Source organism: Xenopus laevis, chromosome 2L (assembly GCF_017654675.1).
Source record: "Xenopus laevis strain J_2021 chromosome 2L, Xenopus_laevis_v10.1, whole genome shotgun sequence".
Taxonomy (NCBI): domain Eukaryota; kingdom Metazoa; phylum Chordata; class Amphibia; order Anura; family Pipidae; genus Xenopus; species Xenopus laevis.
In genome coordinates this window covers 113,551,712-113,611,511 of record NC_054373.1, presented here as the reverse complement: position 1 = coordinate 113,611,511, position 59,800 = coordinate 113,551,712, and the positions used below count along the sequence as shown (strand labels likewise).

At 38.4% G+C, this 59,800-nt stretch overlaps 1 protein-coding gene across 4 annotated transcripts; it reads left to right on the top strand.

Annotated features, from left to right (window-relative positions):
- The first annotated feature begins 307 nt into the window (after positions 1 to 307).
- ranbp2.L (RAN binding protein 2 L homeolog) lies at positions 308 to 52,792 on the top strand. 4 transcript variants are annotated; one of them, XM_041582356.1, is made up of 29 exons: positions 312 to 581; positions 5,766 to 5,833; positions 6,537 to 6,648; positions 7,378 to 7,530; positions 7,863 to 8,090; positions 9,173 to 9,312; positions 9,983 to 10,181; positions 10,693 to 10,783; positions 16,009 to 16,218; positions 17,113 to 17,294; positions 17,738 to 17,910; positions 18,754 to 18,877; positions 19,602 to 19,763; positions 21,237 to 21,374; positions 21,524 to 21,670; positions 22,728 to 22,910; positions 24,508 to 24,591; positions 24,900 to 25,038; positions 30,780 to 30,874; positions 31,147 to 35,884; positions 36,266 to 36,343; positions 38,483 to 38,653; positions 39,231 to 39,317; positions 41,226 to 41,428; positions 47,988 to 48,156; positions 49,326 to 49,430; positions 49,866 to 50,011; positions 51,412 to 51,685; positions 52,113 to 52,792. In XM_041582356.1, exons 1-29 carry the CDS (start codon positions 510 to 512, stop codon positions 52,235 to 52,237), a joined length of 8,796 nt encoding a protein of 2,931 aa, XP_041438290.1. In that variant the 5' UTR covers positions 312 to 509; the 3' UTR covers positions 52,238 to 52,792. The 4 variants fall into 4 exon arrangements, 3 of the variants coding, with proteins under 3 accessions (XP_041438291.1, XP_041438290.1, XP_018102541.1); XM_041582357.1 differs by lacking the exon at positions 5,766 to 5,833 and having other exon boundaries at positions 311 to 581; XM_018247052.2 differs by lacking the exon at positions 36,266 to 36,343 and having other exon boundaries at positions 314 to 581.
- The last annotated feature ends 7,008 nt before the right edge of the window (positions 52,793 to 59,800 follow it).

Genomic DNA, 59,800 nt, shown 5'->3' with positions numbered 1-59,800 from the left:
GCTTCTCAACAGCTGCCACTGAGCATGTCAGTGTCACAGACATTTTACAACATGGTGACCCCCCTGTGACAAGTTTGAAGTCCTGGATCATTGCTGCTGTTGACAAGCTGATATTTAAGGCTGGTGCAATAAGTGCAGTATATAAAATATGCCATTTGTAGAAATATTCATTTTAGGGTTTAGATCTCCTTTAACTCTATTTTCCACGAATTGCTCGGGTTCATATACAACTTGGCTTGGGAACCTTACTGTCCGCCTATTTGGAACACACGGTTTTGGAGGCGGTGACGTCACGTGTGCGACAGTGAAACGCCGGCCTTGTCCGTCTTCAGTAGAGGAAATTGACGCTTGAAGGCGTCACTTCCGCTATCTAATCAGGTTGTACGCGCGTTCCTGGAATTTGTTTTCCTGCTGAAGTGAAAAGCCGGGGCCTCGTGGTAAAAACCGGGGAGGAGAGAAGAGGGAACGGACGTTAGACGGCAACGCTAAAGAACGGACACTTGCACAGGATGAGGCGCAGTAAAGCGGAAATCCAGAGATACGTAGAAAATGCGCAGAACAGCGCGTCATCACCCAGAGAGGTGAGCAGTACCGTGAATTCGTACCCCAGCCGCCTTGTGCTGTAGTACAGCGTGTACTGTAGTGGACGGCAGTGTCTCTTACCTGTGCAACGGATTGGTAGTCTGTATAGCTGGGTTAAAGCCATATTAGACTGTGGAGAAATAGTGCCGGCAGCCTCCACCAGGGCATTTTCTTCCTGTGTAGTAGGAGTGTCTCCTGCTCTTTCCTGTAAACAATGGGAAGTGGCAATACAGTGGCAAGTAAGAGATGCTGTCATCCTCACAGCTCACCTTTTTTGTTTTAGCAAGACATGCAGGTTCCTATTTTATGCAGATGTGTGAGCCAGCTCCCATGCCATTATTGTGATAACCATCCTCTTTCATTCCTCTATTTTCTAAAGTGAAATAAGATGCTCTCAAAATGCCAAGCTTATTTTAAATGTTTACGGACCTTTTATCTATGGATTAAATTTGACCCTGGCACAAAGGCCCAGGAGCCTATTAAACACTGTATGGCATTTTGGTAACACAAATCAATAATGAGCATCGTATATCAAGGTACACGACTACTGTACAGAAAAACAGTGGAATGCTGAGACCATAAGGAAATATTTTTTGTCATGAGGGTTATCCCCTACGTGTCAAGGTATTTAGGGCTTCAATCAGTGCCCCCCCCACCTGGTCCTACATTACCATTTCCCACCTTACCATTCATTTTGCCCCCTGTGCCAGCAGCCATTATGTTGCCCCAGGTACCTATGTCAGCACGTATCATGTTAACCCAATCTGTACCTATGCCAACGGCAATAAATCCCTCAGATTACCTGTGCCATCATAAGACAACACATCCATCATAGTGTTATCCCCAGTCTGTAATTATGCCAGCGGCAGCCAAAAAAATCCATCATATTGACCCCAAATATGTACCTGTGCCAGCAGCTGCCAAGAGGGAGTGCCCACAGTACAATTCACGGGCAAGAGCGGGTTGGAATAGGCAGTTTATAAAATTTGAAAACTTTTAAAGGCCAAGCAAACCAGGGTTAAAAAAAGAAAACTAAACCCCCTTAAAAGTACACCCCCATCATGATTGCACCCTATGCAGATGCCTAGTCTGCCTACCCCTAGTTCTGGCCCTGCCTTCATCACCCTGAAACGTTGTGAACCTTTGTATGACACAATAAACCCGTAGGGGATAACCCCCATTGCAACTGCTATTGTGTGCCAGTACTTCGTTTGTATAGTCCATTGAATCGTTTGGAGAGCTGTATCCCCCAAGGACTGAGCATCTAGCAACAGTAACAGAGGAAGGCCAGGGTCTGCAGATGAGCTTTGCTTTATTCAATATTTTTGTCATGCCACAAAGAATTTGTTGTCCCCCTTGTAGCACCTGCGATGGCAGGGATGCTGTTCAGGCTATACCTGTTAAACCAAAGCACCCACTAAATAGCAGGAGGAAAAACTTTCACTTTTGTTATATCTAGTATAGGTAAATCTAAAAACAACTGGACTTGCTGAGTAATTATTGGAGACGTTCACTACTCATCTGGGCAGCTTCTTTAGTTCAACTGACTGGTGTGGGAAGTTCTCAGCATATAAACTCTTCCACTAATCCAATCACAATGGCACATTGTAACTCTTCAGAGAAGTGACATCTGAAATTCACAGAGGAGTTGATTCTGTGTAGTTACATAGTTAGTTACATAGTTACATAGTTAAATTGGGTTGAAAAAAGACAAAGTCCATCAAGTTCAACCCCTCCAAATGAAAACCCAGCATCCATACACACACCCCTCCCTACTTTTAATTAAATTCTATATACCCATATCTATACTAACTATAGAGCTTAGTATCACAATAGCCTTTGATATTATCAAAGCCATTATCCAAGTCATTCTTAAAGGCATTAACTGAATCAGCCATCACAACATCACCCGGCAGTGCATTCCACAACCTCACTGTCCTGACTGTGAAGAATCCCCTACGTTGCTTCAAATGAAAGTTCTTTTCTTCTAGTCTAAAGGGGTGGCCTCTGGTACGGTGATCCACTTTATGGGTAAAAAGGTCCCCTGCTATTTGTCTATAATGTCCTCTAATGTACTTGTAAAGTGTAATCGTGTCCCCTCGCAAGCGCCTTTTTTCCAGAGAAAACAACCCCAACCTTGACAGTCTACCCTCATAATTTAAGTCTTTCACACCTCTAACCAGTTTAGTTGCACGTCTCTGCACTCTCTCCAGCTCATTTATATCCCTCTTAAGGACTGGAGTCCAAAACTGCACTGCATACTCCAGATGAGGCCTTACCAGGGATCTATAAAGAGGCATAGTTATGTTTTCATCCCTTCAGTTAATGCCCTTTTTTTATGCAAGACAGAACATTATTTGCTTTAGTAGCCACAGAATGACACTGCCCAGAATTAGACTACGTGTTATCTACAAAGACCCTAGATCCTTCTCATTTAAGGAAACTCCTAACACATTGCCATTTAGTGTATAACTTGCATTTATATTATTTTTGCCAAAGTGCATAACCTTGCATTTATCAACATTGAACCTCATTTTCCAGTTTGCTGCCCAGTTTCCCAACTTTCCCAACAAATCACTCTGCAAAGTAGCAGCATCCTGCATGGGACCTATAGTTCTGCACAATTTAGTATAATCTGCAAAAATAGAAACAGTACTTTCAATGCCCACCTCCAGGTCATTAATAAACAAGTTGAAAAGCAAGGGACCTAGTACAGAGCCCTCTGTACTAACAACACTGGTCACTCCACTAACAACACTGGTCCAATTAGAAAATGTTCCATTTACCACCACTCTTTGTAGTCTATCTTTCAGCCAGTTCTCTATCCAGGTACAAATACTATGTTCCAGTCCAACATTCCTTAATTTAACCAGTAACCTTTTGTGTGGCACTGTATCAAGTGCTTTAGCAAGGTCTAAGTAAATCACATCCACTGCCATCCCAGAATCGAGGTCTCTACTTACCTTCTCATAAAAAGAAATTAAGTTAGTCTGGCAAGATCTACTGTATTACGTGTAGATACTGTGATAGGATTATCCAATGTGTCATGCAACTCCTAGTAACAGCTCCTTGTGAGAGTTGCATGAATGGATGTGTGAAGTGTTCTGAATTTGCTGGGGTAAATCTGTGATAACAGCATTGTATGTAGCAGATGGTGTCGAAGGCCCCCGCCTCTGTTCAGGGATGTTTCTCCACCTTGACATGAATTGCCTCTTTCAAACTGGAGGTCTTCTTTATCCAGGATTTGGACATCATCTTTAAAGGAGTGTCCATTATCTTTTAGGAGTAGAAAGACAGCTGAGCCTTGCCCTGTAGAGTTTGCCCTCCTATGCTGAGCCATAAACTTGGTGAGCAGTTATTTTGTCTCCCCAATCTATAGATCTGTGCACTCCTCGCTACACTGGACTCCGTATACCACATTGCTATACCATCTAAAAAACAAATCCTCTGTAAGGCTACACATGTATTGTTATTGCTACTTTTTATTACTCATCTTTCTATTCATTCCTCTCCTATTCATATTCCAGTCTATTATTCACATCAATGCATGGTCACTAGGGGAATTTGGACCCTAGCAACAAGACGTCTGAAATTGCAAACTGGAGAGCTGCTGACTAAAAAGCTAAACTAAAAAAAAAATGAAAACCAATTGCAAATTGTCTCGGAATATAACTCTCTACATCATATTAAAAGTTAATTCATAGGTGAACAACTCCTTTAAATAAATTACAAAAAACAAAAAAGTGACACAGACACCCCAGTGGGAGGCCAGCAGCATACACCTGCCCCCCGACAACTGGGAAGACTATGTATACAAAACATTTATCAGTCTGAGAGACATTCTGTGAGCTGTTTTAGCAGAGACAATTCTCAGTATTGTTAATGTCAGGGAATTTTCTGGTGTTTTGTAGCTGTGACAAATCGCACCATGTGTCATTGCCATAAGTTGGAAAACCTGGGGACAGTTGTGATAAGAATCCATAACATAAGTAAATGTTCACACAGGGTAAAATACCAACATATCAAGTAAACTAGCCATTAATAAAAGATAATAATTAACTTATGTCATCGCAATAAATCACATTCATTGTTTGTAGAACTCTTGGTGACCTCTAGTATCCTTTTGCTATCATACGGTGCTCCCTGTATACTTTGTATCTGACAGGTTGTTCTTATCTGTTATTTAGTAGCCATATGTATACAATTTCTGTAGGTTAGATTCTGCTCTAAAGAAGTCTTTGGACTGGTGGCAAGACTACTTCATGTGAGAAATGTTCTTTATGAGCAAAATATAATCGTTTTTTTTTTCCCTAAATAAAACCGTTTAAAACTTGTTTAAAGTTTTCTTTTTGCTGATTGTTCAGGAAAGTTACCAATGTGAATACTAAACACAACAATATGTTTTTTCTGTTTGGTGTCTTCTCTAGTGGATACAAAACCACAGAGTGAAATCAATCAACACGTACATTGTTGTGCAATGCATAAATATATACCGCGTGTCAAAGGCAGATTAAAATGTTTGTGGTACAGTGACCTCTTGGTATTGGTGACTGTTTTGATTCTGACTTTAGGTGGCAGATTTAGTAAGGGTCGAATTGAAAATTCAAATTGAAAATTTCAATTTTTTTATGGTCAAAACCCTCAAATTCAAATTGTGAATTATCTAAACTCGATTCGAGTTTTAATTTGATTTAGAATTTTGAGATTTTTCATACTCTGGCTATTTAAAAACTCGAATTTGACTATTCGCCACCTAAAACCTGCTGAGTCAATGGAGAGGTCCAGGCAGCAATTTGGACATGTTACTAGCCTTCCTGACAGTCAACGTTTTTTTTGGAGAATAAACTCAAATTCAGTTTAGTCGAATTCTATTAAAGTTTTCGACTAATCAAATCAAATTAGTGTGAGTTTTAGATGTGTGATTTTTTTTTTAAATTAAATAACCCCCAATTGAATTTCTAGTAAATTTGAATTTAAAGGAGTTTAAAAAAAAACTCGCATAAATTCGACCTTTGATAAATGTGCCTCAAGATGGCCATTGTATAATCTTCCCTGTAATACAGGCAGTGCAGTGCATACATAATCTGAATTAGTAAAAATGGCAGAGATGCCATAATTGTAGCTACTATCTAGATTAAAATGTATTTTATTGAATGAAATGGGTTTGTTGATTTTTCTTCCAGAAATCCATGAAAGGATTCCTTTTTGCTAGACTCTACTATGAGGCTAAAGAATATGAACTTGCTAAAAGGTATCTATTGCACATTCCTACTTCTTAGTTGTTGCTTACAGGGGAAGCCTGTAACTAACTTTTAATGTTTTTAGGCGAACCTGTTCTTAAAGGAACATTTACATCAAAAGTGTTTTAAAGTAATGAAAATATCATGGACTGTTGCCCTGTGATGGTAAAACTGATGTGTTTGCTTCAGAAACACTGCTATAGTTCATATAAAGAAGCTGCTGTGTAGTAATGGCGGAAATTGAAAAATAGCTATATGGCACAAGATAAATAGTGGATAACGGATAACACCATTATCTTCTACAGAGGCTATCTGCTATGTAACCCAAGCATTCTGGTTACTGTTTCAATTTCAAGCCTGATGGCTGCAGAATAAAAAAAAAAAGTACATTCTTTTTTTTTTTGTTTTTTTAAACAAATAAGACCATCATAATTTGCTGTGTACTCCAATCTTAATTTTCATATGAACTAGCACTTTGAAGGAGTGCCACATACTTTAAATGTGTGATTTCTTTTTGAATTATTTGTATAGAAACATTTTTTTGCTTGTTGTGTAAAGCTTGTTTAGTTTGAATCTTTTTTGTGGAAAATGTTATTGATATTTGCATTTCTGTTCACTGGGTTAGTATTTTGATAATAAGGTTAAATTATGCTCAGAAAATCACGTGAAAAATGTTTTTATTTTAAAAAAAAATTGTGGTGTTCTAATTTCCAGATCTGTATCTTCGTACATAAGTGTACAGGAAAGGGACCCAAAAGCACACAGGTTCCTTGGACAACTGTTTGAGATCGAAGGGAATGTGGAAAAAGCTGTTGGCTGCTACAAGGTGCTTTTATTTATATTCAAATTGGAATCTTAGAATCTTGTATATTTACTTTAGTGGACAGCTGAATATATATAGTGCTCGTACCTTACAAAGGTATCACTTGATGTACTTCCATTTGAAAAGCACATTTTTGTGCAGTATGATTTCTTAACAACTGGCATGTTTCATAAAATGTTGATGTAACTAAGTGATTTGAAGTCATGGTGAACCTGTGCAAATAAACTATTGAGTCACTGTTGAGAGAAGCGGCAGACTTTGATCATTTGTTTGCTCTATGCTTTGTGCTACATTTTCTTAAAGCCACTAAATAGTTGTATTCAGCCAATTAAACTATGGGATGCTTAGCCTAATAATGTTTGTTTTAAAATAATAAAATAAAAATCTTCACATGAGAAGTTCTTTCTGCAAATCAATATATATAATCAAATAAACACATTCAGGTTATAAAAACTAGTTCAAAATATATGAAAATGAATATTACTGGCCATTATTTGGACTTACAAAATAAGTAAATACATAATTTAAGATACTAGAAATTACAAGTCGCATCAAGTGAACGGATCTTTAAATTAGCAAAGGATTTTAATTTTTAGACTTATTGGCTACTAAAAATATGAATGTACAAAGCAGTTTAATGGTTCTTAATAAACGCTTGGACTGAACACTACATAACCTGTGTCATTCATTTTCAATCTGTTCTAAAACATAATATGATTAATATGTCTTTAGCGTTCATTGGAGTTAAACCCCACTCAAAAGGATCTTACTCTTCGAATTGCTGAGTTGATATGTACTCTAAATATCAAAGATGGCAGAGCAGAGTACTGGGTGGAGAGAGCATCCAAACTCTTCCCAGGAAGTCCTGAAATTTACAGACTCAAAGTAAGTTGAACGTAAATCAAGTGTAAGGTATTTGTAAATGTTTTAACTGCAAGATAAACTACATACTTTTTGCATTCAAAGCATTGATGCTGAATTAAATGCAATTTGAAGTGGGTTAACTGATCTCGTCATATACAGTTTATACGGTTTCTGCGCTGCTTAGTCTTATGTAGCTTATTAAAATATGACTGTTGTTGACATGCTTTTCTGTAAAGTAAAAATGCCTGTTGCTTTTAATCTTAATTTCTATAATTCATAAATAAATTACTTAGTGTGTTTACAGTACCAAGTTAAATCTTACTCTTTTTATTGTGTATTTGTTTCTTGCTTAGGAACAACTGCTTTCCTCACAAGGTGAAGCTGGGTGGAATCAGCTCTTTGATTTAATACAGGCTGAACTTTTTGCAAGACCCAATGACGTGTATGTAAATCTCAAGCTTGTAGATTTGTTTCTGTCCAACCAACGACTGGAGGAAGCAGTTTTGCATTGCCTTAAGCCTGAGAGAAGAGCTTTGAGGACTGATATAGAATGGTGCTCCTGTGTTGTCCGAGTATTTAAGGTAAACATCCAACACAACACTCAAACTACTATCTACTGAAGGTGGCAAGCCTTGTGAATTTCACAGTCAGCCTAATTTTGCATTACATGTCAGCAGGTTCCTTAATTTTTAGTTTCCTGGACCGATTCTAGGAAGATTGTTTAATGTCTGCCTCAGCACAACTTAAGTTCTCTAAATCTTCTGAATATTTGTCTAGAAAGATGACAATGCATTTTAAGGGCAAAAACACTTGCTACATACAGTATGGTTTTGTGTACACTGTCTGATTTGTGCATCATTCTCTAAAAAAATGCAAAAGCAAATAACTATCCCACCAAGATCTGCTGCATAGTCTTACCGTATTTCTAGCCTTAGCAAGAAATAACCAAAGCCCTAATTTTAAGTTAAAGCTTCACTAGCTAACTTTAGCATTAATAAGTGGAACCCCTTACCTGTGTGTCTATATTGCATGCAGAGCTGTGCAGCAGTGTCTGCAGCTGCCATCTTTGGCTATATCACTTTTGTTCCCAGCATGGATTTCAGTGATATAGGATAATGTACATGCACACCAGCCTCAGATTGCTATGGTCTAAGCTGGAAATGAAAGATAAGCTGCCAATGATTGTGACCACCAATACTGATTTGCAACCTCATAGTTGTAGAAAAACAACAGTGTTCAGTTTTTGGGCAGTTGTTATTGATGCAGTTGGGGAATGGTGCATGTGCCTATTTTTGCAGGATGAGAGAAGCAGATCCACTCTGTGCCTTATCTCAATTGATTTGAATTGGATGCACTGGAGGTCAGCCCAAATACATGAAAGGAAACCTCTTTGGGCCGACCTTTTCAGAAGCAGCTCATAAGCATGGAGCCTATCTGCATTTATCAGCCTGCAAATATATTCAGGCTGAGAGCAGCATAGCTTACAGCGCCTATGTGCCCCTAGCCTTAGGGAGATCAGGAGGTTTGTGGGCAATGACACTGGAGGCAAGACTAAAACTGAAAACTGTCCTGTTAATGAAACTGATATGGTTAATTTATGTTAATGACAGGAAAAAGAAAACTTCATACATTGTAATAACATACATTTTCTTTAACTTCTTAGGAATATCTGGCTTCAAAGCAAGGACAAAAAAATACCAATATGAGGATGATAACAAAGGAACTGTTGCTTGCACAATGTGATGTTGTCTTTTTGACACTTTCTAAAAAAGATGTTCAGAAGAGCAAGGAAGCCCTTGAAAGGTATAGGTTCTGCTGCAGATCATCTATTTAATGTTCCCCTTTTTTGTGTGCTGTAGATTTCGAGTTTAAAGGAGACCTAAAGAATACAGCTAGTAATTCAGTATTTTAGATAACAAACCCACTGTACAAGCCCAGAGGTTCAGCAGACTTAATAGAGTAGTAATCAATGTATTTAATATTGTCCATTGGAGCTCTTTCTTTTGGAGCTTGTTAGACCATTTTTTGAAAGCAAGTCGCAATGCACATGCTCAATTTTCTCTTGGCTGCTATTGGAAACATATCTAAAGGGCTGTCAATAAACATTAATGAAAATTAGGTTTCATCTCTTGTAGGAGCTGATGCTACAGGCCTGAATATTAATAAGCATCTTTATCTGTTTTATACAGTAATATCATCCTTGAAACAGCCCCCCCTCATGACTTCATAATAGATACCACATGATATGAAAATAGACATATTCATCAAAGGGGGACTGCTAATCAATTCAATTAAATTTGATATAGTTTGACCATGCACCCTCCATTCAAGTAGTTAGAGTACAGGCACTGTGACTGTACTATGACTGGTAAGTCAAGGCTGGGATAGTCCAGTTTGGATAGGCAGCCTGTGGGGTTGGCTATACAGTATCAAAGTAACTTTTCTTTCCTTTTATTGTATTTGAAATGTGTAGATTTGACCAGGCCCTCTTGTCGGTAAAACAGTCTGTGAGTGGTACAGATGCTTCTGATCTGTCTGTAACGTTTTATGAAATGAGAGGTCACTACTACATGCATGCTGGGACTCTGCTACTGAAAATGGCTCAGAGCTGTGAAGTTCAATGGAAGGCTTTAATTGAACCTGCTGCACTCTGTTATCTTCTGGCTTATCAGGTAGGTGTTTTGGCTTCAGTGAACAAATTCTGTAACAAACTACTTAGTAATTAACTAGTTGCTGCTGTGGCAATGCCCCCTGGACCCCTAACCCTTCAATATTTGGAACCTCGACATCGTATATATCGGAAAATGAAACTTCTTTAACTTGCAGAGCCACTGTGTTGGCCCAGGCACACAGTGGCTTTTCGCACCAAAATCCATTCTGTGCCTATACCCTGGCCAACACAAATGTATGAGGTGGAGAACTGTAGCTGGACTGCTTAACAGAGCATTAACTTAGGTGTCTGCTACATCCCCAACCAGAGGAAATAACACCTCAAACAAGGGGAAACTCAAAATAATAATAAAAAAAAAACACTATACATAAATCAGAAAGTTGCTAGAAAGTTAACTTGTGTGACAACGTGACAGTTAAAATAATAAATTTTTTATTTTTTAATTACTTTCACTGAAAATGTGTGTGTTTTTTTATTTACGAATAACCTGTTGTTTTTTTCCCCCAAAAAAGGTTCCAAAGCCAAAAAGTAAGCCAGTAAAGGGGGATGACAACGGACAAGGTTTTCTAGAAGAATTAGCGTTTGACCGGCAAAGTAAATCTGGTAATGTATCATAATACAGCTAACACACACTAATGTGCCTTCACATTATGCTGCTTTGCTTGAGTAAAACTTAATAACTGTATACGTCTGGAGCCTATGGAGATCTGAAACTGACCACTGATTAAGCAGATTTACTAAACTCATATCCACTGAACCTGATTGCTTTAGTAATGAATATTACAAAAATTCTAGGTATACAAATTAAGCCTATTTTCACAGATCAGACTCTCCCAAATCCCCAAATGAAGTGCAACATATCTTGGAGTACTAATTTCCCACAATTATAAAAAGCTTAATGGCCTTAAAGGTGAACTATTGCGAAAATGAAAATTTAATATAACCCTCATCATACTGAAATAAGAAACTTTCTAAATACAATCAATTAAAAATTCTGTACCATTTCTGAAAGTTTATTTTCATTATTCCTCTCTCAGCATCTTTCTCCTCATTCTGTATTCATGCAGCAGTTGGGTGTCCAATGAATGATCCAATATATCTTTTATAGAGGGGCTATTTTTATTTTGTCAGATTTTGTTTGTACTGGAATTGGTTATTTGAGTGAGCTCTACTACATCTGCTAGGAAAGGAACCCTCCCATAAGAAATATTGGATCATTCATCTGATGCCCAACTGATGCATGAAGATTGAATGAAGAGAAACATGCTGAGAGAGGAATAGTGGATATAAACTTGATTACTTCAGAAACGATGCAGAATTTTTAATTGATTGTATTTAGAAAGTTTCTTATTTCAGTATGCTGAAGCCTATATTAAATTTTCATGATAGTTCCCCTCATACATCATACCCTCTCCTATATTGGTAAAATAACACTTCCAAAATTATTGCACCCCGTTCCATTTGAAACAAAAAAAAATTTTTTTAATGAAATCACAGTATGATAAAATTACAGCAGGCAATACTGCATAGAGGGCTAAATATTCAGAATATCAAACAATGTAATATTGCAGCACTCATGAGTTTTTCTTTTGGACTGGCTTCCACTATGAATTATGATTACTGAACATAGACACATTCTTTAATACTTAAATTTCACAAACACACTTCATATGTATAAACAGGAACTCCCATAAGGTTTATAATCTTTGAATACCGTCAAAATGTAACTTACTCTCTTGATTCCTGTACTTATAAATATCCAGAATGGCCATGCCTCTTTCCCTTTTGTAAGATGGAAGGCTGGAGGTCTTTCAGCTATAAAACACACCGTAAAAAAATGTTTAAATGACCTATTTTCAGAAATTTACAGTTGTGAATTGGCATAATTTGGCATTTATGCAAATGCAATGCTGCACAAAAAGATTTAGCATTTACCTGGCAGATCTTGACTGGAATAGTCTGCTATGCCTTTGACTGTGTACTATCTGTAACATTAACTGCTTTTGTACCCATTATCCCGTATCCCTTCAAATTTTCCAGGGCACCCCTGTCCTATATATACCAGTTTTTGCTTTACCAGAGAGTCATTTACCAGTGTGGGTGGAGACACAGATTTCCACTGCAGTAGAATCACTTTTTTTTGCAAAGTAGTTGTAGATAACAGAGTTTGCATTGCAATTGTTCATAGGTAGCGCACCCACTATTCCCAGGAGGCAGAAAGATTATTGAATGTCTGCTCTATGTATGTAAACACACCTCTGAAAACCTTGTATCACGGGGACGCTTGAAAAATACACTTTGGCTAGACATTTTGGGCATACAGTGCTGCGGCTACGTTCAGTCTTCCCACATTTCCTTAACCAGCTCTTGGATGTTTTTGGTCCATTTTTGTTTAGCCGTAGCCAACTTACTTGGATTGGCCCCATCAATATGATATACATATGTCAATATCTTTTGTAAGTCCTTCCTCCTTGGATATTTCTCTTGCCCAGTTTTCATAAGTTGGACCGGTCTTAGGGAAATTGTGCTCTAAAGGCGTGTTGCAGTTGTAAGTACAGATAATACAGTCTAGGAGGAATGGGAAAGTCTTCTCTAACCCCCTTAAATTGTTTACATTCGCCATCAGTGGTAATATCTGCAAGCGGTTTTGCTCCAGAGGCTGCCCACGAGGCTATATCTGACACCGACTTGAAATGTGCTAGGTGTTTGTTGCCCCAAAGGGGGGTCCGTTTTGACCAAGTCTGCTTGTTCCCTTGGGCTATACTTAGTGCCTTTGTAAAGGAGTCAACCACTGTCCTCATGGGGGTGGTTGTTTTATAGCAGGAGGTTATACCTCTATATGGCAAGTGTCCTAGTGCTTCAAGGGAGCCAATTACATTGGCTCCAGCACCACTGCCTAATTACAGTATCTATCTTTGGGGCCATCCACCAATGCACGTATACCAGCAGGCTGGCGAGGAAATACATATGAAAATCGGGTAAAGCTAATCCGCCCCTGTTCGCAGGGGCCTGCAAGGTTGTGAGGGCTAGCCTCGGTCTCTCACCATACCACAGAAACCCTCCATTTTTAAAAATGGTTTTAGTCAAGTTCACCAGAGAATTGTGGGAAACGTATAGGAATTTTGGAAGGAATACCATTTTTAGGATGTTAATCCGGCCAGTGAGGGATAGAGGGAGTCCCTGCCACACAGAGAACCGTGTCTTTAGGCTGGTCAGTACCAGGGTTATGTTGAGTGCTACATACTGTCTGAGGCCTCTGTGAATTACTATCCCCAAGTATTTAAATGTGGATACCACTTGGAGTTGCTGGATATCATCAGGGGTGTACTGTGGCAAGGGATCGATGGGGAAAATTAGTGATTTGCTGTAATTCACTCTGATTCCTGAGAAGGTGTCAAATCGAGTAAGCGTTCTTATCCAAGCCTGTAGAGGGGCATTTGATTCGCAAAGTATAAAAGCATATGGTCTGCATAAAGCAAAACTTTTTCACATATCCCCCCTATGCACAGGCCCTCTATGTCCTCATTTGCCCTTATGCTAGTTGCAAGAGGCTCGATGGCCAAGGCAAATAGCATGGGTGAGAGCGGGCAACCTTGCCTGGTGCCTCTTTTTAGGTCGACCTCAGAGGAGATATGACCACTCAATAGGATTTTAGCCTGCGGTGAGGCATAGGGAGCATGCATCCAGCTCCTAAGCCTGGGTCCCAAACCATATCTTCCTAGTACTTCCTATAGATAAAGCCATATGACTGTGTCAAAGGCTTTCTCTGTGTCAAGAGCAACCATCACCCTGTGGCCGGAGTTGTCATGCTGTACCGATAGATTTGTATAGAGGCACCTAAAGTTTATATCTGTCGCCTTGGCTGGCATAAACTCACTCAGCTGAATTCAGCAGAAATAAAATCTAACAAAATAACTTACTTTAATACATCCTGAGACAGGATTTCTGATAATTTTGAAAGAGTAAATTCTAGTACATCTTTTAGGCAAAAGGAAACCCCCCTCCCCCGAAAGGCTATATAAGACCTATCTCAATCAAAATCTGACTGACACCTGATGCCTGCATGAAGAGAGACCAATGCTGAAAAAGAGATAGTAAAGAGTAACCTTATTATTTCAGAAACCATACAGAATTTTTAATTGAAAATTTTATACAAACATCATATTGAAATATTCATTTTAGTGAAAGTTCCCCATTAAACACCATGGAATCTTGGGTCTCTCAACTTTATGGCTTGCAAGAATGAGATGATCTCTTATTTCTATCTTAACAGACCCTTCAAACAGTCCTAGACTAATGCTTCCATGCCGATGGTCTGTGTTTCCAGCATTAATCCCCAACGTCTAATTACTGACTTTTGACTTTGTCTTTTTGGCACAGAGCTACCATTAAGAAGTTGTTTTTCTCTATGCTGAACTAATTGGCTGTAGAATACCTCTATAACTTTTGAATGTGACAGTTTGACTCTCATTCTCTACATATTTAATTTAAAAGGCAAGAAGAGCCAATGGTCATATTTTTGTCCAGCCTTGGGTTAGGGGCATTAGCAAAGTGCTCCTAGGCAAAAGGCTCAGGAAATTTTATTTATACATTTACCTGGTTCCAGAGGCAAGAACATATATTTATCTTGGAATTAAAGGCTGTAACCAAGCATATTCAGAATCTTTACTTTTCACGGGCAGCTTAGGATCAAAAACAAGTTCCTGATTTCCCTGGATATAAGGGATGCCCAACAGATAATGATAATCCTCAATTCCTATGTGTTGTTTTGGGAGACATTTGGACAGACAAAGGGAGATTTTATCCTAACACTGAGGTTTTCAAATTGGAAAAGCCACTACCTCTCAGTGTAAAAATTAAAAATGTGTAAATAGGCTGTGCAAAATAAAGCATTTTTCTAATTTGGTTAGCCAAATATGTAATGTATAAAGGCTGGAGTGGCCAGAAAACTACTTTTTAGCTCTCACTCTGAGTTAGCAACTTGAAGGGGGGACCACATGGGACATAACTGTTTAGTGAGTTTTCAATTGATCTATACTTTAGCATGCAGCTCAGATTCAAAAGCAAACGGTTATGGCCCATGTGCTCCCTCTTCAAGTCACGGATTGGTTACTGCCTGTTAACCAATCAGTGGAAACCAAGAGAGCCGCAAAGTAGTGTTCTGGCTTTTATGTTAGACATCCAGTCACTCCAGCCTTTATACATTACATTTTTGGCTAACTAACTATATTAGAAACATTTTTTTTATTTTGCGCAGCCTATCTTTTTACCCAGTTTTTATTTTTACACTGAACAATTCCTTTAAGGGTGCCACCTTCAAGATTTATTGCTCATCTCATGGCTCTAGCTAGTGTCACAGCTCAGTCCAGCGGGACAGGGAGGTTTTCCTGGCTGACTAAATGGGGGCTTCAATGTGAAGCCATGCATAGCTCTGTTTTGATTTTAGCCTGAAGATCATCTGAAAAATAGAGGCTTTATATACTTACCCTAAAAAATAGTTTCTTTAAGAAACCGTACTTTTCTCTGTGCACTAAGTCTATGATATTGTGTTTGTAGTTGCTTAATAGGGATCATTTCTGTGTGAGGTTGGGTTGTTTTGTGGTTGGGATGACTGACAGGCCCCTTGGTCTGTCTGTCATCTTCTGAGACAAAGATTTTGAAGTGAGTATAAGTATTTTTTTTTTTTTTACAAACCACTGAAAAGTGTGTGTGTGTGTGTGTGTGTGTGTATTTATTTATAGTAAAGGGGACATTTTTTCAATTTCTCTATCTTTGATGGTAATAATACTGTTGAATCATTTGTTTGACATGCCAGCCTCTCTCCACAGGTCACTTATTGCTAACTTTGAGCCATGGAAAACAGAACTTCATTAGTGAGATTATAGAAACGTTTGCAAACCAATGTGGGCAGTCTATTTTGCTGAAGTTTCTGTTTGAGGACAATTTATCAATGCAAGATTCTTTCATGGGTAGTGATGATATAAGCTATGTCGAGAATCGGGTGCCAGACTTAAGTGAGCTTTCCCAGCATGACAATGGTAAGTATTTCATTAGTTCATTTAATTATTTTATTGTTGTGATCCGGCCATGCTCTGCCCACTCTTTCTGTCCAGAAGCTTCTCTTCTATGTTTTATCCTGCCTTGACCATTTTCTTCTCTATCCTATTGATTTCTCTGTAAATGGTGAAAATTATATCTCTTAATTAATAGCCACCTATTTCTAATAATCCTTGATGTTTTCAAAAATAAACCTAGTAAAGGCTGCATCGATATTGTTCAACTCATGCATGGCTTTAATAATTGAAATTCCTCAAGCCATTACAGTTCAGGGGAGGGATTGCAAAGGACTGGCCAGTCAAAAGTGTGTTACAGTAAGGTTTGACTTTACTGTGGGCACATTTTGAAGGAAATGTATACTTTTAATAAAATAATGTAAAACTGTTCTGCTATTGCTCTCTTTAGGAAAGACATGAACATTTATGAGGTTTCTGATGTTTCACCTAAACAGAGCCATATCAGAACAGTTCTTATTCTTTTTTGATGACAAATTCCCTCCACCAGATCACAGTAGGAAATCTGACCAACGGTTGACTGTTTGAGTGTACAATTATATTAGCAGTACACATCTTGGAGTCATTAAAAATAATGTAAATGCTTAGACTGCTTTATTAATTTATTTTAAAGGTTTAGATTTCCTTTAGTAAATATGTATGATTGCAACAATGTGCAAACATAAATGTAAAGGAAGATTTTAAAAAGTGTTTTCCTTTTGGAAACTGGTTTATGCAAAATCTTTTAGGAAAAGTAGATAGTGAATAAGCTAATTAATGTTTGATATAAATACCTGTATATATGACAAGGTGATCTAGGATGTACTATTAGGTGTTTGGAATGCTTGCTTATCACATGCTGTTTTGCTTATTTCTTTATAGGTTCTCTTCGAATACACAATGGGGACCTTCAGCACCTGACCTGGCTTGGGTTACAGTGGCACTTTCTATCAACTTTACCTCCCCTTCGCAAGTGGCTTAAACAGATTTTTCCTCGGGTGCCTCAGGAAACTTCAAGACTTGAGTCCAATATTCCAGAGTCTATCTGTCTTCTGGATCTTGAAGTGTGTATATTACTACCTTTTAGTTTATCCTAGTCTTTAAAGGATGTGGCAACAAATTGGCTATATCCCTAAATCTTTTTAATAGGCCCATGGCAAAATAAATGGTTTACGTGCCACATGATCACATTATACATTCTCTTCTTTCTACATCCAGTGGGCTGAATAAGTGAATCTTAATGTAATACATTTTTTCATGCATAATATTAAAGCAGTATACATGTACAAAAAAATGGCATTTTCTAGAAAGAGTAATATTTTAGGGCAGTGCCACACAGCTTATTTTGCTGCCTGCAAACATACAAGTTTGTCACAGCTTCTTATTTGTATACAAAATTGGTTATTTTGTCTTTTAAATTTGTTTCCACCTTGTTAATTCATTGATTTTTAGAACAGATGGATATTCTTATTGTGTTAATCCTTTGTTTGTTTGCATTTTTCTCTAGGTATTTTTGCTGGCAGTTGTGCAAACTAGTTACCTTCAGTTGCAAGATAACAACACAACAGCTGATCCAAACAGACCTCGATGTCTTCCTCTTCCAATCTGCAAACAGCTCTTTACAGATAGGCAGCGGTCCTGGTGGGATGCTGTTTACAGTCTTATTACAAAAAAAGCTTTGTAAGTTTTTCAGCAGATTTATTTATGCCTCTGTGTATTTTTTCTTAGCTCTTGTAATATGTTATGTGTGTTAAATGTTAGTGTTTTCTTATGTGCAGCAGTGAGCAGTGAGTTTCCACTTTTAAGAGGATGTATTGCAAAATATCAGGATATTAGAAATCATCCTTACACATTATGCCTTTATAAGCTCATGGAACTTCTCAGTTACTTTTGATATACTTTTTTTATTGCATTTGGGGAGGGGAGTCCTTATTTCCTATATATTTCATGAATCGTTTTTCATCCCACTTTGCACAAATTCCATCAGCGGAACAATAAGTATTGGCAGAACAAACAGGAGGTTGTTGCAATGATGAATACAAATAAAGTAAAGTTACAATAAAGATTAAGTGGTTAGTGTCAAGGAGACAAAAGAATAGAGGTTCCTGCCCATAGAGTTTACAATCTAAATGGGAGGGTAACTTACAGACACAAATAGGTGGGTATGTTACAGTTGGTGACACTGCGATTTAAGTGCCAGTTCCCAGTTCAGGTGTTATGCAGATACTCTAAGAGGTAGTCTTTGAGTTTAGTTCTGAAAACATTGAGGGGGGATTATCTCCTGAGAAATTCAGGAATGGCATTCCAAATATAAGGAGCAGCAAGACAGAATGGTTTCAGGCAGGAAGCAGCATTAGTAGTGGGGTGCAACCAAGCAGTTGCTCTGAAAGGATCAGAGGATTTGGCCAAGAACATATAGCGAGACCAGAGAGGATATGTAGTTAGGTGCAGAGGAATGAGGGGATTTGAAGGTTAGGAGGAGGAGGAACAGGACATTTTAATTTATTGTACCTTTAATTACAGACCTGGCACCTCGGCAAAGCTGCGTTCTGTGATTCAGCATGATCTTACTACTCTAAGAGCTCAGGAGAAGCATGGCCTGCAACCTGCTGTTCTTGTTAATTGGGCAAGGGGTCTTCACAAAACGGTGAGTTTTTTGCCTTGAATTTCGTCTGTTTAAAAAGTAAAGATAAACAAAAATATATGAACATGGGGCAACCACAGCTTAGGAAGGTGCACGGCCTATAGAAACATTTATTTCAGAAAAAGGACAGTGTGCAACGTTTCAGGGTAACAACCCTTCTTCAGGTGAAAAAAAGGTTGAAAAGTAATCACAGCCATAGTGATTATGATTTTATCAAGATTGAGCAAATGGCACACTTTTGACAACCACTGCTGCTAGATGCAAACAGAGGCAGTCAAATCACCCCTGTCTGTCTGTCTGTCTGACAAAATTTTGTCACTCTTTAATTATGAAACAGCATATGGTTAATTACAGAATTCCAACATTTACATTATTTAGACAGCAGGGGGCGCTATTGCCCTTAGAATCTTCTGTGAGGTTGAAAAAAGGTGGCTTTTTCAGCAATGCAAACAGATTGTACAGCATCAATGTTTTGCAAATTCATTAAATATGTGAGGAGTTGACTTTTTTTTTTCCTCCTGAATATTTGGCCATATTTGTATTGTCATACACATGCACAAATATATGTATATATTTATTTCCATGTTTATCTTGCCAATCCTCTGCAGAGCTGTGCAGTGTGCAAATTAAATTATTCCTGTTTTAAACTGATTTCCTCAATGTGTAAAGATGTTTGTTATTGCTTTCTAAAGTCCTTATATATTTTAATCCATCTTTGTGACTGCAGGGTTACAGTCTGAATTCCTTCTACGACCAGAAGGAGTACATGGGACGCTGTGTCCACTACTGGAAGAAGCTGTTACCACTTCTAGATTTGGTCAAACAGAAAAAGAGCATTCCTGAGCCTGTTGATCCTTTGTTTAAGCACTTTCATAATAAAGATATTAAGGTATTAGCTTCTAATATATGAGTGGTTAAAAAATAGTATTGTACTGGTTGGAAGTGTTTTCATGATGCTTCTAAAAGCATCTACTACCATGTGAGCTAATCGCTACCAGCTATATCTTTCCCTGTGTGAGGCAGAGCAGTAATTGACTGTTTATATTCTGATATTCTTTTGGTGAATGAGCTGTACAACGCTACGTATGGGTAACACATACAGCGACCAGAGGAAATCATTGTAATATTTAAAGGACATGTAAATCCTACATTTTCCTACCATGTATATAAGTTGGGCATATCTTCCCCATCCAAGCCACATCATTTGTACTCCATATAACCCCTCTATTTGCCAGCACCATCACATTTTCCTAAAACAAAGCAACTTTCACCCGGCAGCCATTTTACCTCTGACACATCATCAGTAACATTGAGACATATGCTTAAAAGTTCATGCAATGCAGAATGCAGGTTTACACATGCACACCATGATTAAAAGTACTGCTGGGGTTGACCTCTGTAATCAACTGGAAAAGAAATTATTGTACCTCTGTTCCCAATTAATTGCCCGTGCCACGGCCTCTGTCCCAATTAGAGGCTGGTGCAAATACAAAATCTTTAGAGTTGTGGACAAACAGGCTCAAAAACTGCAGGTGCTGTGCAGCAAGTTTTATTTTAACACAACATGTTTCGAGCTTAGTGGCTCTTTTTCAAGTGTTTATTGTTAATTGGCACCTGCAGTTTTTGAGCCTGTTTGTCCACAACTCTAAAGATTGAGCACTGTAATGGTTAAGCTGAAATCGGTAGAGTTGGTTACGAAAACAATTGGGATCAGACTGCTAGAGCGGATTTTCTATGGAAACCAGCAATGCTATTTCTTCATTGACTGTTAGACTGTAGGGTGTGTTTAGTAATCAGAGAAGAACTGAGCGTGTTCATGAGCCAACAGCCAAAGGGTGCTGGCAGAGTGGGTTAGACGAGTAGAAGAATTTCTAAGTGATGCTGCAACCTTACTGTAAACCTTTTAACAACTAGAGTGGTAGGTTTCTAAAGATTACAAAGATGCTTTTCTGTGATTACATTTTTGTGGAGGGGGTTTACATGTCCTTTAATGGTAATCGTTGATTTCAGCTTAAATTTATATAATGTAGCAAAAACTTATCACAGACTATGTAATGCGGGTGATGGATAAAGGAGTTTTTTTTTTTTAATGCGTTAATTGAATGTAAGGGTTATTTTGTCTCCTAATATATTTCTACCCTCCTTGCCCTAAGTAGCCTTTTACATGTTCTCCTTTAAAGCTTTTCTTCTACATATTTATTCTTATTAGCATGAAATGTAGTTCTCAAAAGTTCGGTAGATGGGAGGAAAACTACTACTATTATGTTTTATTACTTTTTGCAGTCACTTAATCCTGCATTATTGACAAACCCAATGGACTGGTTTTTGCCATTAATGATTCATTTTCCAATCATTCATTTAGGTTTCTGAAGTAAAAGACTTGGAAGACGAAGCATGCATTGCTTTTGCAACATTGGATTTAGTTGATGGAAAAACAGAGGATGCAATAATTGCCTTTGAGTCTGTTAAGAACGTCGTTGCCTATTGGAACCTTGCTTTGGTATGTGTTACAGCTCAGCGTTCCACCTTCTCTGTTCACTGTGATATTTGATAAAAATCTACCTATTCACAGGCAGATAATGACTTACTGCGCAGGCAAAGTAAACTAGATCTCATCTTGACCGTAATCTATTGTTGACATCTTTGTAGATATACCAGCGTAAGGCAGAAGAAATTGAGAACGATTGTTTGCCAGCAGAAGAACAGGAAGAGTTCCAGGAATGCCTGCTTAAGTGCAAAGGCTTTTTGAAAATGATTTGTGATGAATATTCGGCTTATCCCTCCATTGCAACATCGGTAATAAGACAAAATGAATATAAGGGCAACATGTCTATTATTTAGATATCATTTTGTAGTTGGTAAACTACTGCTCTTAATTCATTATTTCTTGTTTCAGTACTTTTTCTGACATGTTTATAAAGCGTGTACTTGCCAGTGTTTATGTATTAGTCGAATAATTACTTGTGAAAATAGCTGGTGGTTTGTGGTTATGTCAGGGGCAATGGAAAAAAAACCTACTAGGGTAGTCTTAGGAAAGGTGTCATAGGTGTCCAATCTATGGACATGCTGCCAAGAGTTTGGCCTTTCTCTATCAGAGTGTTCAATAATCTGCCATGTACAAGGGCAAAAGAGTAAAGTTTATCAGCTTAATATCCTGTCCATGTTCAAACATCAGCTGGCTGGACACCATTGCAATGACTGAGCTGCATATTGGCCCTTGTAATACCATGGTCAGCTCCATTGCTCATTCCTTTAGTGACTTGAGCCAAGGGGTAATGGCTCAAAACAGCTAGTTAAGTCCACCAATGTAGTAGATTATTTGCTCATGTCCAACTTTTCCCTACTGTGCCCACTGGCATACGGAATATAATGCTTTCTGTATTTTTGCTTATCTATGCACACCAGGGTTTTATATTTCTTTTAAGTCATCTACACAATATCACTCTGAGCACACAACTTGGCAGCAAGGGCTAAAGTTATTAAAGTCATGCTTGTAGGAATTAAAAATAAGCAAGCTAAATGTTTCGCTAGAATGCTTTCAGTGCTGTCCAGGATTTTCTGGATAGCTCCCAGAGACACAGCAGCAGGACATACTTCGAAATTAAAAAAATATTGTGTTGTGTGATATATTGTAATTGCAGCAGCAAACTTTGAAATGGTGTCTGATTGATGTAGAGGAGAAGCCAAGTGCACGAGTGCTTTTAACTGCAGTTACTATCTCGGATATCTATATTTTACCTGTTAACATTGTAACAATGCCTTTACTGTTGTGTATTCTTGGATATTTATATAGATACCTGCAAGCAGACATTCACTATTCGTTGCTAAATGGTAATATTTTGTTTTACTGCAGTTGCCTGTTCCTGTTGAGACTGTGTTTGAGATGCTGGATTCAGTGAAGCAGAGTCTTGGAGAAGCGATGGATGATCATAGCCCAGCATTCATGGAAAATCATTCAGTTTTGACAACTTCAGCAATAAAACATTCCACGCCATCACCCACCAAACTGACCATATCGCCAAGCAAATCAGCTCGGGTATTTACTAATAAAATGTAGACGTTAGATCTAACTGATCTTGCATTTTTAGTTCTATGGGACGATTCTAAACATTAAGTAATGTTGAGATTAATATTAAAGATGTTGTTCACCTTTGAGCTAGCTTTTAGTATGATGTAGGGAGCGATATTCTGAGACAATTTGCGATTGGTTTTTATTTGTGGTTTTTCAGTTATTTAGCAGCTCTCCAGTTTGCAATGTTGGCAATCTGGTTGCTAGGGTGCAAATTGCCCTAGCAACCATGCATTGATCTGAATAAAAAACTGGAATATGTATAGGAGAGGGTCTGCATAGAAAGATGAGTAATAAAAAGTAGCAGTAACAATACATCTGTAGCTTTACAGAGCATTTGTTTTTATATGGGGTCAGTGACCCCCATTCGAAAGCTGGAAAGGATCAGCAGAAGACAGGAGATAATTCAAAAACTATACAAAATAAATAATGGAGTAATTGAAAAGTTGCCTGGGGTTGGTCATTCTGTAATGTATTAAAAGTTAGTTCAATGGTGAACCATCCCTAAATATTTAAAGGGGGGGTGTCAACCCAGAAGTGAAAAACTACTATAAAACTTTTTTTTTACCATTTTCAAGTAATTGATATGTGTAGAGTGGTTTAATACAGTTGCCTTTTCCCAGGCCAATCTGTAGATCTAACAGTTTCTGTTTGTCATGTGTAGCCCTCCAATTTAATAGCCACATAATGCAATTCTCCAGCACATAGTGTTGACAAATTACTTAGGCCTTTGTTTATGGAAAATTTGCTGCAAAAGAATTAAAAGAACCAAAAGTGACATAGATCATACAATTATTTGCGTCAGAGTGTATGTGATAGTCAGCGATAAAACAAATTCTTTTCAAAAACTGACTTGCTACTTCACTGCTCAATATTATATTTTGTTTGGTGGCTTTACTGTGTGTCAGGGAGAAGTGAGATAGAAAGCAATTAATTATAAGGTAGAGTTCTTTGGTAGTGGATGTTTGTGCATAGATCAGAGGTTTGTAGGGGAGATGATCAGCTGAAAAATCCCACCCACTGTGCTGCTGATTCAAGCTAATACAGCCACAAAATATTATGTTTCTGGGGTACAGTACTGACTAAGGTATTTAAATACCCATATAACTTCAGTTTTTATGTCATTCATTTGATAGGAAGGCACAAAACGATTATACCAACTTTTGGGTTAAAAAAAACTAATATGTTGCAAAGAGTAATGAACCCACAATTCATACAGTTAAGCTTTTATATCCAGTTGTAGGAAATGATCATATCTGTGGTATTGGGTGTGGACCTCTGGGGAATTGCAATTAATATCCACAATTAGTAAGCAGTTCTGCAAAATTACAGACACAGCAGCTGTTTTTGAGTGTTTTTCGCATAGATGCTTACAGTTTGTTCAGAAAACAAGTTCACCATTTGTAAATCATATGCAGAATTATCTCTAAAAAAATAAACTGTGTTGTTAAATTCGAAAAAAAAGTGTATATTTTAAAACCAATACAATGAAATCCTGATTTATCAGACGACAAGGTGGGAATAATCAGACCTTTTCATTAATAAAAACCATTTTCTTTTGTAGTTTTCTCCCAAAACACCACCACGTTGGGCAGAGGATCAAAAGTCCCTGCTTGAAGTGCTCTGTAATAAAGTGGAAGCATTGAAGGTAAGGGAGATGTTAACATTTGTTTAATAAAAAGGTAAAAGAAGCTTCCACTGGTAGCAGTCCTATGCCAATTGCAATTCTAACATGTTTTCCTAGTGCATAGTTGCTCTAACTTCCACTTGACTTTTATGGAGCTTTCCTCAATCCTGTTGCATTGCAGGTATAGTGATAACACATATACCTCCTGAGCCCCTTAGCAGTCCCAGCATCTGCTTTCTTTATAGTTACCACCCCTGCTTTCCATTCACATGCATATGATGTACAGTTTTATGTTTTTTTTTAATATTTTGTGTTATTTTCTCTTAAAGAAAGAAGTTCAGGAGCTAAAACACAACAATTCAAATGCAAACGTGTCCCCTCATAGATGGCCTAATGAAGGGTTTGAGTCTGATACTGTTGCTGATAGCTACCAAGGAACTCAAAATTTCTATACAGTTCCCCTAACAGGTGAGGCATGATATATTGCATGTGCTTCCTGACCTTGTTTTGATTTGGAATTAAAGGAAAACTATGCATTCAGAAAGAATACTTAAGCAACAGTTAGTGTATATTCAAATACGTGTCCTCTTAAGGAATGTTACCAAATTGCCATATTCATATTTGTAAATATTACCTGACCGGAACAAATGCAGCCAAAACAGGAAAAGGTAAGGGGGGGGGGATAAAAGACAGGGCTGGAGCTTAGTGCTTAAAACAGCAGTCTTTCAGTTTGATTCTCTACTGGAACATACTATTAGAAAAGCATATTTGTAATGAAAAGCTTTAAGTGTTTTATACACAGATATGGACTATTTTATGTGATTTTATAGAGGCCTACAATGTGTAGGGTTTTAAAGGAGAATTCACCCCCTTACAGTAATCTCCCCACTGGCGCCCATGCTCTTCGCTGCGCTCACTCTGCATCCTTGGTCGGTAATCCTACAGGAGACACAATTCTGGGGTAACACTTAGCAGGGTGGAGGTAGGGAGGGGGGGCCAGTAGAAGTGACCAGTAGGGACTTATCACTGTGGGGGGGGGGGGGTTAGTTCATCTTTAAGGAAAAAAAATCTTATTTCTTATATTATCTCATATTCGTCGTATATTTGTTGTTCATTGTAAAAATTTGCATACATTATATTGTGTGCCTATTATGTTGAATGCTTTTGGAAACGTACAACATTAAAATGTGTGCATTTCATTAAAAATATACTTCTGGCAGTTAAAAGGCAGCTAAAGTATATCAAGGGCATTGTTATCTGGGGCTTACAGTTCAAACCGTAGCTCTATGCCACTCAAGTTGTTCTAGGCAGCTTAAACTGGGTTAGTTTTTCTATAGCTGGGAGGCATGGCGGAGGGACCAGAGTTCTGAGTTCTACTTGTCACTCACTGACTTTTTTTTTTTTAACCTGTATAATCATTTATGGCTAAGGGAAAAAAGCCAAGGCGTATATGCCCTCTTTAATGTATTTATCATTCTATTCATAAAGAAAGATACAAACAGGCTTTGTTTGGCATAGTTGTTCATTAAAGGAATTGTTCAGTGTAAAAATAAAAACTGGGTAGGCTGGGCAAAATATATAAAAAAAATGTTTCTAATATAGTTAGTTAGCCAACAATTTAAATTGTAAAGGCTGGAGTGACTTGATATATAACAGAACACTTACTTCCTGCTTTGCAGCTCTCTTGGTCTCCACTGATTGGTTACTAGGCAGTAACCAATCAAAGATTTGAGTTTGGGCAACATGAGTCATAATTGTTTGCTCCGACTTAGAGAGCTGAAAAGCAGAAAGTAGTGTTCTGGCTATTATGTTGCACATCCAGTCACTCCAGCCTTTAAATAGTCAGGCAAAAATGTAATGTATAATCAGTTTATTTTTATACTGAACTGTTTCTTCAAAAGGTAACCTAGTACCCAGATATGTTATTCAGCTATTAGGGTTGTTCTTCAAGTCTGTGCGCAGCTTTTGGATGTTTACTGTATAATATCTCACCAATAATTCCAACCCTGTTCTTTTGCAGGGATTAGACTGTAAGGCAAATTATGTTTTGTAGTGAATGTTAGATTTGACTTCTAATATCTAAAGTAGACTTGGTAATGTGTCCCGTAACTAGAGGCAGACCAGATAGAGCTAGTCTTTGAACAAACACTGTATAAAAAGATTACATATTTTTTATTCCATGATACTGGTTGCAGAATGATACCAAGTAGGATAGTTACCAGGCCGAGCTGCCATTCTGTTACATGTATCTGATTGCTTAATACAAGGTGCCCAGACTTTAGTGGGGTATGGGTTAAGTTTTGTGCTTTACACTGAAAGAAAATACTGTTGTCAAGTAATTTTAAAAAAATCCAATCTGGTGGTACCCAGAAAGAAGGGTGGACAAATTAAGTTGTTTATGTACATTACTGTGCCTATACTCTCCTACTTTTTTAATACAATTTTCTGTGGGTGCATGCCGATCTGGCAAAGGTTTACAATCTACCATTATCAAGCTGGTTTTCTGTCAGGGTAAAGAAAGTCTTGAACTGTGAAGATGGAATAGTTTTACTGTGATGTGTTTTCATGTTCTTGTTTTCACCATCTTTCCCTTCAGTTTTTCACAGATATCTTCCTTCTCATGGTTTTTATTTCTAAATTATACTGTTTACATTGCAAATAATTCACTCTACAATATAAAATTTAAGCAAGTGTATTTATTTTTTGCTATATTATTTGTGTGTAGGCAGCCATCTCATGTCATTTTGTCTGATCATGTGCTTTCAGAAAGAGCCAGCTTTCTGACAGGCTGTTGTTTCTTCTACTCATTTTTACTATTCCGTGTTGTTCTTAGATCTACCAGGGAGCTGTTATCTTGTGTCAGGGAGCTGTTATCTGGTTACCTTTCCATTGTTCTGTTTTTCAGTGGTCTAACTCAAATCCGACCTACCTAATGGTCAATTACTCATTCTAGGCTAATGTAGTCATGCAATTTGGCTCCTATGTTGATCAATTAGCACTTGAAGTTATAGAGACTAGTGAGTCCATAAAATCAAGGAAGACACTGCATAGCTGAAGACATTGTCTGGCCAGCATGCTTAGAATGAGTTTACATCCCAGCACTATACCCCTAAACAGAATGCTCAGGACCTTTGGGTTTTTTTTTTGGGTTTTTTTTTGATAAGGGGTCCCTAAGTTGGATCTTCATACCTTGTCTACTAAAAAATCATTTAAACATTAATTAAATCCAATAGGAATGTTTTGCCTCCAATAAGGATTAATTATATCTTAGTTAGGATCAAGTACAAGGTACTGTTATTATTAGAGAAAAAGGAAATCTTTTTAAAATGTTTTTTAATTATTTGGATAAAATGGAGTCTGGATAACTGATTTCATACCTGTATTTGCTCTTTAAGCATTGTACTAATTAACGTGGGTTTAAAAAAAAAAAGTAGGTTTTGTTTGGCTGAATTACAGTGTTATTTCGCCGAAACTTGAGCAATTCTAGAATTTTCACATGCCAAAAAAAGGTTTATTTCACCTTATCAGATAATTCAGTAAATTATTCCACTTTATAATGGCAAATAAATAATGCTTTCTGTGTGCTATAATCTAGGCTCAAGTCTTTTAATGAACATTTATTGGAAGAAAGATTGAAAGTTAATTACACAAATATGTTTTTACTCAGAATTACAGTATCCTCAATAACACAGTCAGGTCAAACAAATATATTTATTTGTCCATAGCAGTGTTTTAAAGGATCAATAAAACCCCCAGCAAATAATGCTTTTGTTGATTAGCCTTGGACATTCTGTCCCATTTTTCCTAATATAATGGAGTCTTCATAGCTGAAGAAAAGAACAATATTGCCTGTTTAAGTCTGGTGAGAAACTAGAAGGCTAGAGCAATTTTTACTCTTTAGAGGTCAGAGTACCTAAAACTTTTTCTACCTTAAAATGTACTGGAGGTAAAAGTTCTAAGGGAAGCACAGCATCACAGGGAAGAGTGGAATCCTCTTTACAATGTTATTTCCTTTCTCAAGAGATGTATTTAAAGGGAAAACATGTTTTTTTTTTTAAAAAAAAAAAACTCATCAGTTAATAGTGCTGCTCCTGCAGACTTCTGCACTGAAATCCGTTTCTCAAAAGAGCAAACAGATTTTGTTATATTCAATTTTGAAATCTGACATGGGGCTAGACATATTGTCAATTTACCAGCTGCCCCCAGTCATGTGACTTGTGCTCTTATAAACTTCAATCACTCTTTACTGCTGTACTGCAAATTGGAGTGATATCAGCCCCCTGCCCCAGCAGCCTAACAACCGAACAATGGGAATGTAATGATATAGCAGCTCCCCAACACAAGATAACAGCTCCCTGGAAGATCTAAGAACAGCACTCAATAGTAAAAGCCAAGTCCCACTGAGACTGATTCATTTACATTAAGTAGGAGAAATAACAGCCTGCCAGAAAGTTGTTCTATCCTAAAGTGTAGGCACAAGTCACTTGACTGGGGCAGCTGGGAAACTGACAATATGTCTAGCCTCATGTCAGATTTCAAAACTTAAAGTGGACCCGTCACCCAGACATGAAAATCTGTATAATAAAAGTCCTTTTTAAATTAAACATGAAATCCAATTTCTTTTTTTTATTAAAGCATTCATAGCTGTTGTAAACTCATTTAAAAATATCAGCTGTCAATCAAATATTGCCTACCCCGCCTCTATGCCTAGGTATAGAGGCGGGACAAGCAATTACTTTCACTTTCCATTCAGCACTTCCTAGATGTCTCTGCTCTCCCTACATTCCCCCAGCTCTCTTAACCATTTAATTGTGTAACCAGTACATGGGGATAGACATTGGGTCCCTGTTTCCTGGTGCACAAACAAGATTCTGAGATGATACAAGGCTTGCCTTAATAAGTGTCCACAAAATGGCTCCTTCCTGGTTGCTATAATTTTGAATTCCCAGACTGATAGAAACAAGATTCAAATAATTTATACAGTGTAATTAAAGTTCATTTTGCTTGACTAACATGATAAAATAGGATTTGGAATAATTTTGTTTGGGTGACGGGTCCACTTTAATATAAAAAAATCTGTTTGCTTTTTTGAGAAATGGATTTCAGTGCAGAATTCTGCTGGAGCAGCACTATTAACTGAGTTGTTAGCAAGGCCTCCAGACCTTCAGCAAATTTCAATTATTTATTTATTTAATTTATTTCTTTGCAACCATGGAATGAGATCTGTGCAAGTCCTCCAGCTTTATTAGCAACAGAATACTCCAACTGTTTTCTTGACCTTAATGTGGGCATGGTGCAGGGGGTCTTGTGCTGTGCGCTAGCATGTCTGTTCCTTTTCTTGCTTAAAGGGGTTGTTCACCTTTCAGATAACTTTTTAGTATGATGTAGAGAGTGATATTCTGAGATAATTTGCAATTGGTTTTCATTTTTTATTATTGAAAGTTTTTGAGTTATTTAGCTTTATTTTCAACAGCTCTTCAATTTGCATTTTAAGCAATCTGGTAACTAGGGCCCAAATTACCCTAGCAACCATGCATTGATTTTAATAAGAGACTGGAATATGAATAGGAGAGATTCTTAATAGAAGGATCAGTAATAAAAAGTAACAATACATTTGTAGACTTACAGAGCATTTGTTTTTTTAGAAGGGGACGGCGACGCCCGTTTGAAAGCTGCAAAGAATCAGAAGAAAAAGACTAATAACTAAAACTATGAAAAATAAATAATGAAAACCAATTAAAAAGTTGCTTAGAATTGGTTGTTCTATAACATTCTAAAAGTTAATTTTAAGGTGAACCACCCCTTTAAATAATGGGCTTTGCTTTATTATTCCTGGGATTGCTTGAACCTGGATTTGGACCCTGAAAGGACATCTCAGTTTGCTTCCTACATCATAAGAGTCTATTCATCATGACTGAAAAATCTAGACCTTGCAACCAAAATTAATTGAATCCATTGAGCATATATCAAAGTAAATATGCGCAAGTATCGAGATTCAGAGGGGGCAAACGTTTTGACAAGTTTGCTTTTCTCAAAGGTCATAATATTTTCTCTTTTGGATATCACAAGTTCCATTTTTCTTTTTGTTATCTTCCCTTTCATGCTGAACTTGTTTGTTTTCCCTAGAGTTTTCCTTCCCTGGTTCAAATTAACCAGTATATAATATAATTAAAGAAAATCTAATGAATATCAATTTTTCTGCTTTGCAGTTTCCACTTCAGGACCTGCTGCTTACTATGGTCAGTCACCAGCATATAATTCTCAGCATCTTCTCAGGCCAGCAGCTAATATTACTCCAACAAAGGTAATTTCATACTTTTATACTCACATTGGTACGCTAGAGAGGAAGTAGGAAATAGTAGCGGTTGTAATGTAAAATAAAAATGAGATCATTTTAAGCACCTGATTCTTTTGTGTATGTTTTCAGATTTTGTTGAGTATGATTTTTAAAATCTTTTTTTTTTTTTTTAATTCAATTTTTAATTTCATTTTTATCTTATCTCGGTGTTGTTCACAAAAATGTAGAAGGTCCTACTTATTTCACCAATTAAGTGTTTGTGGCTTTTTCTCCCACAGACATCTGTGTATGCAATGAACAGGCTGCCCCCACAACAACATATGTATACCTATCCACAACAGATGCATACACCACCAACTCAGCAGAGTTCAGCAGGATGCGTTTTTCCACAAGAAATTTATGGTCCACCACTACGATTTGAGTCTCCTGCGGCAGCTATTTTGTCACCACATAATGAAGAATTTTACAATTACAATGTTCCACCAGCCAGCACAAATCCACCCCTGCCAGAACCTGGTTATTTTACTAAGCCTTCCACAGCAATGCAGCACTCCAAACAAGAAGTTCCAAAAGTGTCTGATTTTGGAAAAGGTTGCTTAGGACAGTCAACATCTGAAGGTCAAAAACCATCTCCATTTACTGTACCAATGCAGTCTACTCCAGCATCATCAACTTTCAAGTTTAACTCCAACTTTAAATCCAACGATGGGGATTTTACATTTTCATCTAGTCATGCAGGAGCAAGTAGTGCTTATACTGGCAGTGAGAGCCTTTTAGGGCTTCTCACATCGGATAGACCAACCCAAGAGCAAGGTAAAAAATCTGATTTTGAGAACATTGCCAGTGATGAAAAAAACATGTTCAGATTTGGGGAAAAAAGCTTTTCACCAGGTTTCACTGTAACTGGAACACAAAGCCAAGATAAGAATCCTTTAGTCTTTGGCCAAAGTGAAAATATTTTTACCTTTAAGACTCCTGGAAAATCTACATTTAAGCCCCCAACATTTGGTACCCAAACTAAAGATGCACATAACCACAGTGTGGAATCAGATGCAGGAAGTGAACATGTTGCTGATGATGATGGGCCACACTTTGAGCCTATTATACCTCTCCCTGAAAAAGTTGAAGTTAAAACAGGAGAAGAGGATGAAGAAGAAATGTTTTGCAATAGAGCAAAACTATTTCGATTTGATGCAGAAACTAAAGAATGGAAGGAAAGGGGTATTGGAAATGTGAAGATTTTAAGACACAGGTTGTCTGGCAAGATTCGCCTGCTAATGAGACGTGAACAGGTGCTAAAGATTTGTGCAAATCACTACATAAATGCAGATATGAAACTGAAGCCGAATGCCACATCAGATAAGTCTTATGTGTGGCATGCTTATGACTATGCAGATGAAATGCCCAAACCAGAGCAGCTTGCTATTCGATTTAAAACTGTAGATGAGGCTGCTCATTTCAAGGCAAAATTTGAGGAAGCGCAAAGGCTACTGGCTATGGCAGAAGCCCCTGCTATTTCAGCTCAACATAAAAATGCAAAAGACAACCTAAAGTTAGATGCTAGCAAGGTAAAAGAAGCACCCCTTCCTTTTGGATCACAATTCATTTTGAAAAGAGGAGAATGGCAATGTGATTGCTGCCTTGCTACAAATGCACCAACTTCCACTTCATGTGTGTGCTGTCAAACGCCAAACAAAAACAAAAGCAGCTCAATAAGTTCTGTATGCATTTCTGCACCATCGTTTACATTTGTTAAAGAAAGTGCAACTAACAAGCTTGCATTTGGTCAGCAGCTTTTGAAAGATAAAGATCAATGGACATGTAGTAAGTGTTCTCAGAAAAATGATGCAGGAGTCAGCCACTGTTCCTCCTGCCAAACCCAAAGTCAAGCGAAGGCTGGCATTTCTCAACCTAACATAGCCAGTTCTGGTTTTACAAATAATACATCTGCTCAGGGTGATAACTTGGCAGCCGTATTTGGAAAGAAAGCAGGTCAGTGGGATTGCGATGTGTGTTATGTTAGAAATGAACCTTCAGCAAATAAATGTATTTCTTGTCAAAATACAAAGCCATTGAGTAAAGTTAGTGGAACCCAAGCAGCATCATTTTCATTTGCTGCTGGTGCTGATAATTCACAAAAGAATTTTGGTGCCCAGTTTGCAAAGAAGGAAGGACAGTGGGATTGCGATGCATGTTATGTTAGAAATGAACCTTTAGCAACTAAATGTATTTCTTGTCAAAATACAAAGCTATTGAGTAAAACTACTGGTACCCAAGCAGCATCATTTTCATTTGCTGCTGCTGCTGATAATTCACAAAAGAATTTTGGTGGCCAGTTTGCAAAGAAGGAAGGACAGTGGGATTGCAGTTCATGTCTTGTCAGAAATGAAGCATCTGCTCCAAACTGTGTAGCTTGCCATAGTGCCAATCCACAGATAACAAATAAAGATGTGGTGCCACCTGCCCTGACACCATCTGGGTTTAAATTTGGGCATAATGCAGAGGTTGGTAAAACACAACAAAGTCTATCAGCTATGTTTTCATGCAAACAGGGTCAGTGGGAATGCAGTACATGCTTAGTTATAAATGATGCTGCAAAAGACACTTGTGCTGCTTGCCAGGCTGCTAAACCTGGCTCATCTGCCAGTCAAAGCAAAGAGGTTCCTTCTACCTTTGGTATTAAAGCAAATTCATCGCAGAATTTTGGCCAACCTGCTGCAGGATTTAATTGTGGTTTCTCCGCAAAAGGGTTCAAATTTGGTATTAGTGATGAAAAGGCATCAGCATCAAATTTTACATTTAAAGCCCCTGCTACCAATGAAGAAACAAAGATGGTAAAAGATGGCTTCAACTTTCCAGTGTCTGCCGGTTCCCTTTCTTTTAAATTTGGCATTTCTGAGCCTGATAAGACAAAGGAAATGTCTACTGGTTTCATGAAGGGTACTTCCACAAATAATAAAGGTTCTGAAACAGCTGAGACTACTGCACAAGCTGAAAAAATACAACAAAGCCCTGATAAAGTTCTCGGGCAGTCTGTACAGAGCTTTTCTTTTGCTGATATCGCAAAAAGTACTGAAGGAATTGAATTTGGGAAAGCAGACCCCAATTTTAAAGGCTTTTCTGGTGCAGGGCAAAAATTATTTACCTCCAGCAATCAAGTAAATGCATCTAATGCACAGGAGGCTGCAGATGATCTTTACAAAACTGAGGAACGTGATGACATCCATTTTGAACCAATAGTCCAACTTCCTGATAAAGTGGATCTTATAACAGGGGAAGAAGATGAGAAAACTCTTTATTCTCAAAGGGTAAAACTGTACAGGTTTGATGCAACAAGCGGACAGTGGAAAGAACGTGGAGTAGGAAACTTAAAGATTCTTAAAAATGAAGTCAATGGAAAACTGAGAGTGCTCATGCGGCGGGAGCAAGTTCTTAAAGTGTGTGCAAACCACTGGATAACGACTACAATGAATCTGAAACCCTTAACTGGCTCTGATCGTGCCTGGATGTGGCTAGCTAATGATTTTTCTGAAGGAGATGCAAAGTTAGAGCAGTTAGCTGTAAAGTTTAAAACACCTGAGCAGGCTGAAGAGTTTAAAATTAAGTTTGATCAGTGTCAGTGCCTCTTATTAGATATTCCTCTGCAGACTCCGCATAAGCTTGTAGACACTGGAAGGACAGCTCATTTGATACAAAAAGCTGAGGAAATGAAAACTGGCCTAAAAGATCTGAAAACATTTTTAACAGATAAAGCCAAACCTTTGGATGACTCAAATGCGATTAACACCACTGACCTAGAGAAACAGGCACTTGCAGATGGCACTGAACCAACGTATGAGTGGGACACATACGATATGAGAGGAGATGCACATGAAGAGACTTTAGATGACTCTGTATATGCCTCTCCACTAGCAAGTAGCCCAGAGAAGAAAAATCTGTTTAGGTTTGGTGACCTATCAACATCCGGTTTTAATTTTAGCTTCCAACCAGAACCAAGTCCATCAAAGTCTCCAACAAAATTAAATCATAGCAGGGTGTCTGTGGGTACAGATGAGGAATCTGATGTTACCCAGGAAGAAGAGCGAGATGGCCAGTACTTTGAACCTGTTGTTCCTTTACCGGATTTGGTTGAAGTAACAAGCGGGGAAGAAAATGAGCAGGCAATCTTCTGCCATAGAGCAAAACTTTACAGGTTTGATAAAGACTCAAATCAGTGGAAGGAAAGAGGGATTGGGGATTTAAAGATTTTACAGAGATTGGATAATAAATCTGCCCGAGTGGTGATGAGAAGAGATCAGGTACTGAAACTCTGTGCCAATCATCGCATAACAACTGATATAAACCTACAGCCAATGAAGGGGGCTGAAAGAGCCTGGGTATGGACTGCGCATGACTTTTCTGAAGGAGAAGGAAAAGTAGAATGTTTTGCTGTACGGTTTAAGCTACAGGAGGCTGCTGACTTGTTCAAAGAGGTGTTCGAAGAGGCTAAAGAGGCACAAGCGAAAGACTGTTTGCTCACTCCAGTTTCTTCTCGTGGTACAACACCAAGAGCTGCTTCATGTGGTAAAGCTGCCATAGCAATACTAGAGGAGACTACAAAAGAGAGAACAGATCAGCAGCCTGAGGAAGACACATCCCTCACAGAAGCTAGCACACCATCTCCTACAGATCAGCCTGCAAAGGCCCTGGTTTCTCCTGCAAACTTTACGTTTGGATCCGATGTTGTAAAGAATATCTTTGGTAGTGAGAAGCAGGTGCCTTTTGCATTTGGCAACACATCATCCACAGGGTCTCTGTTTGGCTTCAGCTTCAACGCTTCTCAAAGCCAGGGTCAACAAGTGCAGAAGCAGCCTCCCAAAGTTACGCTGGATTTTAATGCTACATTTAAGGATGCAGAGACAACAAATGCTCTCCAGAAGCCTTCTCAAAGCAGTGGCCAGAGTCCTATAGTTTCTTCTCTGTCATCATCATCATCCTCCTCATCATCAACCCTTATGCAGCCCATGCCAGCCAGAGGTAAGATTACTTGTGCTTGTTTGTGTAAATTATGTTCAGGTAGTTAAATGCAGTTTAATTGAATATCTTTTGTCCATCAACTAAAGAGCATATTTCCTAACTCCCCCTCATACTGCTAAGCTGAGGAGTAATATTACAAATACAAAAGTACTAGGGCAAAGAAGGCCTCAATGTACCAAATCCTATTCACAAAGTGGATTTATGAATTGCATAGCGGGGTAGGTTAAGAATATAATACGTAGATCCTTGCAATCCATTATTTCACTTCTCACATTTTATATATGCTGCTTTCATAAACTGTTTTATAAACTCACTCTTGATATCTATTTTCCAGTCTAGCTTAATGAACACATGTCCATTTATGAATTTTATGTTTTGTAGGATTTAATTTTAGTCTTTTTAAATCTAATCCTCGTGCCTTTTGGACGTGTACTTCTTCCTCAAAACCTGAAGTGGAAGGTACTTTGATGCTTTGTGCTAGCACTTGGTTGAGCAGACACTGACCATTCATCAGTTTTCAAGCTGTTTGGGAAACTTTTATCTTTTATTTTTGTACGTTTTAACATGCATGCATGCTCTGCATTACAGAAACTGCTCTTTGTGGCAACATACAATTTCATCTCTTTGAAAAACACATTTTTCTTTCTATAGTTGGTCAAGGATTAACAAAATGTATGTACACTCATACATTCAGAAGCCCTATAATAGATCTGTGCCTTCAGAATTGTTTACAGCAGCACTCTACTGATCTTGTTAGGTCACCTTTTGAGTGTCACTGATATTCACATGCTGCTTTTGTTCCGGGCAGCTGTTAAAAAGCAGCAAGTCTGATTACTAAAGGATTATTTAAGGAAGAGTAACATCAAAAATGATGAAGTAATTAAAATATATTGCGCTGGTACCGATATGTTTGCTTGCAAAACACTACTGCAGTGTAGCCATGAGTAGTTCTGCAGTCTTAAAAAAGAAAAAAAGAAATAGGACACACAGCTCTGTAGAATACAAAGAGTTTAGATTCCTTTGTTAGAACTGATCCCATTGTGTTCTACAGATCATATTTGCTATTCAGCCTCTGCCATTTCAGCAATGTGTCTTTATTTTTTTGTAAATACATGGTAAATTAAGAGTTGGTTTGCAAGCTTAGGTAACTGTTCGTAGCCCAGAGCAGACATAAGATGGGAAGCTGTTTGTAGTCTATTACTACTTTTACTACTACTACTAGTACTAAAGGTCTGTTATGGCTTTGGCATGGTACAAAAGCCTGCAAAACATTCCTAGCCTAATTCATTGTTGAGATTATCTGTATGCCTTTAAAAACAATATGATTTTGTTTTTTTTTATCCTGGGTAAAGCCAGTTCCAACATTACTAGTTTAGCCAATACAAGACATCCCTACTGTGTTTATACAGATTCCAATGTCTGTTGTCATGTAATGTAAATGAAAAGAATCAGTTTATTGTTCTCCCCAGAACAGCCGCTATAATACACGAAGCAGGAGGACTCTTTGCTTTTGCAAATACAGCTCCCATAAAGTCTTTGAGGCGAGGGAGAGCACTGTTATTGTACAATTTCAAAGTGTTCATACATTACTCCATGCATTTTTCTAATGTGCATCACACTCGGGTGTGATTTGGGCATGATTAGAACTAATCAGAAACCAGTGACAAATGGACGCATTACAGTTTGTGAGCTATCAAAAGCTGATATAGAAAGTGTGAGTACATCATAACTTGGAAAGTTTAACTTAAGAATTTAGGAAGCCATGCTGAAATATTTTAGTACACCAAAAAATATAAAAACATTCACAACATAAGTAAAATTCAAGTGAGCCGTGTGAATGACACAAATATGCAAATTCCAAATCTATGGTGAATAATGAAACCTAGTGGAAACCAATAATATATGTCTAATTCACCAACAAATTCTGTCAATGAATATAATATAATTTGTTCCTGCAGTATGACTTTATACAGTAACTAAAGCAGAAAACTCCCAAAGTGGAATGCAGGCTGAAAGGAAGAGTGAAACCAAATCTACTTGTTAGTTAGTTAAATCTAACTTGCCACCAAATTCCAATTAGAATCCAGAATAATGGTGCCTTTACACACAAAAGGCATAAAATGGAAATTATGTACATGATAAAGATGCATAAACAACCTTTTACATTACATTTTCCTTTCTGTATAATTTTGATGTCATCGTTTGATTGTTTATACCAGTGTCCATTAGCACATGAAGTATCAGCCATGTATTGTTCAGTGACAGAATTTATGCACAATTGTATCATTCACATTGCTTACATACGTGTTGTGATTGTTGTTAATTTACTAATATATCCGGCGATGTCTGTTTTTGAGCTTTAGCATTTTATACTACTCGGTTGGTCATTGAAGTAGAATATTTCTTTGCCCTTCTACTCATATTTGCCCCTTTAAACTAATCTTCTCCCAAGATACACGTTTATTAGTTTTCTAACCTTTATTGTTAACCAGCTTCCTGTATAACACTCTGCTTCCATAGGTGCCTTCTGCTAAATTAGGATACATTCCCTTATATGGACTTCTTTTCTTTCCTTGATCTATGATTGTGTTTCTTCAGATAAAGCTGCTGATGTCCCTGATGCAGATAGCTCTTCTGATGTACTCATTGTATATGTGGCGACCCCTACCCCTGAGCAGAAAGCCTTAGCAGAAACACTGCTTTTGCCCTTAACATTTTTCTGCTACAAAAACAAGCCTGGATATGTCAGTGATGAGAGCGACATTGATGGTAAAGCACTGTTAATATTCTGACTCCTGATGACTTGTTTTTATTTTGTTGTCATATGCAACAGCATTTTACATTCTACATTTTCTCTTTTCTTCTCATCCTCCATTTTCCTTGTTTCCTTTCTTTCTACTGAACACAACACTTCTCATACAACTGTTGTATCCATGTTTCATTTATACATAATCTATACAATCCACATGGGGGCTTTTTAGCCGGCTGAAAATTGCCAGTGATTGCCCCCAATTTATTTTAAATTCCAGAAAGACAAAGTTGCACTTTTTTATTCTGAAAATGGTGGACATGTTCACGTCTTTTCTTTCCTCTCCACTCATTACCATCTGCCCTGCTCTAATTTTTCCCCTTGTGTATGTATGGTTCTTTTATTCTTCCCTCACTTTCTTGACTACACAACCTGTTTCTTTTCTTACTCTCGTTTCATTCTCTTGCTTTGTTCATACATATTTTCTATAGTCGTTATAGTTCTGTTGCCTTCTAACATAGAGAATGTAGTATTGTGTAGGTTAGTTATATGATTATTTAATTCACATCAGTACCATACACTTTTTCTGTTATGCAGATGAGGACTTTGAGACTGCTGTAAAAAATCTGAATGGTATTTTGTATACAGAAGATAAGAAAGATAAGGCATCATCAAGACTTTCAGGTACTGTTTGAATGAATCCATTTACAGTTTTTCACTGTGCTATACATTGACTGTTGTTTGCAGGGAGTTTAATACGGCACTATAGGAAATAAAATATGCTTCTGAGGCAGAGATGCATGTGGCAATATGAGGTTTTTGTCTCCTGGCCAGTTTTTAGCTCCATAGTAGTAAAGAAGACCCATGCAACTGCTCCAAATCACTTTGAATGGTACTTGGCTGAAAGCACCAGTGAACTTTCATGACAGGCACTTACTGCTGGGCAATGTGGCAGTCGGCTTTTAAAGAATGTAAACTGGTGCTTTCAGGCAATTGCCATACAAAAGTGAATAGGGGGCTATTTTAACGGTTTTGTTCCACTACATTCAAAACTGCCCCATGTGTCTTTGTCCCAACTGATGTATGTAGCTGCTATTAAACCATTTAATGCTAGAAAAAATTGCCAGTTGAACAGGGGATGCTGCAGATGTGAATGGGATCTAGAGAAGCATTGTGGTGTGGGGATCAGGAGGGGAAAGGCTGATATCAACGAAGTGTTGAGGGGGAACAGTGGCGTAACTACTCACCGACGGGCCCTGGTACATAATGGGTACCCGGGCACCCCTGTCAGGCCCTCCCCCCTATGAATTGCACGATGGACTGCAGATGGCGTGCACGCTGTAAAATCTCCCCCTGCCCAGCCACCAGCAATATTAATTTTCTAGGCTCCAGCAGGCCCCACAGGGGGTGCAGGCCCTGGTGCGATCACACCCTTTGCACCCCTGGTAGTTACGCCACTGAGGGGGAATGAATAAGTTGTTTCAAAGAGAAGATTACTTTTGAATCCATCCTAAACTAAAGAAAGATGTCTTAAACTTCCCAGTTCAAAGTGTTTTTGCTGCACATAGCATTAAAATAAACCCTTTATATTTTTTTTTTTTTTGTCTTTCCATTTCTCAACATTGCTGTGCTGCATGGTTAGCGCTTTCATGCATTGTTTTGGTGTCTAATCCACTATGGATAGATGCCTTACACTAAACTTTTTCTACTGATTTGTTAGTGCACCAGTCATTCTTTGCTTTGCCTATGTATGCAAAGGATTGAAGCCACATGGTGTTTCCAGCTCAGTGTAGTTTATGATGTCCTCTAAATCTATGTTGTGAATTATCGTCATTTAACGCCTCACTGATGCACCATTGCTGGTGAAATGTACTCTGTAAACATGGAGTCCTTTCTCTTGGTCAGGGGTTTCCAACCTTTTTTTTATTTTTTAACTTTTTTGGGCCACATTAAAATATGAAAAGAGTTGTGGAGCAACACAAGCATGAGAAAAGTCAATGGGGATGGCAAATAAGGGCTGTGATTGGCTATCTTCGAGCCCCTATGTGGACTGGCAGTCAACAGGAAGCTCTATTTGGCAGTACAACTAGTTTTTATATGAAACTATTGAATCGAATATGAACGAAATTCAAATGGAATTTTCCTCTGAAAAAACTTGTCAGGAAGGCTTTTAAGATCGTCAAATGGGTCAACAGACCTCTGCCATTGATTTGTAGATGAATTTGGCCGGTTTTAGTTGGTCGAATATTTGAATGAGAACTGTTTCCATGGTCGAGGTGTGATAAATCTCACATTCTAATTTACATTTGAGTTGGTGCTTTTAAATTCGAATTTGTGAGTTTTGACACATAAAAAAATATAGAAAATTTGGATTTACCATTCGAACTTTAATAAATCTGCCCCTGAGTGAATTGTGCAAGTTCACAGAAAACTGACATCATAGTCGACACAGCAATCTGTTCATTTCATAAAAATTGAGCTAGCTTCGCCTTTTCTCGTCTATAAAGAGTCCTAAAAATTTGATATTTTTTTTAACTCAAAGTTGACCATGCTATGATTGAAGTAATATTTCCCTACTGTTTTGTCTTTAAGGTTGTAGCAAGGAACCTACAGCTGAATCTGATCAGGATTGTATAATCGTTTGGGAAAAGAAGCCCACTCCTGAAGAAAAAGCCAAAGCAGACAGTCTGAAGCTCCCACCAACGTTTTTCTGTGGTTTGGGTAGCGACACAGATGAAGACAAGGATAATCTAGAAGACTTTGATACAGAAGTTAGAAAAGTTAAGGAGGCTAAAGTAAGCACAATACTTCTTAGCCCTTATCTTAGCCCTTTACTTCCTCCCTTGAGTCTTAAACGTGTGGCTTCTTGTGCAAGAAGGTTTTGTGTGTTGGTTGTGTGCAGAATACTGACAGAGCTATCTGGAGATGTATTGAACTTTCTTCTGCTTCCTTTAAATCTCAGATTAACCTTCACCCTTTAATCGCTAAATGAAGATGTTGTGTGTAAGCAAATTCTGAGTTGTTACATGCTAGTGTCAAATAAATGAAATCAAATGCAAGAGCCATGGAGAATATACATGGGATGTGGTTAAGGAGCATGAGCTATGCTATCTATATGACTAACAGGTCAGATTATTGCATTTTACACGGTTATATTTGTACACGTGGGTATTTATAATGAGTAAATAATAGGTGGATGTACCTTGTCAGTATTATTATACATGAAACTCTACCTCACATTTGCCCACTCCTCCCCCATGTAATTAAAGGTGGTTGTGTGCAGATTAATAATGGAATATAAAAGCAGAGAAATATTTTTGCATCATACTCACTGTTTGCACTTTTGAGTTGTTGTGCCAGTCAGTCTGCTTTATTTGTATATTAATGTTGGCTGTCTTTTAATGACTGAGTGTTTTTAGTTTTTTTTTTTATCTGCATTTGGGGCCGTTCACCCTTACATAAAAAACTGTATAAAAGGAATAATTTTCAAATTGAACACGAAACCCAAATTTTTTTTTTTTAATTATTATTAAAATGTCCATACCTATTATAAACGCATTTAAAAATTTCTGCTTGTCCTACATCTATGCCTTAGGCAATTACTTTCACTTTCCATTCTGCACTTCCTAGATGTCAGTCACTGCTCTCCTCACTCCCCCCCCCAAATTTTTAACCAGTGTTCGGTCATGAGCATCATATGCCTCATTCTGGCTCATAAACAAGATTTTAAAATAACGCAAGGCTTGCCTTAACAGTGTTTGCAAAATGGCTCCTGCCTGCTTGCTGTGATTGTGAATTCTCCGACTGAAGGGAACAAGATTTAAATAATTTATATAGTGTAAGTGAACTTTATTTTGGTTGACTAACATCATAAAATAGGATTTGAAATGATTTATTTTTTAACTTGTTGGAACTTCTTACAATAACATGGTCAAAATTGTGTGTGAAATGTTTATAAAAGTGGAAGGGCTGCACTTATTGCATTAAATGAAACCAGTTTGCAGCCAGCGCAGTGCAGGCTAACGTTGAGCTGTCACTCCCCACCCAGGGGACAGTGCAGCTAAAAATACCTGGACATTGCAGAAAGAAATATCTTTGCGTGATTGGAGAGGCTTAGACATGGCGGTTCCTTTGTCCTTTCATTTGAAGGCATTTTTAAATGCAAGTTCCTACGGCCGACCGGGTGTACTGTGTGCATTAGCCTTTTTTTTTTAATACAATGTGGTAATTATCCTTCAGGGAGCCTTATTTCGCTGGGATCTTGGCTTGAATTTTCACCCAGCTGTTGGCATAACGTTTAGATATCATGCCATGTTAATGAAATTGCAGCACCATATTGTCTAAAACTTATTTTTTAAATGTTTCAGATGTAATAAACCCTTATAAATGGCTGTGTTGGTGTGCATGTAGTAGGGAATTTAGATTATAAGCTCCACTGGGGCAGGGCTTGATATGAGTGAATAAATCTCTGTAAATTGCTGAATAATTTGTTGCCATAGTATTAATAAAGTATAACGTAGAGATTTTGAATTTTTTTTCCTCCTACATTACTCACTTTTCCCATTATTCATAACAGCAGCAGTGCGCACTACAGAGCTACAAAAGATTTTCTGCCCCACAGCCAGTACATTTTGTTTACTCTTCAGACAAAAATGTAATCTTTGAAGAGCCTCTCTGAAATCTTTAAATACCTGCCACTCTGGTTGGTAAAAGGTTAACAGTAAGGCTGCAGCATCCCCTTAATCACTTAGAATTCCTTCTCCTCCTCTAACCCACTCAGCCCCCCCCCCCTCAGGAATTTACTTTGGCTGTTGGCTAATGAGCATGCTCAGTTCTTCTCAGCTCAGATTACTAAACACACCCTCCAGTCTCAGCCAATGAAGAGCTAGCATTGTTGGTTCCCATAGAAAATCTGCTAGCTGTCTAATCCTATTTCTTTCTCCTAACCACCTCTCCTGAGCTCAGTTTAACCATTACAGTGCTCAACCCCAGCAGAACTTTTTCTCACATTATGTTGTGCCTGTGTAACCCTGTATTCTGCATTGCATGAACTTTACAGCATACATGTACTGTTTGCAGATGTCTGTGTTACTGATAATGTGTCAGAGGAAAAATGGCCACCGGATGAAAGCTTCCTTTTGTTATAGGAAAATATGATGGCGCTGGCAAATGGAGGGGGTAGTACAAATGATGTGGCTTGGGTGGGGGAAGATATGCCCAACTTATATACATGGTAGGAAAATGTATGCTTTACATGTCCTTTAACAGAGTCTTTTTGGTTTGCTTATTCCAAACTGCTAGACAAGCACTGGTGTTAAAAAAAACAAAAAAAAAAATTTGGTTGCTTTGGCATATCTAATTTAATAATAATATGTCCCCATTATATTGGAAGCAGTCATAAAATCAGGTTTCTCTTAATAACTAGTTTGTGATATTTTTAATTGACCTTGTGGCAGTTGTAATATGGAAATTTAGAGGTAACAAATATAAAGTTGTGGTCAACCTTTTCCAGACTAAAAGGAAAAGCTCTTTTCAGATCTGTAAAGAAAAAAAAATATCACTCACCTCAACAGAGATATTACATCAATACTTAGTTGAGCCTTCTTTTGCAAATGTAACAGCCTCTAGACGCCTCCTATAGCCTTTGTTGAGTGTCTGGATTCTGTATGGAGGTGACCATTCATCCATACAAAATCTTTCCAGTTCAGTTAAATTTGATGGCTGCTGAGCATGGACAGCCTGCTTCAAATCATCCCATAGATTTTCCATGATGTTCAAGCAGGGGGACTGTGACAGCCATTCTAGAATATTGTACTTCTCCCTCTGCATAAATGTCTTTGTAGATTTCAAAGTATGTTTAGGGTCATTGTCTTGTTGGAATATCCAACCCCTGTGTAACGTCAACTTTGTGACTGATGCTTGAACATTATACTGAAGAATTTGTGGATATTGGGCTGAATTCATCCGACACTCAACTTTTAAGGAGAATTCAACCCGTACTTTAAAAAAACCCTCCCAGAATCTGCACAGAGGGGTGAGTAAAAAATTAGGGGTGTTTGCCCGGGGGAGGGAGGGAGTCTACCCAGGTTATGTGGGGAGGGTTTTTTTTTTAATTACAGGTTGAATTCTCCTTTAAGAAGGGCCCCAGTCTCTGAACTAGACACACAGCCCCACAGCATGATGGAACCTCCACCAAATTTGACAGTAGTTAGCAGGTGTTTTTCTTGGAATGTGGTGTTCTTCTTCTACCATGCAAAGAGTTTTTTGTTATGACCAAATATCTAAATTATTGTCTCATCAGTTCAAAGCACTTTGTTCCAAATGACTGTGGCTTGTCTAAATGAGCTTTTGCATTCAACAAGTGACTGTTTGTGGCGAGTGCAGAAAGGGCTTCTTTCTCATCACCCTGCCATACAGATGTTCTTTGTGATGTTCTTGTGATTTTTTTGGAGGTGATATTTGGGTTGTATATAACCATTCTTACAATCCTCCGCATATGGCGCTCCTGTATTTTTCTTGGCCTGCCAGGCCTAATTTTTGCACAACCATTTTTTCAAATTTGATTTAATTTCATACAACTGAATACCGCTTCACTAAAAATCTTTGTTCAGAAAATACCCCAGTACTCGGATGTTCCTGGGAAATGAAAGACATGCCACTGTTATCTTTTTTGTTGAAAGTGGAGTAAATTATTATACAGACTGAGAGGGGTTCCCAAACTTTTTCATATGCCTGTAAAAAATGCAAATGATCGAAAACATAAGCAATTTAGGCGCCTCGGAACAACGCTATAATAATTCTAAAGATTGGTTAAATTGGGACTGCATTTATTACATGATGGCCTGCTATTTTATTTCTGCCCTGCAGCTCTAAATATAAGTATACTCATAAGCAACCTACCTGTTGGGTGCCCCCCACATGGCACATCTGAGTAATCTAACAACTGTCCTCAGCATATTTAGGTCAGATGAGTGCTCGCAATTTATTGTAAGATTTGGTATGCCCCTAGCAGAATAATTGCAAAATGTTAATGTCTTTTTAATAGGAAGCCATCCTCAACTGAATGAGGAAATGCAAAGCATTGTGTTGATAAGCCCTTAGAGAGCTATAGGCCTAAGTGAGATAAAAGCTGCCACGTTGTGTTGTAGTGAAGCACGGAACTAAACAGGGTCCCAGAGCAGCTTCCTTTGTAGGGTTGCATTCTATGGAATTCACCATAATAGCAGTTTTTCTAAATGGTCCCAGGGCTGAAATAATTATACCGGTACTTCGTTTACTAACATTTAAGTCTTGATAAACTAAAGAGAAGCAATATAAAATGAAGAAATAGTTGCCTTTTAATGAATATATATGTACTGTTCAAGTGCAAAGATCACTTACTGTATTATGTGACCTAAGCTGTTCTAATTTACACAATATAGGTATGGGACCTGTTATCCAGAATGCTTGGGACCTGGGTTTTTTTTATCCAGATAAGGGGTATTTCTGTAATTTGGATCTTCATATCTTGGGTCTATTAAAAAATAATTTAAGCATGAATTAAGCCCAATAGGCTGGTTTTGCCTCCAATAAGGATTAATTATAACTTGCTTGGATGAAGTACAAAGTACTGTTTTAATATTACAGGAAAAAAGGAAATTATTTTTAAAAAAATATTAATGATTTCATTTAAAAGGAGTCTGGGAGAGGGCCTTTCCGAAATTCACCTCTTTTCTGTATTCATGTATTATACAGTGCTTTCAGGAGAAACTAAAACATTTTTCTCTTGATGGATCTAGCGCTTTCACAGTTACAGATGTGGAAATAAGCTTGTTGGCAGTAAAGGGAGATGAATGACTATATTATATCAGATGACTTGTAGTATAAGTTGATGCCATGGAGATTTGAGTATTGAGACAAAAAATGTGTGAGAAAGGAGAAAAAGTGTCAGGGATGTAGCTGTAGCTTCTTACTAGGAGCACCTGTTGTGTGCATGTTAATGCAGTATGGGGAAAGGGACTCCAGACAAATATAGAATCAAATGGGCACCATGTTTTCTCCACATGTTTTCAAACTGCCCAGTTTTCCCCTTTAGTGCAAAATTGAGCTTTTTTGTATAGAAAGCATTTTAGTGTAGCTGCAGTTTAATAAACACAACACATTTCTGCAAACTCTACTTTCCATATACTTTCTATCCGCTTGGGACAATGTTAAAGGAACAGTTCAGTATGAAAAATAAAAAAAAATAAAAACTGGGTAAAAATATAGGCTGTGTAAAATAAAAAAATTCTAATACCAGGCAGTAACCAATCGGTGACATGAGGGGGGGGGGGTGATGGGTCATAACTGTTGCTTTTGAATCTGAGCTGAATGCTGAGGATCAATTGCAAACTCACTGAACAGTTATGTCCCATGTGGCCCCCCTTCAAGTCGCTGACTAACTCAGAGTTATAGAGCTGAAAAGCAGGAAGTTGGATTCTGGCTATTATGTTACACATCCAGTCACTCCAGCCTTTATATATTACATTTTTGGCTAACTAAATATATTAGAAACATTTTTAATTTTGCACAGCCTATCTATTTACCCAGTTTTTATTTTTATACTATGGCTCATATTGCTGTCATGGATAGAAGTTTTCCTTTCACACTTCAGGCATAGATTATCAGTGTTTTATGAAGAATACTTGTATTTATGCTGACATTTTGCCAGCCTTACTTTAAATTAAAAGAAAAATGTGGTGATAAAAAATACCTGATGCCATAGTTTCGTGTTGTACTGGCTCTGTGTGAATATAAAGGTACAGACTGGTTTTATGGCAATGGACCATTGTTGTGCATAGGCTCAGCAATTTTTATTTCCATTTCTGTCTCTGCCTCTCACTGACACAGTGCTTCAGCTAATATTACAAAGCACAATCACCATAGCTTGTGCCTCAGGGAATGTCACTGCAATATTTAGCTGGACTTCATTACCAATATCATTGTGAGCATGGCACATACACGTTGACATTATTTTTTTACTTGCAGAAAGTAAACCTGTAATACACAATGGTTCTGCATCCTTGCTGTGCTGATTTTTCTCATGCAAGATTTTGGGTGTGATAGTTGCACTAATAAAGTCATATGAACTATCTCCATTAGACTTCTGAACCAAGGTCGAACCTCAGTTACCTTAGAAATGAACAGTCCTACCTTGAATATCCAATTTGAAGCCAGTGCCCTGCGTTTATAAAGTGTTTTGTTTCATTCGTGCACTAAGCAGTATCTATTCATAGGTGGATGCTTTCTTTTAATATATATTCTTGAGGGGGGGAGTTTTGCCTCAAGTAAAAGTTACTGTTTTCATTTACCTTGTTTATTATTTGATTATTCCAGGGAGTTCCAGAAGCAGATGTAACTAGTTCCCCTGAAGCTGCCATAGTAAGTGCAGCTGAAACCAGTGTGTCTCTGCCCCCAAAACAAGAACCTGATTCCACCACAAGCATTTCCCAGGAACCTGTAGACTTGTCCTCTAAACAGGAGCTCCCCAAAACAGACTCAAAAGGTATTCCTTCACCCTAAAGTGGATTTGTTTCATTTTATGCAGTCAAATAATCATTAGTAAAGGGAAACTATATAGACCTGCAATGTTCAGGGGTATAAATATATATTATGTATATTTTATGTACATTAAATACATAAAACAGTCCATATGTTAAGCTCTGTTTCATCAAAATAGACCATGTTCTTAAAATGTACTTTTCTAGTATATATGCTGTTGGATAAACTTTAATAGAAAGCCAAGGTCCACCTTGTGTTCTTGTATGATTCACAGGGTACGTAAACAAACTAAGGACACACATGCATGCTAGTTTACATCAGCCAATGAATGGACAGAACTCTTGTCTGTCACACACTTCTTCCTCTTACAGTTAGAGCTGCATTATTTCCTGTCAGGCGATCTCTAAGGCAGCATAGAGAAGTGATGTACAGGTCGAGAAAAGCTGAACCTGCACCCGACCCTAACCCGCCCTGATTTCCTCCTTGTATACTGCGCCTGCTTTAATGTGACGTCACAGAAGGGCGGGGTACACCGACACGAGTATATAAAATGCAGCTCTCCGGTGGAAGTGGAGCACTAGGAGACCTGCGGGTGAAGACGGAACTTTAGCCTGCGTCCACCTCGTCCTCGGCCGGGCTAGATCATTTATATCCTAAAAAGAGGCCTATTCAATAATCTTACCAAACTGGAATATATTTATCTGCGTCCACCCCGTCCTCGGCCCACAAAATTTGTGCAGCAGTTGACCCGACCCGTGGGCTTCGAGTCGGCCCCCACATCACTAGCACACAGACCATTACAAAATGGTGGCTTAATGTTAACTATGTAAAAGGGCAATATTTACTGCTAGATCATTTATATCCTAAAAAGAGGCCTATTCAATAATATTACCAAACTGGAATATATTTATATCTGTAAATATTGGTTTGCTAAACATTCATTAGGGGGGTATAGTTTCCTTTAAGAAGCTTGTGTAAGTCAACAATGCATTTAAATGATACACAATATATGTCTTTAATGATGAATTTCATGCTCTTTAATAAAAGCCAGCACTACTAAAATTGAATTAAAGGGTCTGAATGAACGAAATGATTATTTTTACTATATAAGTTTGACATATGGTAATGGAAAATTAATCTGTTTTATGACACCTTTTCTTCATTTCTTCACAGGGTTTTCTACTCCTAGTTTCTCTTTTGGGCTGGGTGAAGTTTCTGGAGTTTCTTTTGCAGATTTAGCATCTACGAATTCTGGTGATTTTGCCTTTGGTTCTAAAGGTAAAGTTAAATTTTTTGTTATGGACTGGTATATGACAAGTTTTGGACATTTTTCCTTCTTCTTCCCTCCATTCGTTAATGGGGCACAGTTAATTACCACCTTTAAACACAGGGTAATTTCCAGGCACAAAGTGCCACATAAGCAGTCTGGCCATCCTGATTGATCCAATTATTTGTCCTCAATATTATTTGTCCTCCAATTATATCACATTAGGTACTGGCATCTATCCCATTTTGGCTTTATATATTGACAAATAAGCTGCCGATCATTAGAAGTAGCCGAGTCAGAAGGCATTATTGGTACATTCATGATGCTTTAGTCTTAATAGCCAGAATCTAGTCCCAACACTTCTGTGCATTTTTGTTTACTCCCATTATTTTGGTTAAAAATAAAGCCATTGTTAGATTAGTTGTTTTTTTTTTTTGCATCTGTAGATACCAACTTCCAGTGGGCCAATACCGGGGCAGCCGTTTTTGGTACTCTGTCCCAGAACAAAAAGGGTGAGGATGCGGATGGTAGCGATGAAGAAGTGGTGCACAGTGATGATGTACACTTTGAGCCCATTGTGTCTTTACCAGAGGTAAAGTTGTTGCTGCTGTATCTTTTGGTACTAGTAACAGAAGTTATTTAATTGGTTTTACTTTAAAAGGTTTTTATTTATTAACAAGTTGTTACCCTCCACCGTTAGGCATCTAAGAACCATGGATAAGCGGATAAACAAATAGCAGTTAGATTTCTTCATACAAACCTGGCAAAACCCTGTTTTCAACTAGTACTGACATAGCTCTACTGAATTCATCCTTAAAGGGATTCTGTCATGATTTTTATGGTGCAGTTTTTCTTTCCTAAATTACACTGTTTATACTGCAAATAATTCACTCTACCACATAAAGTTTAATTCTTGAGCTAATAAGTCAGGTCATTTTGCCTGGTCATATGCTTTCAGAAAGAGCCAGTGCTGCACTATGGAACTGCTTTCTGGCAGGTTATTGTTTCTCCTGAATGGTGTTGCAGTGGGACATGGGTTTTTACTATTGAGTGCTGTTCTTACTGTATATCTACCAGCTGTTATCTGGTTACCTTCCCATTGTTCTGCTGATGAGCTGCTGGGGGGTGGAGGCTGATATCTTGCTTACAGCAGCAAAGACTTGCAGTACAGCAGTAAAGAGTGACTGAAGTTTATCAGAGCACAAGTCACATGACTGGAGGCACCTTGGAAAATTACTATCTAGCCTAGCCCCATGTCAGATTTCAAAATTAAATGTAAAAAAATAAGTTTGCTTTTTTGAAAAATGGATTTCAGTGCAGAAGTCTGCAGCACTATTAACAGATGCGTTTTGAAAAAAACGTCTTCTAATCACAGTATCATCTAGTCTCACTTTAAAATAATAATGCCATCAAGAATCCATGGCATTTTGGCTTGGAACACTGTTCACGCAGCAAATCAAGTTCACTAGCTCAAGCAAAAGCTTTCACTGGCAACATTTGGTGTTCAGGTTTTGCAATATCTATTCAGATTTAGCAGCTGTTTAATATTTGTTCTTGGCTTAAAGAGATACTGACATCAGAAAATAACCTTTTTTTTTATATCTATCATAACATTGTCTTTGAATGCTATTTATAATTTTGCCATTAAAGTATTTGCCTGGTGCTTTACATTACTTTTCTTACTACCCTGTTCCTCTATGAGGGGGCTGCCATATTTGTGCAGCAGTAATCCATTAGCATTAGAATCTCTAACTGACAGGTTAAGAAGGGACAGTCAGTTTGGCAAAACAGTCAGGTTTAGGAACTTCAATTGACAATTACTTACAAAAGCAGCACTATTAGTGAAAAATGATCAACGTGAGCTATAGGTAACTTTTAACGTAGAAAAGATATTTTTTAGAATATTTAGAAAAAATGAGTGTCGGTATCACTTTAAGACACATGAAGATCAGAATAATCATGTAGGTTAATTTGGGTTTTTTTTCTTCTCAGGTGGAGGTAAAATCAGGGGAAGAAGATGAAGAGATCCTTTTCAAGGAGAGAGCAAAGTTGTACCGCTGGGATAGAGCTGTGGGCCAGTGGAAAGAGAGAGGAGTTGGTGACATAAAAATCCTTTTTCACAAAGAGAAGGGATATTATCGTGTTCTGATGCGTCGAGACCAAGTACTGAAAGTGTGTGCTAATCACGTCATTTCAACTGAAATTAAGATTAGCACCTTAAGTACATCAAACAACTCACTGGTATGGACAGCAACGGACTATTCAGGTATGTAACTACTTCTTGTGAAAAAATAAATAAATATACCTTATATGTACATTATCCTCCTTAAATCTATGATCTAGGATTGGGTAGTCCATTGTATGCACAAGAACACTAAGCTTTTTGCATCTTTACCTTTTACTAGTAGCTTCCATAACCGATTGTTTGGGCCTGGTGCCTACCTTCCAAAAAAAAGCCACAATCTGTTTAGACTACTATTAAAAAAAAAAAAAGGCAAAAAAGTGACAAGCCATATCTCTGTGCACCCAGGAATTTGAATGCAATTATACAAAAAAAAAAATTTTGTGCACAATGAAATAAATGCTGCTGTTTTAAGTCCAAGAGAAAATGAATCCTTATATTATAGTGTGCTTGTTTTATTTCATTGTACCTTTTTATATTGCATATTGATTAGTTTATTTTTAATTTCTAGATGGTGAAGGTAAAGTGGAACAACTGGCAGTCAGATTCAAGACTAAGGAGTTGACCGATTCTTTCCAGAACAAATTTGAAGAATGCCAGCATAATTTGCAAGAAGAGTCTAATCCTCAACATTAAGGGCTCTCGTTAAATGACATCTATAATTTGGGACTAAGAGCATATCACCATTTAATGATTTTCTCACGTGGGAATTAAAAAAAAAAAAACTAAAAAAAAAAAAAAACTTATTGGATTTGTGGTGGCCTAGTCATCTATATTTATAGTTTATAATAAATCTCTGCAATACAAGATGTGTTACAGTACATTTACAGTGTGTAGGAAATCTAGGAATATATTTTATGGAGTGTTCCTACTGCCTGTAACAACCACAATTGTATCAATGCCATGTCTTGTATGGTAGCACTTTATTGCCACACACTCATTTTCCACCTGATCAGGAAGTCTTAAATTCTCATTAGTCTTGATGCAAAGGACTGGGATCTCATTAAGTTTTAATGTAGCAAAACTGCGCTAAATGGTTTTGCCGTTTTTCTAGTCCTTTGAGGTTTAGTGAAAATGATTATATTGGCATACATGTTAACTGAATTCTCAAAACCTTGTGCACTTGTAAAACAAATCATTTACATTTTTTTAAAAAATAAGTGGTGTAAATAAAGTTCACACTAAATTGTATTGGTTGTTTTTATTAAAAATCACTTGCTGATAAGGTTTTTCCTTCTCATTCCATCCATAGGAAAAATCTAGGGGGGGGTGGAAGCACTCTTAAGGCTAATACAAAATATATTTAAATATAATGGAAGTGTTACTTACACTGCACTTCCCTGGGCCCCTGTCTCATAAGTAATTCAATATAAATGCAAATGCATACGTTTACAAAACAGAGGTTTTTAGTTACAAAGTTATGATCATAAAGTTGAAAAGCCACCATACCACGTCAAGGTAAACCCCATATGGCGGTCCTTAACTTACTTAACTCAGGTCACAATATAAAAAGATACTTCTCTGCATAATAGCATTACCTGTACACAATGTGTGTTGTGCATTGTTTCAATCTGAAAGCTAAATCCTCCCCCGCCAGCAAGGGCTTTTAAGAGAGAGAGATTGCTCAAACCAACGCCCATATTTAAAAGCATAGGACCACCATTAGTATAAAGGGGTGGGTATGGGGTGCTATTAAAAAACCACACTGAGCTGAGCCACAGCTTCAGGCGAACATACAAAGGAACCTGTAACTGTATGATATATCGCTTACACTTTCTGTTACTGTATTAAAGCGGGTGTTCACCTCCCAAACACTTTTCAGTCCAGGTGTTGTCAGAGTACAGCAGAAATAGACACTTTATTTCTTGTATTTTACACCTGTTTCTAAGTTTGCAATTTAAAAGAGACATATAGGATTAGTGAAACACCATATCTTGTAGACCGTAATTTATAATATATGGTGCTGGTTTTACTTAGGGATAAAAATTATTATTTTTAAAAATGGTGCCTTTATTGGAGCTCCATATAGCCAGCTACTGTTCCTGTCTGTGTTATAAATAGGGGTGGGCGTGTTCTAATTGTCCCTGCCAGTAGGTAGGGGACAGCCAATCACAGCCTTGCAGTCACACAAGCAAAGACAGGCTTCAGTTCCCTATCAGATCAGCCTAGGTGCTGATTGGTTCCTATGCTACAGTGCAATGCGCTGAGTGCTGCAGTCTCCCCTGCACAGCCTGGGAAAGGAGGCAGCAAGAATTGGAACAGGTGGATGGAAATCAGTAGGAATTCTTTAATAAATCAACCCAAAACACGACTTTTATTAAGCCCATTCCTTCTATATTTGAGTAAAATGCACTGGCACATTCTTGTTTTCTCCATCATCTCTCGGCAGCACAGATACCATAGGGGTAATGTCCACTTCCCTTTAGGAGGCAGGATGACTGGAAAAAAAACTGCGGGCTTGCTCCTCCTCTTCCCGACATTAGCCCATCCCATGTTAGTTTGTTATCCTGCTTTCAAGGAGGTAGGTCATATTTTTTTCCTTTTATAGGTTATGCATTCGCTCTACCCTCACAACTTTACGGTCATTTGCGCTTACACTTGTATTTTGATTAAAAATATACTTTTTGCCCTAAGTCATGCTAATAGCGCACCAAGACACCAAGAGGACACGAATGCCTTACCTCATTATCACAGTCCAGTTATGTGAAGGGTATAACTAGGGACAAGGTATGCTCCAAAGCTACCAAAATCCCACATAAGAGCAAGGTACGCTTCTACGCTACCATATACTCAAACACTCGGCAGAGAGAGAGGAAAAGTGGACGGTATGCTACCGCGCTACCCCACACAGCATTCAGAGTTTGCGCCAAAACTCTTACTCAAGAGAGGCACAGGAGCGATACCGGCATGGCAGTGGAAGAAGGCGCAGGCACGCAACACGGTGACGTCATCAGCGCACCAATTTGTTTGGGCCTTCGCAAATAGTTCTTTCATTAGCGCAACACCACGGAGGAACTTCGAGCTCTGCTAGTTCTCTTCCTGGCTGAGGTAGTTTTCTCCTCTAGCCATTCCACTCCTCTACTACCTAACAAGGTAATCGATTGACAGCTTACTAATTCTCTCTCTGCCTATTACATCACTACTTTGCCTATACTCTTCCGCTTTTTTGCTGCATTATGGAGGGGGAGACTGCTACGGCCTCACTAGGCCCAAGTCAACAAGGCGAAATGGCCCAAGCCTCTAAAAAGACCATCAGTAAACGGTCTAAGCCACCCTCAACTGTAACTGGCAAGAAAGCCAAAGCACAGGGGGGAAAATCAGAAGCTTCCATTCAAAGTAGTCCACCCCATCAGACATGCAGATTGGCTAAAAGACTTCCAAGCATCCTTCTTAGGGATGACATAATCTATTGAAAAACTAGCTGCTGCAGCTATACAGAAACAACAGCCTGCCAGCACTATTACACAGGCTAACAAACCTAGCATATCTCAAGCATATGCTGAGATTTCAGATGAGGAACCCTCCATAGATGCTAATGATAATGACTGATTCAGACCAAACTGAAGCCACCACAGAGCCACCTAAAAGATCACAATCTGAAGCGGTAGATGCTCTTACTAGCTGGTATGTTTTCACACTAACTCTGTGAGCCCAGGAAGCCATTTCGGCAACCTCTGACGAAGACTTTGACAGCTCACCTTTCAAAGATGCTTAATGCTCGGAGAGCCTTGTGGCTAAAACCATGGAGCGCAGACCCTGTGTCCAAAAAGAATCTTGTGGCGCTGCCATTTACAGGATCCACACTCTTCAACAGTGAACTCGACACCTTAATCTCAAAAATCTCAGGAGGCAAAAGTAACTTCCTACACAAGACAAAAAGTCCAGACCTTCACAAAGCTCTCAACGCTCATTTCGACTCTCCTATAACAAACACACAGAATTTCAATCACAATTCTAGAAATTCCACTACATCCAGTTCCAAGGCTGGAATAGCCCGAAACGTCGCTCTGCTAATGGCATGAATAAATAACTTTTGATTCACATATCGGAGTGCTGCTGGAATTATTGCTTTACTTCAGGCAGTTGGGGGACGACTTTGTCTTTTCAAAGAGACATGGCTTTCAAACACCTCAGACAAATCGGTACACCGAGTTATTTCTCAGGGTTACGAACCTTTTTTCAAGAAGCCCCCAACACCAAGATTCCTTATATCCAGAATTTCAACCAACCCAAACAAGAAGAATACTTTCTTCAACACCATTCAAGAGATGCACAAAAAAGAAGTAATCTTTCTGGTCCCAATACCTCAACTTAATCAGGGTTTCTACTCAAACCTTTTTCTGGTCCCCAAAAAGGACGGTTCTCTACGTCCTGTACTCGATCTAAAGAAACTCAATCAATTTCTCCAAGTACCAACCTTCAAAATGGAATCGCTAAGAACAGTAATTGCCAACATGGAACACGGAGACTTCTTCACATCAATAGACCACAAAGATGCATACCTGCACATCCCCATTCATCCGCATCACCAACAATTCCTAATATTCGCACTACCCACGAACATTTGCAATTTCAAGCTACCCTTTGGCCTCGCCACTGCACCACGAGTTTTCACAAAGGTCATGGCCAGCCTAGTAGCTTACATGAGAGAACAACAGCTGACCGTCATACCATACTTAGACGACGCTCCATCTGAAGCGGTAGCAAAGATGCACACAGACACCTGTCAACATACTCCAACAACACGGGTGGATAATTCATACAAAAAAGAGCTCCTTTTCCCCAGCTCAATCCATTGTGTTTCTGGGGTCACTCTTTGATTTCCAAAGAGCGAGTATTTCTCACCCAAGAAAAACTCAAAAAGCTCTCCAACACCGCTCAAGCGACCATACACAAGGCGGACATATCAGTAAGACAAGGAATGCACTAGGTCTCATGACTGCATCCATAGATCTTGTCCCCTACGCACAATTCCACATGCGGCACCTTCAACTGGAATTACTCCAAAAGTGGAACAGGTCACCCACATCACTAGAGACCAGAATCTCGCTCTGCAACAACACCAAACAGTCCTTAATGTGGTGGACGAAGAACCAAAATCTCTCCATCGAACAAACCTGTTCCATCCCAAAATTCCTAACCATCACCATGGATGCCAGTCTCTCCGGCTGGAGAGGATTATTCCAGGACAAGACGGTACAAGGAAAGTGGTTGACAACAGAAACAAAATTGCCGATAAACGTTCTCAAACTTCAAGCCATCAGACACTCACTACAACATTGGACAGAGTCCCCCCGAGGGAACCCCATCAAGGTTCAGACAGACAATGCGACCACAATCTTAACCATCAAGGCGGTACTCACAGTCAAGCAGCCTGGAAAGAGGCAGACAAAATACTGACATGGGCAGAACACACAGTGCCACAACTTTCAGCCATTTACATTCCAGGTCAGGAGAACTGGGAGGCGGACTTTCTCAGTCGCCAGACTCTAGTCTAGACAACAAGTGGGGATGGCCACAGATCGTCTTGATGGCATCAGCTTTCAATCACCAACTTCCAGCTTATTGCACCAGGTATTGCGATTCCCAACAACACAGTCGTGGACGCTCTAACCATCAATTGGGACTTCGATCTAGTATACATATTCCCTCTGTTACCCATGATTCACAAAGTGCTCCGGAAACTAAAGTTACACCAGGCCACAGCTATTGTAATCGCCCCATACTGGCCCTGGAGAGCATGGTTTTCCGACTTACAGAACATGTCGGTGACCGACCCTGGAGACTAAAACTGTGGCCGGACCTCCTGAGCCAAGGACCATTCCTACACCGCAATCTTCCAATGCTATCCTTGACGGCATGGCTATTGAAACCTCCATCTGGACTAACAAAGTTTTTTCACAGCCAGTAATACATACTTTACTTCAAGCCCGACAGAAGTCTACCAATCGATCATACCACAGGATATTGAAGATATTTCTTGGATGGTGCAACCGCAAACGGCTAGCACACAATTCCATAACCATCCCAGAACTTCTAGAATTCTTGCAAGAAGGTTTAACCAAGGGACTCGGTATGAGTTCACTCAAGGTCCAAATCTCTGCACTGTCAATTTTACTTCTACAACCATAAGCAGAAATAAAGGACATCAAAACTTTTTTACAAACCGCTCAACATACACGTCCGCGGTGGCGGTCCCCTACGCCACCATGGGACCTCACGCTAGCTCTCCATGCTCTGCAGAAACCACCATTTGAACTCATGCATTCCATCTCTGTCAAAATGCTTTCTTTCAAGGTAGCCTTCCTAGTAGCTATTGCCTCTGCAAGGGGCGTTTCAGAACTAGCAGTGCTATCCTGTCAATCTCCCTGTTGCATTATACATGAGGATAAAGTGGCACTTCGTACTCAACCAGATTTTGTGCCAAAAGTAATCTCTGACTACCACATTAACAAATAAATTATTCCTTCCTTCATTATGTCCTAAACCAAAAAATCCATTGGAGAAATCCCTCCATACATTAGATGTGGTAAGAGCAATCAAATACTATATTCACACGATACAGAATTTTCGAAGGTCTGACTCTTTGTTTGTGCTCTTTGGACATTCACAACAAGACAAAAAGGCCAGTTCCACATCCATCAGTAGATGGATCAGAGAAACCATTTCTCTAGCCTATACAACAAAAGGAAGACATGCTCCCTTCAAGGTGTCAGCCCACTCCACGCGACCACTTAGCGCCTCATGGGCTCATGCAAACCAGGCTTCAGCAGAACAAATCTGCCATGCTGCCGCATGGTCTTAAGTTCACACTTTTACAACATTTTATAAGTTTAATGTTTTTGTCTCGTCACAGGCTTTTTTCGGCTGCAAAGTTCTACAAGGGGCAGTTTAAAGGAGTCTCCTCCTTCATAAGATAGGGCTTAACATAACACTCATGCTTCTTCTCTGTACTTTTCTCTTCTGTTCTCCCACCCTTCTGCTTTGGGAGGTAACCCTATGGTATCTGTGTTGCAGAGGGACGATGGAGAAAATGGCAGCACAGGTTGTCCCACCCTCTCAAATTTTTTATGCTTGATAACAACTAACATGAGATGGGCTAATGTCGGCAAGAGGAGGAGCAAGCCCGCAGTTTTTTTCCTGTCATCCTGCCTCCTAAAGGTAAGTGGACATTAACCCTATGGTATCTCAGAGAAATGGTTTTATCAGTAAGTAAACAAATTCCATTTTTCCACATGTCTCCTTTAATGTTCCTCCCTAAGTGGCCTTTAACCATACAGCAGACTGTGATTGTGGTTCCCCAAGCCCATTGTGATTGACAGAAATGGCTGTTCCTGGGCTGCATAGTTTACTGTGTCTTGGAATTGGGGGGGGGGGTAACAGTAACATACCACAACTAGCATCTGGATGGATAGCTAAAAGGGATTCTTTCATGATTTTTATGATGTACTTTTTTATTTTTAAATTACACTGTTTACATTGCGAATAATTCCCTCTACAGTATAAAATGTAATTCCTGAACCAGCAAGTGTATTTTTTTTAGTTGTAATATTGGTGTGTAGGCAGCCATCTCAGGTCATTTTGCCTGGTCATGTGCTTTCAGAAAGAGCCAGCACTATAGGATGGAACAGCTTTCTGGCCGGCTGTTGTTTCTCCTACTCAACGTAACTGAATGTGCCCCAGTGGGACCTAAATTTTACTATTGAGTGCTGTTCTTAGATCTACCAGGGAGCTGTTATCTTGTGTTAGGGAGCTGCTATCTGGTTACCTTCCCATTGTTTTGTTGTTAGGCAGCTGGGGGGAAAGGGAGGAGGTGATACTCTGTATTTTACAGGTATGGGACCTGGTATCCAGAATGCTTGGGACCTGGGCATTTCTGGATAAGGAATCTTCAAGTCTACTAAAAAAATTATTTAAACATTAAATAAATCCAACAGGGTTGTGTTGCCACCAATATGATTCAAGCAACTTAGTTACCGTAAAGTACAGTTTTATTATAGGGAAAAAAAAGGAATCTGTTTAAAATTCAAATTATTTGCTTAAAATTGAATCTATGGAAAATGACCTTCCTGTAATTCAGAGCTTTCTGGAGAGTGGATCCCACACCTCTACAATCTTATGGTAGGTATTTCAAATTTGTATTCGTGGAAACCACCCCTTTAAAACTTACTGCTTAAAAAAATGACAATGTCCTACAAA

Coding starts and splice junctions, on each gene's coding strand:
- ranbp2.L (XM_041582356.1), top strand. CDS start 510: ATGAGGCGCAGTAAAGCGGAAATCCAGAGATACGTAGAAAATGCGCAG. Junction 16,219..17,112: donor GCTTTCCCAGCATGACAATG/GTAAGTATTTCA, acceptor ATTTCTTTATAG/GTTCTCTTCGAATACACAAT. Junction 19,764..21,236: donor TTCATAATAAAGATATTAAG/GTATTAGCTTCT, acceptor TCATTCATTTAG/GTTTCTGAAGTAAAAGACTT.